The sequence below is a fragment of the Mus caroli genome, unplaced genomic scaffold (assembly GCF_978045245.1).
Source record: "Mus caroli unplaced genomic scaffold, Mus_caroli_1 scaffold_12, whole genome shotgun sequence".
Taxonomy (NCBI): domain Eukaryota; kingdom Metazoa; phylum Chordata; class Mammalia; order Rodentia; family Muridae; genus Mus; species Mus caroli.
Genome location: NW_028227267.1, coordinates 34997270 through 35063251, shown reverse-complemented (window position 1 = coordinate 35063251; position 65982 = coordinate 34997270). Strand labels below are relative to the sequence as shown.

The 65982-nt window shown below is 41.1% G+C and overlaps 1 protein-coding gene and 1 pseudogene across 1 annotated transcript; one reads left to right on the top strand and one right to left on the bottom strand.

The window, feature by feature from the left end:
* Positions 1 to 38298: 38298 nt before the first annotated feature.
* Positions 38299 to 40303, bottom strand: LOC147001697 (uncharacterized; annotated as a pseudogene).
* Positions 40304 to 48973: 8670 nt separating this feature from the next.
* LOC147001696 (uncharacterized) lies at positions 48974 to 54323 on the top strand. The gene is made up of 6 exons (XM_085828848.1): positions 48974 to 48994; positions 49061 to 49289; positions 50120 to 50282; positions 51402 to 51533; positions 52211 to 52395; positions 54005 to 54323. The coding sequence occupies exons 1-6, from the start codon at positions 48974 to 48976 to the stop codon at positions 54067 to 54069; spliced, it is 795 nt and encodes a 264-aa protein (XP_085684974.1). The 3' UTR covers positions 54070 to 54323.
* Positions 54324 to 65982: the final 11659 nt, after the last annotated feature.

Below are 65982 nucleotides of genomic sequence, written 5' to 3'. Positions count from 1 at the left end.
CAACCAATTAGAAAGAGCAATCTGCAAATTCACCTGGAATAACAAAAAACCTAGGATAGCAAAAACTCTTCTCAAGGATAAAAGTACCTCTGGTGGAATCACCATGACTGACATAAAGCTTTACTACAGAGCAATTGTGATAAAAACTGCATGGTACTGGTATAGTGACAGACAAGTAGTCCAATGGAATAAAATTGAAGACCCAGAAATGAACCCACACACCTATGGTCACTTGATCTTTGACAAGGGAGCTAAAACCATCCAGTGGAAGAAAGACAGCATTTTCAACAAATTATGCTGGCACAACTGGTTGTTATCATGTAGAAGAATGTGAATTGATCCATTTCTATCTCCTTGTACTAAGGTCAGATCTAAGTGGATCAAGGAACTCCACATAAAACCAGAAACACTGAAACTTATAAAGAAGAAAGTGGGGAAATGCCTTGAAGATATGGGCACAGGGGAAAAATTCCTGAATAGAACAGCAATGGCCTTTGCTGTAAGATCGTGAATTGACAAATGGAACCTCATAAAACTTTAAGCTTCTGCAAGGCAAAAAACACTGCCAATAAGACAAAAAGGCCACCAACAGATTGGGAAAGGATCTTTACCTCTCCTAAATCAGATAGGGGACTAATATCCAATATATATAAAGAACTCAAGATGGTGGACTCCAGAAAATCAAATAACCCCATTAAAAAATGGGGCTCAGAACCAAACAAAGAATTCTCACCTGAGGAATACTGAATGGCAGAGAAGCACCTTAAAAAAATGGTCATTTGCTTCTTAGGGGTCACGTGAGACAGGCAGGACAACATTTACAAGTATTAGATCCCAGTGGAATTGCCAAATGAATGGTTATCATTGCCTTTGGGGGGGGGGGGATTTTATGTTTTCTCTCCCCTTTCCCTGCATTGCAAGATGGTCTCTTCACCCTGCCTAGATCTTGACTCACACTGAAAGAGCCTGAGCAGGTACTTGTCAGTCCTGTTTTCTGTCAGTGTTGCTCGAGTTCTTTCCTAGAGCTTATATTCTGGAGCTGACTGGATCAACAGGGATGTGAAATAGGCTTCTCTCAGGCTGAGTGTCAGTGTGAGAGATGTGAGTCTTCAAAAATGAAATTTCACTAATACTCTCAACCTAGTCTAAGAGTGTGCCCCCTAAAAATTTTTATTCCCCAGTGATGGATAGCAGAGTCCTGTGTCTCACATTAAACATAAGTCTTTCATAGTCTCCATTCAACTGTTTCTCTACCATCCATTGCTATCTCCTCATAGTTTTCGACTCACTTATGATTTTTGGTAAAGAAAGGGAGGGAGGGAGGGAGGGAGGGAGGGAGGGAGGGAGGGAGGGAGGGAGGGAGGGAGGGAAGGAAGGAGGGGAAGGGGGAGAGGGAGAGGGAGAGGGAAAGGGGCGGGGAGGAGGAGGGGGAGGGGGAGAGGGAGGGGGACGGGGAGAGAGAGAGAGAGAGAGAAACCATGTTGCCAACATTTAAAAGTGAATAAAAACATAGATAGTCCAGCCCACCTTTTCCAAATCTTATCATGTGACCTCAGAGTCCCCTTCCCAGTCCTTCCCTCATTCACTACAACTTCCAGACCCAGGGTTTGGAGGCCCACCCATGTGAAAAAAAACAGGGGTACCACGAAGCATGGTACCCTTGGAACCCGAGCATGATATGGGGCACAAAAGGGGAGCTCAAAAACAGCTAGCTGAAGACATGAGACAAAACAGGGCTCCAAGGATCTCAATGTTCCTATTGAAAGAACACTTAGGAACCTAAAACACCAGCCTATCATTCTATGATGGGAGTGTAGGGCTCTTGGAGGACAAGGGGCAGGAATCCAGGCACCCCGGAGTCACGAAAGATGGTTCTGTGGCCTGGTGGGAAAGCATTGGTGTTGGTTGAGGGACCACAGAATCCAACTTACCTGGATTCTCATGGCTCTCCATTTACTGGTCCTCAGACTCCAGTGGCCCTGGGGATCAAGCTTCTTCCTGAAGCTCCACTTCTGGGCCTCTCTTCTGCTGCGAAGCCTTCACACAGCACTCTTTCTCTTGCATGCATCGTGGATGCTGGCAGGGGTCGCAGCAGATACTCAGACACTGGAGTCAGGAGGTCAGGAGACCAGGCCAGATATGACCTTTGTGGCCAGTTCTAATCCAGCCACATGCCCTGGTCCCCCTCCTAGTTGGTAACGGCTAGCTTTCCTTTCTAGGTATAGGAGTTCCTGGACCCCTGAAAACAACCCCTTCCAGCTCTATGGTATGGAAAGGTACCTCGGGATGTCACTTCCAGAATTATCTAGGAACCAAGTCCTCCGATCTTCTCTATGGCAGCTAACTCAGAGCACCTCTGGCCCCATCTACTCCTAGGACAGAAGGACAGTCTCCAGTTTTATTGTTTTCTAATTAAAGTCTTTAGTAATAAAAAGTTAAATATGTAAGCATTTAAAAATAAAAATTAGACTCCTTTGCCTTCCTTGCACTAAGATAACCCCCTGAAAATTAATGGAGTGTCTTACTGGCTTCACCAAGTGGATTCTTGGAATAATACAGTGCATCCCTCTGCTGACATTGTTTTTGCTGAGTGTATCATGGAAATGACTTCTCTTCTCATGTCTTCCACCTCATTATTTTGCAGAGTGCCTCATTTCAGAAAAAAAAAAAACAAAAAAAAAAAACAAAAAAAACAAGGCATGTTAAGTCACTAATATCATTCATTTTGGCCCACATTAGGAATGATGAGTGTGTGTGTGTGTGTGTGTGTGTGTGTATGTGTGGACATGCGCGCGCGTTCATGCGCGCGCACACGTGCTATTGCACGCCTGTGTGTTTAAATTGGGATTTTTTTAATTTACATTTTAAATATTATCCCGTTTCCTGGTATCCCCTCATTTAAAAAAAACCTCCCCCAATTCCCTTTCCCCTCCCCTTCTTACCAACTCACCCACTCCTGGTTCCTGGCCCTGACATTATATCACATGAACTGTAATGTGTTGAATTGCAGCTACTGGATAATATCTATGGCTAACTGTTTTTATTGGTGCTACCAGAGTCTTATGAGAACTAGCCAAGTTAGGTTTAGAGAGCAGAATATATTTCAACTTGGAGCTTGCTGGAGGATGTTTTGAAACCCTTTTTTAGAACCTTGAATCTTGTGTGGACCCACTTGTGTGTGCAGAGGATCCGCTTGTCTGTTTTATACCATACTTGGAGAAGCAGCAAATATCTGCATGGAAAAAGTTCCTGACAAGGAAATCAGGACAGGCCCAGATAGCACAGGCTGGGTTAATTTAAGAATCTACTACACAGCTCAGGTCCCAATACTAGGTCAATTGTCAGGAAATGTGCTGTAATATATGTAATATAGCAGTGTTTTCATTGGTGTGTTTGTGTGTGTGTTTGAGTGTGTGTGTGTGTATGTTTTTGCCCAGGTGTTTGTGAACATGTTTATGTGTCATATTTGTGTAATGGTAGGTACCTGTTGTAGGTGCTAGTACATAGTACTGTTCATTCATGTATTCTTTTCTTTTATGTGTGTGTGCATGTATATGTGAAGGCATGTATTCATGTGTCTCTGTACACATATGTATGTATGTGTTTGTATATATTCACATAATCACTTGGTGAGCAAACATCTTAAACTATATAATAGAGGACAACTTAAAAGAGAAAAGTACTCTGTCAGTTCATTTTGCATTGGGGAAACAGCTCTTCATCATGCCTCTCCACCTAGATCACTAGAACAAATGGAGACAAACATGGTGTAAAGTCAGATTTTGAAGGGTTTGTAGAGGGAAAAGTGCTTATCTGCATTGAAATCATTTGTAAGAAAAGAAAGGAAGGTGGAACCTGGAATTAGTGATGAGTCTGCTGTGTTAAACCCATTTGGCTGAGAGTCAAAAAGGCTGGCTAAGCCTTTGTGTTCCTTCTCTGTACTTGGTGAATAGTAACTGCACACTGGAAAACCAGGGGGATTCTTGCATATTCTTGGCATCCTAGTTTGTTTTCCTGTTTGCCTGCTACCATTTTCTTTCCAACTTTGCCTATGGTTCACTCAGTCTCCCTTCCTTGGAGTTTGTTCAAGGTGTTATGATTTGAAAGACTGAGTTGCTTGGGGTTGAGACTGTCCCAAGCCAAAGGGCCATAAGTATGGTGAAGTATAAGAACAGGGCTGCCTCAGACAGCCCCTTAGGCTCATGGGCTCATGATATTCAGAAGCACAAACACTATGTTGTGTCTGTAGCCCTCTGTAATTCCTGTTATTAAAAACAGCTTTAAAGGTTCACCAGCTCAGGACAGGTATTCTTGCTTCCTGGAGTTCCAGATACAGAACTCCCACACCATGTCTGCCCATAGGATGCCATGCTTTTGCCAAGACAAAAATGTACTAAAATTTTGAAAATATAAGCCCAGTTTCAACCTCCCACATCCAAGGCTACATTTTCCTACTGTCTAAGTAGTGTATCTGCATTTTCATCCAGGTCAATACCAGACAGAGGGATTATGGTAAATATAGTCTAACATCTCTGCATTTGGTCTGCCCAGTGGTTTTTCCACACCTTTACTGCAGGGAAAAAGCAAAACTGCACTAAGACAAGGAGGTAGTATGGAGGTGAGATAACTGACTGAAGACTTTTGAAAGGCTACATGGAAACCAACCATTGTAGAACCTTTATAATATACAAATAAATATAAACAATGTTTAAATAAAATTACTCTATTATGCTCTGACAATGCCTCCGCTAAATCCCATAAACTATCAAATGAAAAACCCAGGGGCACATGCTCATGGATTGGCAGGATCAACATTGTAAAAATGGCTATCTTGCCAAAAGCAATCTACAGATTCAATGCAATCCCCATCAAAATTCCAAATCAATTCTTCAACGAATTAGAAAGCGCAATCTGCAAATTCATCTGGAATAACAAAAAACCTAGGATAGCAAAAACTCTTCTCAAGGATAAAAGAACCTCTGGTGGAATCACCATGCCGGACCTAAAGCTCTATTACAGAGCAATTGTGATAAAAACTGCATGGTACTGGTATAGTGACAGACAAATAGACCAATGGAATAGAATTGAAGACCCAGAAATGAACCCACACACCTATGGTCACTTGATCTTCGACAAGGGAGCTAAAAACATCCAGTGGAAGAAAGACAGCATTTTCAACAAATGGTGCTTGCACAACTGGTTGTTAACATGTAGAAGAATGCGAATCGATCCATTCCTATCTCCTTGTACTAAGGTCAAGTCTAAGTGGATCAAGGAACTTCACATAAAACCAGAGACACTGAAACTTATAGAGGAGAAAGTGGGGAAAAGCCTTGAAGATATGGGCACAGGGGAAAAATTCCTGAATAGAACAGTAATGGCTTGTGCTGTAAGATCGAGAATTGACAAGTGGGACCTCATGAAACTACAAAGCTTCTGCAAGGCTAAAGACACCATCAATAAGACAAAAAAACCACCAACAGATTGGGAAAGGATCTTCACCTATCCTAAATCAGATAAGGGACTAATATCCAATATATATAAAGAACTCAAGAAGGTGGACTCCAGAAAGTCAAATAACCCCATTAAAAAATGGGGCTCAGAACTGAACAAAGAATTCTCACCTGAGGAATACCGAATGGCAGAGAAGCACCTGAAAAAATGTTCAACATCCTTAATCATCAGGGAAATGCAAATCAAAACAACCCTGAGATTCCACCTCACACCAGTCAGAATGGCTAAGATCAAAAATTCAGGTGACAGCAGATGCTGGCGAGGATGTGGAGAAAGAGGAACACTCCTCCATTGTTGGTGGGATTGCAAGCTTGTACAACCACTCTGGAAATCAGTTTGGCGGTTCCTCAGAAAACTGGACATAGTACTACCGGAGGATCCAGCAATACCTCTCCTGGGCATATATCCAGAAGATGTCCCAACCGGTAAAAAGGACACATGCTCCACTATGTTCATAGCAGCCCTATTTATAATAGCCAGAAGCTGGAAAGAACCCAGATGTCCCTCAACAGAGGAATCGATACAGAAATTATGGTACATTTACACAATGGAGTACTACTCAGCTATTAAAAAGAATGAATTTATGAAATTCCTAGCCAAATGGATGGACCTGGAGGGCATCATCTTGAGTGAAGTAACACAATCACAAAAGAACTCACACAATATGTATTCATTGATAAGTGGATATTAGCCCAAAACTTAGGATACCCAAGATATAAGATACAATTTGATAAACGCATGAAACTCAAGAAGAATGAAGACCAAAGTGTGGACACTGTGCACCTTCTTAGAATTGGGAACAAAACACCCAGGGAAGGAGTTACAGAGACAAAGTTCGTAGCTGGGATGAAAGGATGGACCATTTAGAGACTGCTGTATCCAGGGATCCATCCCATAATCAGCTTCTAAACGCTGACACCATTGCATACACTAGCAAGATTTTGCTGAAAGGACCCAAATATAGCTGTCTCTTGTGAGACGATGCCGGGGCCTAGCAAACACAGGAGTGGATGTTCACAGTCAGCTATTGGATGTATCACAGGGCTCCCAATGGACAAGCTAGAGAAAGTACCTAAGGAGCTAAAGGGATCTGCAACCCTATTGTTGGAACAACATGATGTACTAACCAGAACCCTGGAGCTCTTGTCTCTAGCTGCATATGTATCGAAAGATGGCCTAGTCGGCCATCACTGGAAAGAGAGGCCCATTGGACTTGCAAACTTTATATGCCCCAATATAGGGGAATGCCAGGGCCAAAAGAATGGGAATGGGTGGGTAGGGAAGTGGGGGGCGCTATGGGGGGCTTTTGGGATAGTATTGGAAATGTAATTGAGGAAAATATGTAATAAAAATATAAAATAAAAAAAAAAAATTAAAAAAAAAAAAAAAGAAAAACCCAGGGGCAGCTTTTGGTTATTTTGTTTTGGGTTGTTCATCATGGAAGTCTAGTACCCACTCAGGAAACATTAAAGGCTATTGTGATTGCTCTTGGATACTTTCTAGAAGTCAGTGGTAAGACCACAATGCTGAAGAAGATGGTAATTGGCACATCCATCAGGTCAGACATCTATCACATTAGTTTGTGTGTGTGTGTGTGTATGGATGTTTGTGTGTGTGATGTGTGTTGTGAACATACCAATTTCTCTTTAGCAGTTACTTGGAGATATTTGGCCAATTGCTGCCCACCACAGTACTTCTACAGAAGAGCTAATCCATTGGTAGCTGAGTTTGCAACTCACTGCCTACCATGACCCTCTCAACATCTGTCCCAAGATCTGTCACCTGCTGTTCTGATTTCAGCTTTTCTAAGTGGGCATTACTAGAGAGAGAGCCCAGGGTCTTGGGCACACTAAACATTAAGCATTACATTAAACTACACTTCACTACACTACACTACACTAGCCAACCCCAGTCTTCCTGTTTCTCTAAGATCAACTTTTGACTTTCCACTGAGGGAACATGTCTTCTTTATATTTCTATACTGGATTCAGAAAACTATGTTTTAAGCAAAATCACTTTTGGCTTTGTCTAGCAGGCTGGTTGGCAATATTAAGGTTTTTCAACTGGCATGCAAATTTATGTTTTTTTGAAGCTTCATTACAAGAACACAATATAAAACTATCAAATCATTTAACATTTCTTTTCCTTGGGAGCTTTGAACTCCCATTTCTGACTGACCTAATGTTTTCTTCTTGGTTTGTTTTTTGGTAGAAACAGCTTCTGACTCTTTAATTTTATTCTGACAGGTATAATGTCCATTACCATATGAACCTTAAGATACTGAACTTACGAGATAGCTTTAAAGTTGTGAAATACTCTTTTGCACAAAAAATTGTGGATTGTGGAGAACACAGGAACTGGTGTTAAGATACTTTTCAAAAATAGTTAAATATAAAAGTTCTTAATTAGAACCTTCTCTATTTTTAAGGACCAGCTTACCTCAGCAGAGATGTATAGGCCTCTCAACCTGGTACTTGGGATGCTAGGGCAAGAGTTCATGGCCAGCATGGACAACATGGCAGGACTCAGCCTCATTAAACTGAAAAAGAGAAAGCGCCTGACTACCTGATACAAAAATGACCTTTATAGCCTTAAATACATAGAGAGTAGAATATAAATGTTTTTCTGAAACAAATACTTTTTCTAACCATAAACTTGCTGTCTGTGAGGGTTAACTTTAATTGTCAATTACATCCAACCAGGGGTCATCTCGGAGGAGAGTCTCATCAAGGGATTATCCATGGGTGGCCTATGGGCATATCCTTGGGGTTAGTTCTTTTAGTCAAATTAATTGATGTAAAAAACCACAGCCCACTGTCAGAGGCACTATTGCCTAGGCAGGGAGGGGGTCCTGAACTGCATAAAGGTGGAGAATTGAGCTGAACACAAGAGAGCACTCAAGTGAGCTAGTGAGCATATCTGTGTTCCTTTCTCTCTGATTTGGACTGTCTGTGTGATGAGACCAGTAATGTCAACCACCAGCTGTTATTCCTGCAATGATGAACAGTCACATAAAACTGTAAGCTAGAAGAACTGCTTCTTCCCTGAGACATTTTTGGCTTGGATATTTCATCACAGCAAGAGAAATGAAACTACCACCTCTAATGAGCCTTTTCATTTGTCCACCCTTTCACATTTTTCCATTCAGAGACTTTGAACTATTTACTTAAGTTCTCCATAAAATATATAGTATGTTTCTGGGGAGTGAACATTCCCTTCTACAGTGTTATGTACTAGAGTATATTTCTAGAGTATATTGTTGTTTGAAATCTCTTATCTATCAGTATCCATCTCCTTCCTTCAAAACAAATCTCTGCAACAACCATCTCATCAACTCTGAAATCACACCACACATCATACATCCTTGCTCTGCTTCCCGCACAACCTATGCACTATCCATACCATAAGCATAGCTTATGTCTTTTGGCCAAATTAGATCCTAAGAGGATACACAGTGGGGTGATACATGGAGGAGAGAAAAATATATTTAAAGAAAGGAAGACCTGGAAAGATAACCCAGACTGTAAATATTCTCTGCAAGTAATAGGACAGAAAGTAATAGAACAGGACCCTTGATGTTCTTATCTGACCTAGATATGCCACAAATGTGTGTATCCCTCCATGTTAAAATGTTCATGTGTGCTACATATATCAGGCACACATACACACACACACAAAAACACACACACACATTTTTATAAAAATTCTTTATCTAACAAACACTGAAGAATATCTTGCCCTGTACCTGACTTTCCATTCTTCAGAGAACGATGATGTGTAAGCAGAACCAGAAGTTAGAAATGCATAAGGCATTCAGTACTTAATGAAAGGCTCTGGTTCTGGGTAACCACCTAGGCTGCTCCTACCATTTCTCCTTGCATGCCATCTGTTCCTCACTGTCATGGTGACTTTCTTCTACTCTGTACAGCTATAGTCCTTTCATCTCCTCATACTTGGAAGACCTACTGAGATTTTTTGAAAGTTTTGTCTTTTTTGTGTCATAATCAAAGGAATGTAGACTAGAATAAAGCCAGTGTTGCAGTAAATCTCTCCAACCCAAATATATCCTGGCAAGGATCAATACAATATGATTACATGCAGTGCACCTAGATTGGGCAGACCTACCACTACACTAACATCTTTCAGAGCTTAAGATACCCCTTAGAACTTGCAGTTTCTCCAGACCATGTGCTTCTGCTCCAATTTTCTCCTTCTTCCTCCTCCTCTGTGTCCTCTCCCTCTTCCATTTTCTCCTTCTTCTCCCCCTCCACCTTCCCTTTTACCTGCCCAATCATCAGCTCTCCTCTATTTTACAAATTAAAATGGGAATAAGGTTTACAGGAAATCACCTGAGTGCTGACTCATTCCTTGTTCACAACCACTCACAGGAGAACAGAATTAATATCTTATATAATTAGCCCCAGGGCTGTCCACAAAATTTCTGTGATGGGATCATCTCCAGTTTCCTCTCTATTATTCCTGCTAGGAATAACAAGGGGCAATGCCCTTGAGCTTCAGTGAATGTCAACCCTGGTTATGCATGCTGACCACTGGAGGTGTCTTTCTACTAAAAGCTCACCCCTATACTCTACAGTCTTTGACTCTAAACAGCAGGAATGGGATCAGTCATAGGTGTCTTCCAGGAAGCTCTAATGGTTATTCTAATATTCAGGCACTGCTCTAAGCCACAATGTTACCTTCTCCCTCATTAGAGCAGTTTTCACTAATCCCAAGAAATAGAGATTTGGTGCAAACTAATAAGAGGTCATCAGGACTTTGAGACAGTTGGTCTGGGGAGGAAAGGGAAAGATCAGAAATTTTGCATCTGAGGCCCCTTCAGGAGGTGTTTATGTTTTTAAAAAGCCCTTGCACAAACAGGAAAGATGCAAGTCTGGTACATTCTACAGGAAACAAACAGATTTCATGTGAGTGAAGGCTGACATCATTATCCGTGAAATAAATATCAGCAAATGTTTTAAGAATAGCCATTTGAAAAGTCCCATGTTAATTTTCTGGAGCTATCATTACAAAGTACCACAAAGTGGATGCCTTAATCAATAGAGGATTTTTATCCTCGATTCTAAAATTCAGGAGTTCAAAACTATGGTGACTTAATTTCTTTTCCTGTTGCTGTGATATAATATCCGTAGACAAGGGCTAGCTTTCTGTGCTGCCCAGGCAATTTGCAGGACTGCTCTCCTGAATGCTTCAGCTGGTGAGGAGCAGGGCCAACTGTGACACTTGTATGGCCCCACATCCTGCTCCACTACCTGGCACAGGGTTGGGAATTTGGGGACAACCTCTCTCCCATGCCCATGCCACAGCTCAGCTGCCAAGTGACAGAATCATGTCTGCTGTACTCACATTCTTGGGGCTGGGTCACTGTTGCTCCTGCAACCTGGCCCAGATCTAGTGTGCAGCCCAGGTGATATGCTGGGTATGCTGCTCTAACAGCTATACTTTGTGAGGGATGGGTAAGCTGTCACTCTCTCTTTTCCCTCAGGCTTCCTTCCTGTCTAACTAAGGTGGCAAAGGGTAAGGGCAGGAAAGGCATCTCCCCTGCATTCTGGCTTCCTCACTGCAGAAGAGTGGCAGGACCAGCTATCCTGTGGTGAAACAGGGGAAGATCAAGAGATGTGGCATTAGTGTGTGTGTGTGTGTGTGTGTGTGTGTGTGTGTGTGTGTGAAGTTGTAATCTCTCAGCACAGTGACTTACTGCCTGACTGCCTGATGCCATATTCTCTAGCCTGTGATGGCCACAGACACATTTTCTGAAATTTTAAGTTCCAAATATGCATTTAATGGTTAAATTCTTTTGCAAATTTACTGGATTAAGAACTACCTAGTGGGCAGGGTGTGGTGGCACATGCCTTTAATCCCAGCACTCAGGGACAGGGGGGTGGGGGGCAGAGGCAGTCGGATTTCTGAGTTCAAAGCCAGCCTGCTCTACAAAGTGAGTTCCAGGACAGCCAGGGCTATACAGAGAATCCCTGTCTCAAAAAACAAACAAACAAACAAACAAACAAACAAACAAGAACTACCTAGTATCGGAATGAGGTTAAAAACTACAGATATATGTACAAGGACATTTCCAAAGAGGATTAACTGGGTACAAAAGACCCACCCTGCAGTTTGGTGGCACAGTTTTATGTCCTTAAATCCCAGACATGTAATTGAAGAAATATTATTAAAATGGAAGAACTTAGAGATATTAATTTTCCTTGTAGAACAGTTTTGACATGTGCTAGAGATACTGTTGTGTTGTTCTTTCCTGGAAATTTTCTACTTTTTTTCTTTTTTGATTTCTTCTTTGATGTATCATTATCTAGCACTGAGTTGTTTAATTACAATGAGTTTTGTACTTATTAGAGATTTGTTTGCTGTTGGTTTTAAATGTTACTGTACTGTGTTGCAATAGGATATGTAGACTTATTTCAATTTTGCTCATATTTCTTTTGTGGCCCACAAACTTGTCTATTTTAGAGAAGAGTCCCTGGATTGTTGAGTACAATGTTTATTCTTTGGTACTTGGGTAGAATATTCTGCACCTATCTGTCCATTTGATGTGTAATATTTAATTCTCATGTTTCTTTATCTTTTGTCTTGATGACCTGTGTTCTGGAGAGTAGCATACTGCAAAATAGCTCACTACTATTCAATTGGTATTAATTTGCAGTAACCATAGAAAACAAAAATGTAAATGGAGACTATGGGAGTAGAATAGGCTATTAGGATACAGGTGATAAGGTGATATGAAATGGAAAGTGGACAAAACAGGGAGAGGCTTAATTTGAGAAGGATGAAGGGGATAATACAGAAGGAGAGGGAATTTGTGGGAAAAACTAACACTAAATTAATATGACTTAAGCGGTCATATTAATTTACATATACGAAAAATTGTATAACACACATACACACTCACACACAGTAACACGGGGAGAGAGAGAGAGAGAGAGAGAGAGAGAGAGAGAGAGAGAGAGAGAGAGAGAGAGAGAGAGAGAATTATGCTACTGGGATAAAAAGTCTTCCCCAGAGCCATAGGCTATCGAACAAAAAATCCCAATATAAGGCATGGAATACATCCTTTGGCTGTGTTAGTCAGAAGGCTCCAAGAGTCTCTTAATAAATCATAGACTATTGATTTTTGTGAGGCCAGAGAGCTAGGGGCTGAGGGAAGCAGGCCTGGAGCAAGAGGCAGTTGAGGCATGTCCAAACCCTGGAAATTTCATCCTCAGAGTGGCAGCAATAGAATACATTTTAGACTTTCAGACAGATTATCTGAAAAGGTGTAACTGCAAATTATGTGGCAAAAGAGCTTTTCAGAGGATTCTACTGGTTGTAGTGTATAACTGTTGTCATTCATTTCTCCAAGTTGTAGGGCTGGACAAGATCACTATAAGAAATAAGTGTTTATGGACAATAAGAACTTCTATCATGCTCCAAGCTGAGAACCTAAGAAACTTCATTATTTGCAGCTAATGTGTAGACTTGGGGATGAACAAAGCTTTGAGTTCATTAGGCTCAATAGCCATTTCAGAAAGAAAGGAGCAATACCATACTCAGGTCTGTGCTGCTGTGTGTAGTACATGTCAGGAAAAGGGGGAGGGGAGCTATGTGCTCCAGGACAAAGCATTGAGAACACTTAAGTTGCAAGAATTTGTATTCTATACTATATTGGTTATGCTATATTATATTATATTTATGCTACAAAATTATTAATGTACATCAAGAAGATATTCATCTTCTTAGGAGTTGAAAGACCTGAGCAGAGATTAGATGATGTTGCTGGTAAGCAGGGGTAGTTTATTTCCACATAGAGGTGTATGGGCTTCCCCTCTTGCTGAGGTTGCACCTGGCAGTGCTTCAGAGAAGGCAGAAGCTCATCCAGAGCTGCTCAGAATTCAGGAGAAAATGTCTAAGACTGTAAATTAATACTTGTCCTCACCAACCACCAAGAATATTTAATGGAGTTGAGTTAAGTAAAGTTAAAAGACTTTGAGCAAAATCCTGTAACATGTGTCATCCTTGGTCTTACAAAATCTTAAACTACAAAGCCCCCAAAGAAACATGGCAATGCTTGCCTTGATAGCTATTACATCTGAAACTTTCTACCTTGTCTTCATGGCTGACCACTTGTTGTAATTCAGTACCACTAAACTGCCCCTGTTTATTTGGGTTTTGTTTGCTTACAGGCTTAGCGTTTTTGGTTGCATTAGTTTGAGGATTTGATATTTATTTTCTCTTTCTTTTTTCTGGTCACTATTTTGATATTTTGCTAAAGCTATATACACTGCATATACTGATCCAGCTGAGTAGAGAGAGGTTCTTTTTATGCCAGTACCGAGTGAAATGTCTGCATTTTTATGAATTGAAAAACAAACCAACAATAAGGAAACAAGTTCAAAGCCTACACTCTCAAGCCCAGCATTTTTAGCCAGCTATGGTGTCACACTTCTGGAGCTCCAGAATTCACAGGCAGAGATGTTTTTCTGTACTCTCCAGGCATCATGGTCTAAATCATGAATTCCCAGTGCTTCACAAGGGTATATTTTGGGGTGTGTGGATGTCATGGCCTACTCTGTGAATAAGCACTTCATGATAGAAAATGGAATTATACTGTATCCTTTAGGTCATATAATTAGATACCCCTAAAATATGGTATATGGTATTCACATGTTCCTGTAATAGTCATGCTGACCACATTTGCCATGGCACTCTGGTCGAGTCAGCTTTTCAGGTAGGGATGCCTAAATAAAAGCTGCTCATGAAGCAAAAAGAGTTTCACAGAAACTTGCTCCTGGAGTCTGGCTTTCTCTTTAACCCATACATTAATTTTCCATTCCCACGTTAGTCTAGTGGATGGATCCACGTGCTCTCTTTATTATAAATGCCTTTTAAGATTGAATTCTGACATAGCTAAAGCCTTAGTGTTCCAACAGTCCTAGAACGTCCTTGAGCAAGAACATGGGCTTGAAATTCAGTAAGAATGTTGCTTATTCACTGACATTCAGAATAGCCTCTGGTACTACACTATCACTTAGAATAAAAGTCAAGTCGCTCCCATATACAGGAATTTACAATGGTTTAAGAAGTAGTTTAGGGCTGTGGTTTTAGAGTATTGCATTATTCATGAGATGGTTAGCTAGAATGGAACTCCCTAGTTAGAACCATGACTTGGGTGTGAAAGCCCTTGCCCTAGGAGTGAAAAGATCTCACACCAGGCTTCTAAGACTATAGCTGATCTTAGATAGGGCTGACTTTGTCTCAGTTATTTTATTGCCCAGTTCCTGCCAGTCTTTGTGTTTTCATTCCTCTGTTCTGTGTAAGAGTCATTAAGCATCCGGTTACCTCATTTGTACCTTGCGAGTATGTCACCCAACTTCGTTATTGTCTTCTGCATAAAAAGTCTGATGCTCGAATTGGCATTACATTCAGATTCCACAAGACCTCTCCTGTGTGCATCTGTTTGTCATTCATCTGACGCTTTGCCCACAGGTGACTAAAGACCCGTTCTGTGCAGACAAAGGGGCCCAGAGGGTCTGTGGCACACATTAATAAGAGTCACAACTGTATTGCTCTAAAGCTTCTTAGGAAATGAATATTAATTTGGGGTTCATAAGAAATCAGGACCCAGATATAGCTGTCTCTTGTGAGACTATGCCAGGGTCTAGCAAACACAGAAGTGGATGCTCACAGTCAGCTATTGGATGGATCACAGGGCCCCCAATGGAGGAGCTAGAGAAATTACCCAAGGAGCTAAAGAGAACTGCAACCCTATAAGTGAAACAACATTATGAACTAACCAGTACCCCCCAGAGATCGTGTCTATAGCTGCATATGTATCAGAAGATGGCCTAGTCGGCCATTAGAAGAAAGAGAGGTCCATTGGTCGTGCAAACTTTATATACCTCAGTACAGGGGAAAGTCAGGGCCAAGAAGTGGGAGTGGATGGGTGGGGTAGTGGATGGGGGAGCGAGTGGGGGACTTATGGGATAGCATTGGAAACGTAAATGAAATAAATACCTAATTAAAAAATAGAAATCAGGTAACCCAGAGATATCTGCTTCTCATTTCCTCAAAATATAGCATTGGTGATAACTGTAAAGCAGAAATACTGACCTTTAAGAAAAAGACCTCCCTACTACCCATGTGGAGATTTCCCATACATGTTGAGATAGGGCTTTCTTTTTAGGTAATATTAGTGTGACTACACATTTGATGCCTTTATGGTTTTTGTTTATTTGTTTGAATTTGGAGCATTGCTATTTTTTTTTAATATATGTATGTTTTACCTACTGCAAGCCGCACCTGGTACCAGCAAAACCTGCAAAAGCAAGCCAGCCAGGCAGGAGGGGCAGACCCCCACAGGATCCCAGAGGGGGCTCTAGAAAATGCCTCAGGACCACATCTGTGCACCAAATGCATGCAATTCCTCCAGAGGCCAGAAGAGGGCATCGTGTTCAACCCAGAGACTCATTAATAGGATTGTTAGCTGCCCTCTGGGTCCTCTGTTGGATAGACAAATGCTCTTAATGGAGGAGACTTCTTCTTTTTTTTTTTTTTTTGATTTTTAATATTTTTATTACATATTTTCCTCAATTACATTTCCAATGCTATCCCAAAAGTCCCCCATAGCGCCCCCCACTTCCCTACCCACCCATTTTCATTCTTTTGGCCCTGGCATTCCCCTATATTGGGGCATATAAAGTTTGCAAGTCCAATGGGCCTCTCTTTCCGTTGATGGCCCACTAGGCCATCTTTCGATACATATGCAGCTAGAGACAAGAGCTCCGGGGTTCTGGTTAGTACATCATGTTGTTCCAACAATAGGGTTGCAGATCCCTTTAGCTCCTTGGGTACTTTCTCTAGCTTCTCCATTGGGAGCCCTGTGATACATTCAATAGCTGACTGTGAACATCCACTCCTGTGTTTGCTAGGCCCCGGCATCGTCTCACAAGAGACAGCTATATTTGGGGCCTTTCAGCAAAATCTTGCTAGTGTATGCAATGGTGTCAGCGTTTAGAAGCTGATTATGGGATGGATCCCTGGATACGGCAGTCTCTAAATGGTCCATCCTTTCATCACAGCTACGAACTTTGTCTCTGTAACTCCTTCCCTGGGTGTTTTGTTCCCAATTCTAAGAAGGTGCACAGTGTCCACACTTTGGTCTTCATTCTTCTTGAGTTTCATGCGTTTAGCAAATTGTATCTTATATCTTGGGTATCCTAAGTTTTGGGCTAATATCCACTTATCAGTGAATACATATTGTGTGAGTTCTTTTGTGATTGTGTTATTTCACTCAAGATGATGCCCTCCAGGTCCATCCATTTGGCTAGGAATTTCATAAATTCATTCTTTTTAATAGCTGAGTAGTACTCCATTGTGTAAATGTACCATAATTTCTGTATCGATTCCTCTGTTGAGGGACATCTGGGTTCTTTCCAGCTTCTGGCTATTATAAATAGGGCTGCTATGAACATAGTGGAGCATGTGTCCTTTTTACTGGTTGGGACATCTTCTGGATATATGCCCAGGAGAGGTATTGCTGGATCCTCCAGTAGTACTATGTCCAATTTTCTGAGGAACCTCCAGACTGATTTCCAGAGTGGTTGTACAAGCTTGCAATCCCACCAACAATGGAGGAGTGTTCCTCTTTCTCCACATCCTCGCCAGCATCTGCTGTCACCTGAATTTTTGATCTTAGCCATTCTGACTGGTGTGAGGTGGAATCTCAGGGTTGTTTTGATTTGCATTTCCCGGATGATTAAGGATGTTGAACATTTTTTCAGGTGCTTCTCTGCCATACGGTATTCCTCAGGTGAGAATTCTTTGTTCAGTTTTGAGCCCCATTTTTTAATGGGGTTATTTGACTTTCTGGAGTCCACCTTCTTGAGTTCTTTATATATATTGGATATTAGTCCCTTATCTGATTTAGGATAGGTGAAGATCCTTTCCCAATCTGTTGGTGGTTTTTTTGTCTTATTGATGGTGTCTTTAGCCTTGCAGAAGCTTTGTAGTTTCATGAGGTCTCACTTGTCAATTCTCGATCTTACAGCACAAGCCATTACTGTTCTATTCAGGAATTTTTCCCCTGTGCCCATATCTTCAAGGCTTTTCCCCACTTTCTCCTCTATAAGTTTCAGTGTCTCTGGTTTTATGTGAAGTTCCTTGATCCACTTAGACTTGACCTTAGTACAAGGAGATAGGAATGGATTGATTCGCATTCTTCTACATGTTAACAACCAGTTGTGCCAGCACCATTTGTTGAAAATGCTGTCTTTCTTCCACTGGATGTTTTTAGCTCCCTTGTCGAAGATTAAGTGACCGTAGGTGTGTGGGTTCATTTCTGGGTCTTCAATTCTATTCCATTGCTCTATTTGTCTGTCACTATATCAGTACCATGCAGTTTTTATCACAATTGCTCTGTAGTAGAGCTTTAGGTCCGGCATGGTGATTCCACCAGAGGTTCTTTTATCCTTGAGAAGAGTTTTTGCTATCCTAGTTTTTTTGTTATTCCAGATGAATTTGCAGATTGCACTTTCTAATTCGTTGAAGAATTGATTTGGAATTTTGATGGGGATTGCATTGAATCTGTAGATTGCTTTTGGCAAGATAGCCATTTTTACAATGTTGATCCTGCCAATCCATGAGCATGGGAGATCTTTCCATCTTCTGAGATCTTCTATAATTTCTTTCTTCAGAGACTTGAAGTTTTTATTATACAGATCTTTCACTTCCTTAGTTAGAGTCACGCCAAGATATTTTATATTATTTGTGACTATTGAGAAGGGTGTTGTTTCCCTAATTTCTTTCTCAGCCTGTTTATTCTTTCTGTAGAGAAAGGCCATTGATTTGTTTGAGTTAATTTTATATCCAGCTACTTCACCGAAGTTGTTTATCAGGCTTAGGAGTTCTGTGGTGGAATTTTTAGGGTCACTTAGATATACTATCATATCATCTGCAAAAAGTGATATTTTGACTTCATCTTTTCCAATTTGTATCCCTTTGATCTCCTTTTGTTGTCGAATTGCATTGGCTAGGACTTCAAGTACAATGTTGAATAGGTATGGAGAAAGTGGACAGCCTTGTCTAGTCCCTGATTTTAGAGGGATTGCTTCAAGCTTCTCACCATTTACTTTGATGTTGGCTACTGGTTTGCTGTAGATTGCTTTTATCATGTTTAGGTATGGGCCTTGAATTCCTGATCTTTCCAAGACTTTTATCATGAATGGGTGTTGGATCTTGTCAAATGCTTTTTCCGCATCTAACGAGATGACCATGTGGTTTTTGTCTTTGAGTTTGTTTATATAGTGGATTACGTTGGTGGATTTCTGTATATTGAACCATCCCTGCATCCCTGGGATGAAACCTACTTGGTCAGGATGGATGATTGTTTTGATGTGTTCTTGGATTCGGTTAGCAAGAACTTTATTGAGGATTTTTGCATCAATATTCATAAGGGATATTGGTCTGAAGTTTTCTATCTTTGTTGGGTTTTTTTGTGGTTTAGGTATCAGAGTAATTGTGGCTTCATAGAATGAGTTGGGTAGAGTACCTTCTGTTTCTATTTTGTGGAATAGTTTGTGAAGAACTGGGATTAGATCTTCTTTGAAGGTCTGATAGAACTCTGCACTAAACCCATCTGGTCCTGGGCTTTTTTTAGTTGGGAGACTATTAATGACTGCTTCTATTTCTTTGGGGGATATAGGGCTGTTTAGATCATTAACCTGATCTTGATTCAACTTTGGTACCTGGTATCTGTCTAGGAACTTCTCCATTTCATCCAGGTTCTCCAGTTTTGTTGAGTATAGCCTTTGGTAGAAGGATCTGATGGTGTTTTGGATGTCTTCAGGATCTGTTGTTATGTCTCCTTTTTCATTTCTGATTTTGTTAATTAGGATGCTTTCCCTGTGCCCTCTAGTGAGTCTGGCTAAGGGTTTATCTATCTTGTTGATTTTCTCAAAGAACCAGCTCCTTGATTGGTTGTTTCTTTGAATAGTTTTTCTTGTTTCCACTTGGTTGATTTCACCCCTGAGTTTGATTATTTCCTGCCATCTACTCCTCTTGGGTGAATTTGCTTCCTTTTGTTCTAGTGCTTTTAGGTGTGTTGTCAAGCTGCTAATGTGTGCTCTCTCTAGTTTCCTTTTGGAGGCACTCAGAGCTATGAGTTTTCCTCTTAGAAATGCTTTCATTGCGTCCCATAAGTTTGGGTATGTTGTGGCTTCATTTTCATTGAACTCTAAAAAGTCCTTAATTTCTTTCTTTATTCCTTCCTTGAGCAAGGTATCATTGAGAAGAGTGTTGTTCAGTTTCCACGTGAAGGTTGGCTTTCTATTATTTATTTTGTTATTGAAGATCAGCCTTAGTCCATGGTGATCTGATAGGATGCATGGGACAATTTCAATATTTTTGTATCTGTTGAGGCCTGTTTTGTGACCAATTATGTGGTCAATTTTGGAGAAGGTACCATGAGGTGCTGAGAAGAAGGTATATCCTTTTGTTTTAGGATAGAATGTTCTGTAGATATCTGCCAGATCCATTTGATTCATAATTTCTCTTAGTTTCTCTGTGTCCCTGTTTAGTTTCTGTTTCCGTGATCTGTCCATTGGTGAAAGTGGTGTGTTGAAGTCTCCCACTATTATTGTATGAGGTGCAATGTGTGCTTTGAGATTTACTAAAGTTTCTTTAATGAATGTGGCTGCCTTTGTATTTGGAGCATAGATATTCAGGATTGATAGTTCCTCTTGGAGGATTTTACCTTTGATGAGTATGAAGTGTCCCTCCCTGTCTTTTTTAATGACGTTGGGTTGGAAGTCAATCTTATCAGATATTAGAATGGCTACTCCAGCTTGTTTCTTCATACCATTTGCTTGGAAAATTGTTTTCCAGCCTTTCATTCTGAGGTAGTGTCTATCTTTTTCTCTGAGATGAGTTTCCTGTAAGCAGCAAAATGTTGGGTCTTGTTTGTGTAGCCAGTTTGTTAGTCTATGTCTTTTTATCGGGGAGTTGAGTCCATTGATATTAAGAGATATTAAGGAAAAGTAATTGTTGTTTCCTGTTATTTTTGTTGTTAAAGTTGGCATTCTGTTCTTGTGGCTGTCTTCTTTTAGGTTTGTTGAGGGATTACCTTCTTGTAGTTTCTAGGGCGTGGTTCCTGTCCTTATATTGCTTTTTTTCTGTTATTATCCTTTGAAGGGCTGGATTTGTGGAGAGATAATGTGTGAATTTGGTTTTGTTGTGGAATACTTTGGTTTCTCCATCTATGTTAATTGAGAGTTTGGCTGGGTATAGTAGCCTGGGCTGGAATTTGTGTTCTTTTAGTGTCTGTATAACATCCGTCCAGGATCTTCTGGCTTTCATAATCTCTGGTGAAAAATCTGGTGTAATTCTGATAGGCTTGCCTTTATATGTTACTTGGCCTTTTTCTCTTACTGCTTTTAGTATTCTATCTTTATTTAGAGCATTTGTTGTTCTGATTATTATGTGTCGGGAGGTATTTCTTTTCTGGTCCAGTCTATTTGGAGTTCTGTAGGCTTCTTGTATGTTCATGGGCATCTCTTTCTTTAGATTTGGGAAGTTTTCTTCTATAATTTTGTTGAAGATGTTTGCTGGTCCTTTGAGTTGAAAATCTTCATTCTCATCCACTCCTATTATCCGTAGGTTTGGTCTTCTCATTGTGTCCTGTATTTCTTGGATGTTTTGAGTTAGGATCTTTTTGCATTTTACATTTTCCTTGATTGTTGTGCCGATGTTCTCTATGGAATCTTCTGCACCTGAGATTCTCTCTTCCATATCTTGTATTCTGTTGCCTATGCTGGTATCTATGGTTCCAGATTTCTTTCCTAGGGTTTCTATCTCCAGTGTTGCCTCATTTTGGGTTTTCTTTATTGTGTCTACTTCCGTTTTTAGGTCTAATATGGTTTTGTTCATTTCCATCATCTGTTTGGATGTGTTTTCCTGTTTTTCATTAAGGACTTCTACCTGTTTGATTAGGTTATCCTGTTTTTCTTTAAGGATTTGTAACTCTTTAGCAGTGTTCTCCTGCAATTCTTTAAGGGATTTTTGTGCTTCCTCTTTATTGTCTTCTACCTGTTTACCAGTGTTCCTTTGTATTTCTTTAAGTGTGTTATTAAAGTCCTTCTTGAAGTCCTCTACCATCATCATGAGATATGCTTTTAGATCCGTGTCTAGCTTTTCCGGTGTGTTGGGGTGCCCTGGACTAGGTGAAGTGGGAGTGCTGGGTTCTGATGATGGTGAGTGGTCTTGGTTTCTGTTAGTAAGATTATTACGTTTACCTTTCGCCATCTGGTAATCTCTGGGGTTAGTTGTTGTCGTTGTCACTGTTTAAAGATTGGAGCAGAAGCTGTGTTCCACTCACCAGCAGTCTCAAAATCCTGTGGCGGGGGTCGTGGGTAGCTGGCAGTACCCTGGTGCTGGTCCAGCTGGAAGAGGCCTGTGGTCCTACTCAGGCCGGTTTTCTGCTTCCCTAACTAATGCAGTCTCAGGTCCCGCGCGCAATTGGATTGGAGCAGAAGCTGTGTTCCACTCTCCAGAAGTCTTAAGATCCTGTGGCGGGTGTTGTGGGTAGCTGGCGAGTGTCAGCAGACCCTGCGCCCTTGCTACCCTGGTGCTTTTCTGACCAGAAGAGGCTTGTGGACCTATGTAGGCCAGACTTCTCCCTCCCCAACCAAAGCAGTCTCAGGTCCGGCGTGATTGGACTGGAGCAGAAGCTGTGTTCCACTCACCAGCAGTCTCAAAATCCTGTGGCGGGGGTCGTGGGTAGCTGGCGGGTGTCAGCCGACCCTGCGCCCTAGCTACCCTGGTGCTGATCCGGCCGGATGAGGCCTGTGGCCCTACTCAGGCCGGTTTCTGCTTCCCTAACTAATGCAGTCTCAGGTCCTGCGCACAATTGGATTGGAGCAGAAGCTGTGTTCCACTCACCAGAAGTCTTAAGATCCTGTGGCGGGTGTTGTGGGTAGCTGGTGAGTGTCAGCAGACCCTGCGCCCTAGCTACCCTGGTGCTTTTCTGACCGGAAGAGGCTTGTGGCCCTATGTAGGCCAGATTTCTCTCTCCCCAACCAGAGCAGTCTCAGGTCCGGCGTGATTGGACTGGAACAGAAGCTGTGTTCCACCCACCAGCAGTCTCAAAATCCTGTGGCGGGGGTCGTGGGTAGCTGGCGAGTGTCAGCCGACCCTGTGCCCTAGCTACCCTGGTGCTTTTCTGTAATGATTCTTAAACTATGAAAAACTGAGATATAAGGGCTCAGTACAGCACAATTCAAAATATTCCAGGTGTAGGCTGTGTGTTCTCATCTTGGAAACAATGTAATAATAACTGTATAATGGTCGTTCTAAATTAATGCATAACTTTAAAAGAAACTTTGAAGAAATTATTAGAAAATGAAATAGAAACAACGTTGCGACCTGAGAAATGTAAAAGTTATTGAAGTTATGAAATTAGTTTTACAAAACATTTGAGAGTAGTCCTGAATAGTAAAATATAGAATATGTCATACTGTATGCCAGTCAAACTAAGCCAAAACACTGGGACTCTTACAAAGGTTATTGTGTGCAATGTACAGAATCAGAAAGCTAGCAGAAGTACTGAGATAAGGGTTAAGCACCTCTGACCCATTCAGTGCTTTGGTAGAGGCTTTCCCATCAGAGCCCTACCCTGCAAAGCAGAGGATGAATCTCCAGTACACACCAGCTATTCAAATGGATACCATGTTTCCTTTTGTAAAGAAATGGAGGAGTCCATTCAGCCACCATCTGGGAAGGCTCTATCTCATTTTCAGAGTCACTGCAATTGCAGGGTTTTACCTTGGCACCAGCTCCATTGTCTTATGTCAGTATTCTCTGCATTGTCCACTTTCCTGTGGTAGTGTCAGTGATGAGCTCTGCACTATGATTTGTCCCTGTTACCTGGTGTTGCTGCTCACAAAACCTATTCTCTGATCCAAAGGGAAACTTCAAATCACATCCTAAACTGCTTTGGCTCTGAAAGGAAATGGGTGCTTCTACTTTTTTACAACAAAGTAAACATAGTTCAAGAAACACTTTCTACAGGTATGATCCATTTGACTAATATAGCACACAAAGAAGGACAAGAGTCCATATTAGGGGATGGAGAGAGAGCCCTTCATTTGAGAATATGTTTCTCAAAAGACCCACATGGCATCTAACAGTCCTCTGTCATTTTAGTTCCAGGTGAAACCCAATAACTTCTTCTGGCCTTTGGGGAATGGCATGCAAGTGTTGCGCAGACCTACAGAAGGCAAATCATGCATAAATATAAAATAAATGCAAATAACAAACAGAATCGCACTGGGGGAAAAAAACCCCGAGGGAGAAAACTCATAGAGCATATGGGCCTGGATTTTGTCTCAGCTTTTAAAAACATCTGGATACTGAATACTGGACTACATTCTGTGCTTGTGTTAAAACTCCCTTAAAGAACCAAATGTATTGTCAAGCACAAAATTCACTCTCATAATAAAAAAAACAACAAAATAACCAAAAAATAATAAATCCCTATCTCAAAAGGTCCCAAAATTGAATCTCTCTAGTAGTAGTTACCACTGATAGAACATTTAAAGGAAAGCAGAAGCATAGAGGTCTGTGTTTTCTGAAAGCTTTTATATTCCCTTAGAATATGTTTTTATTTCCTGAAAGACATTTCAGAAATGCTGATATATTTCCCATTAATTTGTTCAACACTATCATTCACAGTATTTTAGCAACAGCTAAATATTTGACATGCAAGGATACAATATGGGTAATTTTTCCATCATGACATCGGTATCCACAGAGTTGGACACACTATCCACACTGAATGTAAAATCAATCGCTTTTGTTGCTCAGTCTGGCTGGGAAGTCATTATGGAACCCACAAAAAGTGGGCAGTCAATATGTACAGTGTGTAGACTTATCAAAATATTAAATCAACTACAAAACAAAACAACAGCAAAGAAACAAAGATAAAACTTCTAATGAAACAAAAAACCAAATAACAAAATTAATCAAATCTCAAACCAAAATCTAAAAACAAGAATTGTGCTAAAGAGCCTTCTTTGGCTGTCATTTTGCAGCACAGACTTACAGCCCATGGCTGTCCTTGGCAACACAGTAGAAAATAAGTTACTTCTGGTAACAATCTTTACAACAGAAATTTAAGTAGGTCTCCTTTTTTGGAGTATGGGTTTGAAGAATAAGGACACCCAAGACTAAGCAGAAAACATGTTACAGACTTTGGCTCAAAGTCTTTGCAATTTTGTAGAATGATTTTGTAATTTTCCTTGATGACCTATCAGGACAAGAAAAATTTACACTCTCAGAATCTTCCTGTTTTCCCAGCAGCTCTTGATGTGTCTCAGCACATGTCTGAATCCCTCTACATGCTCACTCTTGCTGAGCCAGAGCCCAGATGAAATTAAGGGCTATTCATTCCAATAAAACAAAAGTAAAGGAAGAAAATGCAGCAGATGATAGCCATGATTACTAGGGATGAGACGAAATATTTGCTTCGCACATGCAGATCTCCCCCTATAGAAGTTATCTTCAAAGGAGACCTTGTCCTGGTCTGTTCCATGTTCCAGTTTCTGCTGGAGTATTTCACACCTAGGGAAGGAAGGAACAAAGGCCTGATTAGGATTTGTCAATTCAGCTCTCCATCCCACACTAGATCTATTCAGCTGGATAATCTATTATGACCTATCATTGGCTGAGGTCATTCCCTGCATCCCCAAATGTCATAGAGCACCTGGGCTTGGAATTATTTCTCAGCTTTTAAAAACTGTTAGAAGCTGAGCTGTGAACTACACACTGTACTGTAGTTTAAAAGAAAAACACTATATTACTCCAATAGTCCAGGTATAATATATTGAATAATAACATTGTAGGAATGTGCAAATCTGAGTTCAAGAGAGATGTGAACAACCTAGAAAACAATTCTAGGCATGGGGAACCTGCCTAGAATTGAAGTGAAGGTTATGATTATTTCTCTAGTGCAGGATCCTGACAGGGTACCACTCATCAACCCTTATATCTGGAAATAACCAGAGAAAACCTATAACATGAAATCCACAGGCACTGCATGTGTTCTAAAATCAGAAAGAATGTGCTAACTGAAAATATTCCCCAGGCTAGGAACTGAATTTAAAAAGTGATGGTCATGAAGGAACATAACAACACACCTGTACATCTGAGACTGTTGTAGAGTACTCTGTCAAATATGCAAATTATTTGTGTTCACACATCACAAGCACAGTATACCTCAGTAACCTGTTTAGTTTAGTTTCCTAGCTAATGCTATTATAAAAATCTCCCAGGATATTTTGGAGTCATAAAAAACAAATCTTGAATGGGATAGGTACGTAATGAGCAAAGCATATAGACAGCTCAGTCAGTGATAAGCTTTCCCCTCATAAACACAGACTCGGAATCAGGGTTCTTGGCATATTATTCAATATGTCTTAGCAAGTTCAAAAAGCTATGTAGAGTAGGCTTGTCTGCCAGCAAAGGATCACATGGTGGTGGTGGACTAGCCTCTCCTTCACTGTTTCAGTCTTTTCCCAAAGTAAACAGTTCCTTCCTTTAAAGGCTCCCTTTGTCATTGCCTGACTGAATCGGTGTCCAAAGGTATGATCCCAGAAAAACAGGAAGTCACTATAAATAGTATGTAATGGAACAATTTTCACCCAATAATGTGAATGTGTCAGGGATATTTTGAGTAAGATGAGGCTAACTAGTTGAAAGTAAAATTCTTACATGGATTATCTAACACTGAGCTATAATTCATGAAAGGGCTGCATCACATAGTATATTTTCACTCTTTAGCTGATTGACATCAGGATATCATCTTTTTCTGGGCTACTCTGAGGACCAGTATAGACCTCATGTGCCCTAGAGACTCTCTGGATATGTACTTATTCTGGAATCAGTGGGTCAAAGGGGACTTATTTTCTACTTTCTGAACCTCGCTTCTCAAACACCTACCTGATTTTATACTACCAGACCTGTCTGAAGGTCCTCATTTCTCCCAACCCCTGTTGAGGCTGATTTTAACACTGAGAAAATGATTTTGAATAACAGCAATTGCAGAATGCTACACAGATAACATAGTGTGAGTTCTTTAGATTATCATGATCCTCAAGGGGTTCCTGAAACAGCCCCTTTTTGTACCACAGTATGGGAATTCTGGTGGATGCATGTACAGCTACGTGCAACTCAATCTCTCTATGATTAGAATCCAAGCCAAATTATAAGGCAACATTTTACTGAGTAGAGGTAGCTGGAAAGTGATGGAGGAAGGCAATGATGAAAACAATCTGGATTGCTGAGAAGAGACAGTGAGCCACCTGACATTACAGTGGGCCTTCTTAATTCTTCCAGAGCAGAAAAGGGACATAACACATGGATTTTATACACCAACCTCCTCCTCAACACTATGTACCATATTCCATTGATTTTCTCCAAAGGATTTCAATGAGGATCAGCAATTTGGTGCCTAGTCAGTTGAGAGTCTGACTTTACATGAGTTTTTGTGTCCTTTTTTTTTCCCCTTGGGAGCTAGGTAGAGTTGCACACTAATTGGACTGCTGTATTTGATTTTTCATGGGCAATTTGAAATCTCAGAGGCTTTACTCATTATGCTTGGCCTCTACAGACAAACATGGTTGCATGTCCACACAAACACATATACACACACAAACACAGTTGTATATAGAGCATCCATACCAAAAACACTTGGAAAGGCATTTTGCATTATACAAACACACAACTTAGAATAAACACACTGAGTCACAGCTGGTACACACACACAAACACACACACACACACACACACACACACACACACACACACACACACACCACATACCACACAAAGACTGACACAAACACACATACATCAGTGAAATTCTTGCTCTTATCTAGCATATTTTCTATTGTATGAGCATGTAGTGGGACCTATGATGTGTACAAGGCTTTTAGACTCAAGGGGGCTTCGAAGCCCTGACCTGTACTTATCTCCTCTTCAGGAACTTTTTCTATGCAAATATTTGCTGGTCCTACAAGTAAATTACAAGCTCTACACAGATATCGTGGACAACACAGTACTCAATTGCCATGAAAGAGATTTCTGTGTATAGCCTCCAGTAAGCCCCATTTTGACTCATCAAGGCCCTCTCACTAAACCTACACTGAGTCCTTTTGAGCATCCGAGGAAGACTGCGACTTTTGGTCATTACTCAGGATCTTTTCAACATATTACTTATTATATGATATTAAATCATCCTCAAAATCAGTCAGGAGAAATCTAGTTAAATGACCTGCTGTGACATTTATGAAATGCAGCACTCTGCACAACTCTCAGTGAGAATCTATCCTGAAACAAAGTCATGCCCAAAATACAGTTAGCAAAACAACGTCAGTAGAGTGATGCACTGTAGGCTTCTATGTATGCCGATGGTTAAGCCAATAAGACAAGCCAGAATCTCCCAGGCAATAACCATAAGCAGAAAAAATTAAGAAATGTAATACTAATTTTAAAAATAGTATTATTGTTTAATGATTTGTTGATATAAAGAAGAAACAGATCTCTACCTGGTAGTGGACAGGAGATGAAAACTCTACTGGACATTAGACAATAGGAAGTATCAGGTTTATTGAGAGACGTAGGCCCAAAGAACTAAGTTAGAGAATGACTACAAAATATCAGATGTCCTTAACTGGCCTTACAAAATACCCACAAAGGTACAGATTGGCATAAGCATCCATAAACACACATACACACACACACACACACACACACACACACACACACACACACACACATCTAAAATCATAAGGGAGCAAAAAACAATGAAGAATCTGTCATGCTAGTGGAACAAAAAATTTAGACTATGCAGAGCAGATGTTTCAACTGAGAAACACAACTCTGGTATCCTTACTAGGAAATAGAAAGATCTAGACAACATTCTTCTTGGTCAGAATGAGGGCTATATATGGAGAAATTTTTTCATGAAGCCTCAAAACTCTCACACCAAACCTGAGACTGTGAGAAGCCTTTCCTACATCCCTGCTCCTTCAGCCAGCACCAGACCAGAAGGCCCAGGAACTCCAACTCCAACAGCACTCAAAGAAAATAGGACTGACAAGCTGCTACTCAGGCTCACTTAGTGTGAATCAAGATCTACGGTGAAAGGGTTGGGGTGGGGAGCAAAAACTTCCAAAAGGCAACAATGAAATCCACTTATTTGTCTATTCCACTAAGCTCTCATCCATGGCAATCTACTTCCTTCCAGGAATCCCACCTGATCCCTATAAAGCAAATGAGCTTCAGGACTTCTTCCTTCAAAGCTCTTACTATTCCATCTCTACTATTCTAAAGAAAGGCTCCAGCCAAGTACCCTGCAAACTTAATGTCATGTAGAGTTGTGATGTGTAATCAACTAATCTCCCTTAGTAAACTGCACATTCTAGCAGAGCAGAAATATTTGCTTGCTAAACATACAGTTTCTTGAAAAAGGCTACCTCCAGAGAAAGCCTTGTAGATGATCACCTAAATAAACACTTGGAGGAGACACAGGTGAGTGCCTGGATAAGTTGGTGGATGTTACATTGGATTGTCTATGTTTATGGTTAGCCATGAGGGCAATCTGCCTCTGATACACATCATCCTACCTGCTACTGCTTAGCACTTGGGATGCATGTTCTTGCTGACCTCATCACAGAACCTCTTTTCTTCAACATAAGATGCTCCCTGGTCTGCCTGCTCTACCAGCAGTTTTCTGGTCTTATTCAGCAACATCCTTACTTTTTCCTTCAATTGATTGCATTCTTTCAGGAGGTAGGTGTGCCTGAAGCTGAACCACAAATAAACAAAAAAACAAAAAAAGGTGATTCCCAGCAAGCTTCCTTTTGTCTGCCACTCCTCCAAGTACTATGATCCCTGCAAGAGTCCTGATACCCAAACAGCCCCAGACTGGAGTCCACAGTATACCCATCAGTACCAAATAGAGGCAGGTCAAATCCAGAGACCAGCCACATGCCACAAGAATCAAAGGACTTCTGAAAACTCTGACACCAACAGTGTCCCATGTACATCACAGAAGAAGAAATGTTCCCCATGGGTGCTTATATGTCTGTGGTACCAGAAAACAATCAGTAGGGAGAGGGCAAATCCCCTCTGAGGGAGGAGAGGATATCCAAAAGTTATAAAATCTTTCCATTTTTGTCATGGATCCTGTTGTGGCCCGCCCGCAGTCCACACCGCGAATGGTTCAACTGAGAATGGCAGTTCGAGCTGAAAAGAGAGGAAGCTAGACGGGGCGGGAGAAAGAATGAGGCCAAGATGATTCCATGTTCAAGGCCCCCCTTTACTAATTCCAACTTTTAGTTATAAAGGAAGGGGGAGGGAACCCAATTTCCCGCCAAGTAACTCGGGGTCCAGTAGCAGGATGAACACGTGTGTGCCTCCAAGCAGCAAAGCTGACAGGGTCCAGCAGTGGGCGTGGCAGAACGAATGAGCAGGAAACTCCACCCTTGAGCAAGCAGGTTCAAGCAGGTGGGGGAAGAGAGACCACAGGATCCCATATCTTTTAATCTGCTGTCAGAACCCTAGAGATCCGGGTTGCTTGTGATTCTCAGCATGGTGGAAATTGTTTCTATAAAGAGGATCCTGAATTTGGAAGAATAAAGACAATCTTGGACAATCTTCACACTTAGGAAAACTGTGTCCAAAGGTACAAATCCAAGACTCTTGCCTCAAGGAAGGTCTACTATTAAGAAACAGATATTATAGAACAGAGCTATTACTTTTGGTCAAAGTCCTATCCTTATCTTCTATGAATTCCTTGTACTTCTCAATGGTATCACTTATTGACTGCATCATTTTTCCATATCCAACATTGTCTTCTCATGTTGTGATTTAATGATGGTGAATTCAATGTTCATCCTGTGGTAGAGCATGGCCCAAAGAGCAAATAATCCTCTGAACTAAGCAATCAAGTATCATGTGTAAAAAGGCTGTATTTGGAATACCCAAGCCAATTGTATGCCACATCCTTGCTCCTTCAAAGTGGGTCCTATTGGTACTGATTAAATATCTTGGGCAGAGGACAGCAGAGCCAGGGGATCAAATGGAGATAGCTGATCTCCAAGCGTTTCTTACGTGAGCCTAAAGGAATATACTAGTTCTGTGAGATGTTTCTACAAGACTGTGCCATAGTCTTTGGTCCTTAGATTTAAGGCTTTTTTCTCCTCTTAGTTTTAAGGCAGGGATAATCCTTTGTTCCTATTGCTACATGAATTCTCAGAGGACATAACTAGTATTTACAAGGAAAAAGGTTTTATAACACCTCCTACCCCAGGCCATTCCTATGTGACACCAAGGTAAACACAGAGAACAAAATACCCTGATGATCAATATGAGCCTCTAAAGGTTCAACAGTAGCATGCCCTACAAACTGTGCATCACACAAATCCTCAGATCCCAACAAAGTTCCCATAACTCCAGATCCTGAAAAAAACGCATAAAACAAACTTCACACACAGGAAAATTAAAATGCCAAATAAATCCAGGTAGGTTCCATAGTTTCAGAGTACAATGAAGAAAACAAGAGTAAAGCAGCAATGGCCTGCAGACATTACATTCTTACACAGTAAGGCAGCTATTGTGACCAGGTCCTTCCAGCTGTTGACAGAACCAATCAGACTCCAAGTACCACAAGGGCAAGTACAAAAGGTTGGTGAAGAACTTTTCCCAATATGTAGTTTGCCTATTTGTCCTATTAGCTATTCCCTTTGGCTTACATAAGTTTTTCAGTTTCATGAGGTCCCATTTATCAAGTTTTGATGTTAGACCTGAGCCATGAGAGCTGTGTTTAGAAAAATTGCCCCTATTTCGTGAGTTTGAAGCTCTTTCTCAATTTCTCTTGAATTACATTCAGTGAATCTGGTTTTATGTTGAGGTCTTTGATCCACTTGGACTTGAGTTTTATTCATGGTGATAAATATGGATCTACTTTAATTTTTCTACATACTTACTGCCAGTAGCACCAGTACATTTATTGAAGATGGTTTCTTTTTTACATTGTATATTTTTGACTTCTTTGTCAAAAATCAAGTATCCATACGTGTGTTTTCATTTCTGGGCCTTCAATTCTTTCTCTTTTTTTTCTATTTTAAAATATTTTAATCTTACTTTTCAAACTTTATCCTCTTTCTTGGTTTCTGGTTCAGAACTTATTATCTCATGCCCTCTCCACCTGCATCTATAAGAGAGTTCCCCACTCACACACCCACTGCTGTCTCCCTGCCCTGGCATTCCCTACATTTGGCCATCGATCCTTCAAAGGAACAAGGGCGTCTCTTTCCATTCATGTCTGGCAAGGCCATTCTCTGCTACATATGTAGGTAGAGCCATGGGTTGCTCCATATGTACTCTTTGATTGGTGGTTTAGTCCCTGTGAGCTCTGGGGTATCTGGTTGGCTGATGTTGTTCTTTCTATGTTTGCAAGCCCATTAACACCTTCAGTCCTTTCTCTAACTCCTCCATTGGGGACTCTAGGCTAGGACCAAAGGGTAGCTGCAAGCATCTACCTCTGTATTTATCAGTCTCAGGCAGAGCCTATGAGAAGACAGCTGTAGCAGGCTCCTGTCAGCAAGCACTTTTTGGCATCTTTCATAGTGTCTGAGTTTGGTGTCTGTATATGGGATGGATCCCCAGGTGGGAAGTCTCAGGATGGCCTTTGCTTCAGTCTCTGTTCCACATCTTGTCTCCAAATTTTCTCCTGTGATGCTTTTGTTTATGCTTCTAAGACATTTTTTTTTGTTATTCTAAATGAATTGGCAAATTGCTTTTCTAAGTATAAGAACAATTGATTTGGAATTTTGATGGGGATTGCATTGAATCTGTAGATGCACGATGGCCATTTTTACTATATCAATCCTGCCAATCCATGAGAGCTGGAGATCTTCCCATCTATTGAGATGTTCTTAGATTTCTTTCTTCAGAGACTTGAAGTTCTTGTCATACAGATCTTTCACTTGCTTGGTTAGAGTCACCTTCAAGGTATTTTCTTTTGTTTGTGACTATTGAGAAGGATGTGGTTTCCCTAATTTCTTTCTCAGCCTGTTTATTTTTTGAGTAAAAGAAGGATACTGATTTGTTTGACGTAATTTATATCCAGCCACTTTGCTGAAGTTGTATATCAGGTTTAGCAGTTCTCTGGTGGATAGTGCTTCTAACCATTGGTTGTGTGCTGACCCCTGTGGTTGAATTATGGAAAGCTGCTAACCCCTGTTGTTAGAAAGCTGGAAGAAGCTGAGGACTGGGGGGGGGGGCAACCCTGTTGGAGGACCAGAACACTCAGTAAACCTGGACCCTGGAGATCTCTCAGACACTGCAATACCAACCAGGCTGCATACAACAGATGTTATGAGGCCCCCAAAATATATACAGCAGAGGACTTCCAGGTCTGGATTCAGTCAGAGAAAATGCACATAAGCCTCAAGAGAATGGAGGCCCTAGAGAGTTCAAAGTTCTGGTTTGGGTGGGCGTGGGGGTGGGGACATCCTGTGGCACAGGGGTGTGTGGTGGAGGTATGGGATATGGTATGGGGTTGGACCAGGAGAGGAATAAAATCTGGAGTTTAAAATTATAAAGGAAAAAAATTTTAAAAATAGAAAAAGAAAAAAGAAGGAATTCTCTGGTGGAACTTTTGTGTTCAGTTAAGTATATGACCCTATCATCTTCAAATAGTGGTAATTTACCTTCTTTCTTTCTAATGTGTATCCCTTTGTCCTCCTTCTGTTGTCTAATTACTCTGGATATGACTCTGAGTACAATATTGAATAGGTAGGGACTGAGAGGGCAGCCTTGTTTACTCCTCGATTTTAGTGGGATTGCTTCCAGTTTCTCTCCCTTTAGTTTGATGTTGGCTACTGATTTGCTGTATATTGATTTTACTATGTTTAGGTATGGGCCATGAATTCCTGATCTTCCCTAGACTTTTATCATAAATAGATGTTGAATTTTGTCAAATGCTTTCTCAGCATGAAATGATCATGTAGTGTTTTTTCTTAGAGATTGTTTAGATAGTGGATTATGCAGATGGATTTCTGTATATTGAAGCATCCCTGCATCCATGGGATGAAGTCCACTTGATAATGACAAATGATCTTAATGATTTGTTCTTGGATTTGGTTTTTGAGAAGTGAATTGCAAAATTTTGCACTGGTATCCATTAGTGAAATTCAGAAGTTCTTTCTTTGTTGGGTCTTTATGTGGCTTTGGTATCAGTGTATCTGTGGCTCCATAGAGCACATTGGGTATTATTCTTTTTGTTTGTATTTTGTGGAATAGTTTGAAGGGAATTGGTATTAGGTCTTCTTTGTATGTTTGAAAGAATTCTGCATTAAACACATCTGGTCCCCAGCTTTTGTTGGTTGGGAGATTTTACCCATTGCTTGTATTTCTTTAGGGGTTATGGGACAGTTCATATGTTTTATCTGATCCTGATTTAATTTTGCCTGTATCTGTCAAGAAAATTGTCCATATCATACATATTTTCCAGTTTTGTTGAATACATCTTTGTAGTAGGATTTGATGATTTTTTTTGATTACCTTGGTTTCTGTCATCATGTCTCCTCTTTCATTTCTGATTTTATTAATTTGGATACTGTCTCTGAGCCATCAGGTTAGTCTAGATAAGGGATTTTCTATGTTGTTGATTTTCTCAAAGAATCAGCTTCTGGTTTTGTTGATTCATGTATAGTGCTTTTTGTTCATTTGCTTGATTTCAGCCCCGAGTTTGATTATCTCAGAGCATCTACTCCTCTTGGGTATATTTGCTTCTGTTTGCTCTAGAATTTTCAGATGTTCTGTCAAGCTGCTAGTATATACTCTCTCCAGTTTCTTTTAGGAAGTACTGAGAGCTATGAGTTTTCCACTTAACATGGTTTTCATTGTATCCCATAAGTTTGAGTGTGTTGTAAATTCATTTTCACTAAATTCTAAAAAGTCTTTCATTTCTTTCTTTATTTCTTCCTTGGCCAAGTTATAATTGAGGAGAGCATTGTTCAGCTTCCATGTGTATGTGGGCAATCTGTTGTTTTTGTTGTTATTGAAGATCAGCCTTAGACCGTGGTGATCTGATCGGTTGCATCACATTATTTCAATTTTTTTTAATCAGTTGTGGCCTGCTTTGTGAACGATTATATGGTCAAATTTGCAGAAGGTGCCCTGAGGTACTGAGAAGAAAGTATATTCTTATGATTTAGGATGAAATGTTGTATAGATATCTGTTAAATTGATTTAGTTCATAACTTCTGTTACGTTCACTGTGTCTCTGTTTAGAATCTCTATCCATTATCTGACCATTGATGACAGTGGGGTACTGAAGTCTCCCTCGAGTATTGTGTGAGTTACAATGTGTGCTGTGAACTTCAGTAAAATTTCTTTTATGGGTTTGGTTGCCTGTGCAGATGGAGCATAGATGTTCAGAATTGAGAGTTTATCTTGGTAGATTTTTCCTTTGATGAATATGAAGTGCCCTCCTTACGTTTTTTGAAAACTTTAGGCTGAAAGTCCATTTTATTCGATATTAGAATGCCTACTTCAGCTTATTTCTTGGGAACATTTGTTTGGGAAATTGTTTTTCAGCTTTTAATTCCAAGATAGTATCTGTCTTTGTCATTGAGGTGCATATCCTGTATGCAGCAAAATCCTGGGTGCTGTTTACTTTTCCAGTCTTTTAGTCTATGTCATTTTATTTGGTAACTGAGTCCACTGATGATTGAAAACCACTCTAGAAATCAGTTTCCTGGTTCCTTAGAAAACTGGACATAGTCCTACCTGAGGTCCCAGCAATAACACTCCTGGGCATATACCGAGAAGATGCTCCAACATGTAATAATGACACATACTCCACTGTGTTCATAGGAGCCTTATTATAATAGCTAGTAGCTGGAAAGAAACCAGATGTCCCTCGAAAGAGGAATGGATGGAGAAAATGAGATGTATTTACACAACGGAGTACTATTCAGCTATTAAAAACAGTGAATTAATGAACTTCTTAGGCAAATGAATAGAACTAGAAAATATCATCCTGAGTGAGGCAACTCAATCACAAAAGAACACACATGGTATGCACTCACTTATAAGTGGATCTAGCCCTGAAGCTTGGAATACCGAAGATACAATTAACAGACCACATGAAGCTCAAAAAGAAGGAAGACCAAAGTGTGGATATGTTGGTCCTTCTTAGAATGGGGAACAAAATACCCAGGGTGGAGACAGAGAGACAAAGTGTGGAGCAGAGACTGAATGAAAGGTCACTGAGAGACTGCCCCATCTGTCTAACCATTCCCTATACTGTCACTACACCCAGGTGCTATTGTGGATGCCAACAAGAGCTTGCTGACCAGAGCCTGGTATAGCTACCTCCTGAGAGACTCTGTCAGTGCATGTCAAATACTGAGGAGGATGCTCTCAGTCAACCATTGGACTGATCACAGGGACCACAATGGAGGAGATAGAGAAAGGACTCAAGGTACTGAAGGGGTTTGCAGCCCCATAGGAGGAACAATAAGATCCAACTAGTACCTCCAGTGATCATAGGGACTAAAGCACTAGCCCAAGAGTACACGTGGAGGGAACCATTTCTCTAGCTGCCTATTTAGCAGAGGATGGCTTTGTTGGTCATCAATGGCAGGAGAGGTCCTTAGTCCTGTGAAGGCTCAATGCCCTAGTGTAAGGGAATGCCAAGACCAGGGAGCTGTAATAGGCGGGATAGTGAGCAGTGGGAGGGGGGATGGGACTGGGGGTTTTAGGGATAAAAGCAGGAAATGGAATAACATTTGAAATGTAAATAATGAAGATACTTAATTTAAAAATATTTTAAAAATAATAAATAAACTGAACTTCTAAATTATCCAGAGATTATGAGACTTGAGAAGGTTTTGGCTAATGTTCCTAACCTGGTTGTCCTGGTATAAATCAAGACAGGTTTCTTTGTGTGCTGGGGAGGGTAGTTGAAGGAAACAATTTTAATTTTCATCTGGAGGTGGCTTATTCCCTAAGGATGAGGAGGAATTCTGACCATGTCTGTCAGGAATGGCACGGTACCATACATTGTTGTCCCATTTCCAGACTGTAGAGCCCCACTGGTTTCTGAGCCTTATTGGCTGTTTGCTCTTGTCTACAAACCCTGCTCTCTCTTTTGGAGTAAATTGTCCGCTATTATATGAACTTAATTTCGTGTTTTGTCTTCCTACAGGATGTTGAGTAGCTGCTTAAGTAGTTTCAGGACAACTAACCTTAGTGCTTTTATATAAGATTGAGTGGGATTATCATTCAAAGTCTGCAGATGACCTCCAGAAATCAAAGAAAAGGAGTCAATTTGATAATCCTGAAATAAAATAACATGGGAAAAGCTTAAAAACCAGTGACTGGACAAGCTAGTCATTTGGAAGAGGTGTTCATCAGCCTCTGGTTCTATCTGTACCTTCAAAGTCTACTCAAGGCTGGACTAACCTGAAGGAGTAAACACGAATCTCAAGGAGCACACAGTGGCCATGGAATACTTTCTCCAAAGATAGATTCAAACAGTCTACAAGGATGACAAACAGAACTCACCTGTGGAATGGGAACACTCTGGCCGCACAGTCTTATTCTGACAAAGGCTCCAGAATTCAAGATTACGAACCATAAAAGTAGAGCAAATCTGTGTGTAGGACACTATTGTCTCATCAAGCCTGGGACGCACCAGGGCATACAGTAGGCACATGTTTGTTGTAAGGAATCCCTACAGGAATGAGAAGACAGGATGAAGATGCCAATATCATCTCTCTAAAAAGAAGACCTGAGAATGTTAACTCATTACCTAATTTGTAGAAAAGTCTGTGCATTCCCTTTTAACTTCCAGCTATGCATCTGTTTAAAAGAGAGAATGAGAAAAGGCACAATGGGGAAATCCCAGCATCTTCAAGAAAACACCATTCTCTTCAATCACAGGAGAGTGGGTTAGGAGTGCCTCCCCCACCCACCTGCACAACTCTTCCAGGGAAAACAGAGGCTTTAGAATCTAAGTGCAGACTCACATCTTACCTGTGAGAAAGGCATTCTAAGTTAGATCATACCAGTCCACAGATACTAAATGAAACAATGAGAAAACCTTTTCAGAAGCAATTGCCCTCCACCCTACCACTCACTCTCCCTCCCTTTCTTTTCTCAGACAGGGTTTTTTTTTTAACTCAGGAGGGTCTTGAACTTTGGATCTCCCTGGTTCAGTGTTCCCAGTACCCAGCTTTGAAAGACATTTTTCAAACAATATTTAACACCAGGTGTCAGAGTCTAAACTTCTGAACTTCTAAGAGTATCAGAAGCCATTTTACAATTATATATATAAAAAAAAAGTCACCACTGTGGGTGTGATTGGTAAACACATTCTTGCACATTTCTGCATTTTCTTAAACTTTATTTACATTATGCTCCACCCTTAAAGTTTTGGTCTAATTATCTGCAAGTTGGATAACTATCTCACTCTGTCTCTCAAAAATCCCCCCAAGGACAGGAAAGTTAAGTAAGGGCTGGAGGGTCATTTCTGGGGTTGTCTGGTTTTGTCCCTAAAAGACACCCAAATCCCCGGACCCCTTGGGGCAGGCAGAGGAAAGCTCTTCAGAATAGCTTGGCTGCCTGGAAGCCACAGCTGGTCTCTTTTTCTGCGCTGTCTAGCAGGGTCACCGGTTTTATCTGGGGAAACTCAACTCTTAACTTTAGTTAGGCCACCAGCAGCCCCTTGCCCAGCACCTTCCTGGAACCCATAGCCAGGGCTCCTGGCTCACCTGACCAAGTTGGGGTGCTCAAATTCACCAGGTGCCTTAGCACTGCCACCTAGCGGATGGTGGAGAGCCGCATGTCCTAATAGCTGGTCTGCACTCATATGAGCTTCAGAGTCCTGAAGCAGCCACCTTTCTTCAGGTAGCGGGCCTTGAACACCTACCCTTAGGTGCCTTAGCAGATCTCCTCCAAGCACTCATACTGCTGATAGGTGAAACTCAGGCTGTCATTCTCCATGCTGGCTGCAGGCTATCGGTGCAGCACAGTGGAACCAGGATGTGCACTCCTGCCTTACAGGCCTTAGGGATGCCTGGAGTCGGAATCGTGGCCACAGGGCAGGACTGACCAACCTCCTTGCCCTTGGGCGCAAGCCTCGTGCAGCCTCCAGGAAACTCCACCTAGCCAAGTCTCTGTGCTGGGCCGCTGCCACTGTGGAGAGCACCAATCCCACCTCTTCACCCTCCTCAGTGATTACAGAGTCTGCCCACAATCTCTGCACCTAGGAGGAGGAGGCAGGAGGAGAAATCGTGATCAGTCTGCCCTGGAGACTTCCACCGGGTTCCACCAGCTCCCTTCTCCTCCCCTCTACTCGCCCTGGCTCCCTAATCAGGCTGGGTTTCTAGGAGAAAAACCAAGTTACTTTTCTTCCCCAACAGGGCTCATGCAATCTTCGGAGGATAAGGTTGCTGGGGCCCCTGGGGGATGAGGGCCAGGCAGGAGGCAGCAGGACAAGAGGGGGCATGCTGAGCAGCCCAGAGTGTGCCCAGAGCACAGGGGAGGGGAGGCGCCCGGAGCATCAATGTTATGGCTCAATATTTATACCTACATAGTTGTTCTCCTTTGCCCTCCCTCACTCCGGGGGCCTAGTCGTGTGGGGTATGGGGCGACCTGGGGGAGATCTGAAGCTGGCATGAAAGCACCTGGGGTTCACCAGTGTGGGGCCACAGAACAGGGATGGGGCTCCTGGGACCCTGTAACCCAATGCTGCAAGTATGCTAATAGGGGTGTCAGACATCTGCTCAGAGATTGCTTCCTTTCTTTCTACTTTCAGTTTTTCTACAGGGAGACATTTGAAAGGGACTCATTCTCACAAATGGTCTTTGGGGTATGGCAAGCTTAGTGGGAGACCAAATTCTGCCTCTGACTTGGAGGACCTCCCTGGTGGATACTCTGGGAGGATAGACCATCTGGTAGGGGAGTGCTGGGGCTACTAGAGGTAGGAGAGCAAGGAGCCCTGGAAGGGGAGAAGTGTTGTGCCCCCGCACAGATAAAGCCCACATGCACAGGATGAGTGTGCCCCCAGGCCCTGGGCTGCTCCTGCCCAGGGTGTGCATTTGAACTGCAAAGCTTTATATGCCCCAATATAGGGGAATGCCAGGGCCAAAAGAATGGGAATGGGTGGGTAGGGAAATGGGGGGCGCTATGGGGGACTTTTGGGATAGCATTGGAAATGTAATTGAGGAAAATATGTAATAAAAATATTAAAAATCAAAAAAAAAAAAAAAGAAAAGTAAACTTGGGGCATGAAGCAAGAGTGCACACTTGCAGGGATTAAACCATGGTGGGCTGTGTGCACTACTCCATGCATAATGAACCTGAGGGGTCACCAGCAGGAAGCCTGGGCCAAGGTTTTTACTCCTTAGTTGGGAAGATGGGGCCCATACCCACACCCCTCGGGAGGCTACAGAGGGAACTTGCACAGGGGAAATAAACGTGGGGGCACGGAAACACATTCTGCAGCACAGAATCCCACCCAGATGGTGCACGTTCAATTTTAAATGTGACTGTCCAAGTAGAGTCAGTTTGGGGAAGCTCGATGAAAAGTGAACATATGAGTATTTTATACACGAAATCTGTTCAAGCTGGCATAGGACCCTGGTATCAGGGTGTCCCCGCTGTGGGAGGTTCCTCTGGAGACTTCTAGCTCCCCCCAGGTGGCCCCCATAACCTACCCAGTCCCAATGTTAACCCAAGTAGATTCCGAGGGGCCACACAGCCCCCTACACCCCTTTACTCTCACACACTGGAATCCTAGCCGGGACCCCCGCCCCTCAATCCACCCACGAGAGTCTTTGGCCCCTTTCCTGTGGGCCAGGGGCGCCGGCCTCCTGAGAAGCTGGAGTGTCTGTCTGCCCCCACAGGCATTTGCCCCTAGAAGCAGGTAAGTGACTACTGTGGCCCAGGTGAGTGGCACTCTGCGGGCAGGGGGTTGGCACAGCCAGAGAGGGCGGAGGGACAGCAGAGTGCACTGCCCATGGGCAACCCAGAAGGCTCAGGGGCCTCTGGCTCTAGCCCTGGCTGGGGGCCCGAGTGGAGGGCAGAGGGGCTTGGACCTTCTAGCCTCTGAGAACCACCTGGGGGTGAACATGCAAATTAAAGCCTTCAGGAGCAAGCAAGCAAGGCTGTGCTCCCCAGTGAGCAGCTCAGAACTGGGGACCTGGAGGGCCGGGAAAAGGTAAATGAAAATTTCCAGTTCTCACTGCAACCACTCTAGTGGGGGAATCTAGCTACTGAAAATAAGTGGCATGAAAGGCATCCAGTGGGATTCTGCATCGGGGGTCTGCAGGGTTTCCACCAACACTTAAGTTCCCCCAGAGTTGGGGTGTTGACAGGATGGGTGAAGGTTATCAGTCTGATGAGGACAGAAGAAAACAAAATAATGCAAAGTACTTATGGGGGTTCCGTGGTATGGCAGATAACAACATTTTCTTACATGCAAAAACCGGACCTTATTGAGGAGTGGGGTGTGGGGCAAAGAAGATTGGCAGGATGCCATGCAGAAAAGAAAATACCAATCTGTCCAAGCACTTTTCACTTTCAGCTTGAGCTACATTTGTTTTGTTTTCTCTCACTTCCTTTCTGCCTCACAAAGCCCTATCTTTTCTTTTTGGACAGAGGCTATGGTTTGGGAATGGCCAAGCACACTTGTGGTTAAGGATCTATTTGAAGGGGCTGGTGGGGTCACAATTATTAAGTGGTTAGAAACTGTTGAGGGCTCACCAAGGTATTTCTGGAAAGCTAAAAAGATTCAATTTCAGTATTAAAAATTACTGCAAAATAACAGACACGTGCACACATAAGGAAGAGTGCTCAATTTAAGTACTTTATTGGGGACTTTGAGATTTGAACCTTTGTAAGAATGTCTCTTTTACCTGAGAAAAAAATGGATGCAGCTACTTTAGGTGAGAATGAGAATTTTGGTGAAGGGGAGGAAAGGTCTTCAAGACTTTCTACAAGGAGTAAAAGAAAATAGCTGTCTTTGAAAATAATTCAATATTTCCCCAAATCTAGATCTGTAGATCTCAAAACTTTTAAACATCTTAAAGCAAGAGAGAGAAAAAAGTACAGGAGGGGCAATTTCTGTACTTTGTAGAAAAATCAACAAAATTCTGTTTAAATTGGAAATATTGCTTTTAAGATTTTTTTTATATTAGACCATGTTACTAATTTCACCCTAGGTTTTTTTTTTTCCTTTTTAAAATTAATTCTGTTGCAATATGAAGCAAGGTTAAAGGAATAAAAGTTGCTATAGAAAACTGCAAACGGTTTTTTACTACAGGTGAATTGTAGTAATTTTTTAAAATAATAAAACAGAGCAATGATGTGCCTTTAAACTTAACTTATAAAACACATTTTGTGTTTGAGCGCATCTTCTAAAATAAAACCCAGTTTCTGAGCAAATTTTACTTATGGTTTAAGATGTATCACATACACAAAGCAAATTATTAGATTTTATACTTATAAAAGCATTACTACCAATCACTAGGCTCTTAGCCAAAGATACAAGTGAGAGCCTCCCCCATTTTGATGACTGTTCACACTTAGCAATGCTTTTTAAAACAATTTATTTGCTGGTAATTAATATGCTTATCTCATCTAAAAATAATAGTCAATAAATAGCTGCAGGAACAAGCACTTGGTGTCATGCATTCATTTAAGTAAATAATTAATTCAAAAAAATAGTAAGTGGCAAATAGCTTATAACAAAAGAGTGTTTATTCTATACTATGTAGTATTTTTAATTATAGTGTTAGAAAACAACTGTTGCCAAGCAGATGACAATTGTCATGGTTTAGATTACAAAATCACCTGGGCAATGTCAAAAACAACCCCCCAAACCAATGAAGCTGACTGTATCAGATTTTACCTCTCTTGGTGTCCTCTTTTCTTTTCTGCTGCAACTTATGTTTTATGTTAATTTAGCATTGTGTACTTTCCCTGGTTATGGTTCACATTAAGTACCAGCTGGTTAAAAATTCAGACCCAAAGAGTTACAATGGCTTGCATTAAAATATTAAACTAGGGGTTGGGGATTTAGCTCAGCGGTAGAGTGCTTGCCTAGCAAGCACAAGGCTCTGGGTTTGGTTCACAGCTCTGGAGGGAAAAAAAAAACAAAGAAAGAAAAACAAAACAAAACAATAATAATTAATAAACTATAAGGTTGTTTTTGTTTATGGGTATCTTCCTCTGTTGTCAGCAGGCGATCATAACAAAATTTGTGCAAAGTTTACAAACTGAACCAAAGTCTGACTCCTTTGTTGAATATCCTTCACATGAAAACACAGCATTTAAGACTCATGGCTGGACCCAGTGTTTTTATACTGATACTGCCAGTCATATTCCACAGTTGCAAATCAAAATCATCTTTGTGAATTTCTTAGAATTCATGAATTTAAACTCTAAACTGGGAGTTTAGTGTTACATAAAGGATATGTGTCATATGGGAAGAATTTTATGTCAAATTATGTAACTTTTTGTTTTCCCTTGAATAAAAATTAAAACTTATGAAGTTCTAATGTAAAAAAAAAAAGCAGTGAATGAATTCTTTGCATACTTCTATGACAGTGAAAGGCTGGGAAAATCTCTAGGAATTGGAGTGTGAACTGAGACTCAGTACAAGGTCTATGGGCACAGAAATCAAATGTTGAAACAGCTTAGAAGACAGATCAGGACGAAATATATTGAGTCCAGACTGATGCTGGGGAGTCAATGAACAATCCAGAGAACATTGGCTCAGCAAGAAAGGAGCAGGGAGGAGAGGTACTCGGGCATTTCTTGAAGTCAACCTTTGCTAAAAATGAGTAAAAAACTCAATTTTTCATAGTTGGTGCATTCATACAGGAAAGGAGTAGATGGCTCAGTCACTAAAGGTCCTGAGAGGCCACACTGAGCTGACATTCATGAGTTCTCCATTATTTATTAAGAACAACGCACTTGATTCAGAAGTTTACATGACCTATACACCCAGCACTTCTCTCTCTGCTACTATCTGTCATGGTGGAGGATTTTCTCAGGGTTGTCTCTTCCCAGCTGTCAGGACACTGGCAGGCTTTTCCTCTCACCTGTTTTGGTCTCAACAAAGTCTTCCCTCACCCACCAGAAAAATCTCTTCTTGAAATTTGAGCCTCATTGTGAGGTAGCAAAAGAGTGGAAACAATTTATGGTATTAAAGATGAGGCCTTTGGAAGGCAATGTGGGTTAGATAATGTCATCAGAGTAAATTCTTGCCTTTTGCAAAAGCCTTCAAAACAAATGGTTTCCTAGAATAGTTTCCCAACCAGAGAGCAGGATAGCATGTGGCTCATGTATTTGCAATATGGTTGTGGGAGACAGGCTACTGATTTTAGATAGTCTTAAGTAGCCAGGGCTGGTCTTGTACACAACCCACTAACATGGTCAAGGTTGACTTTGGATCCCAAAAGCCATCCTAAATATTTGAATATCAATAATTAAGAACCACTTCTTCATTTCTAAAATTAGTAAGTATTTCAAGTCTAAAATAGTTTATCTTTACCTTCTCTTAAGTTAGTATATAAATAATGATATCATTGTGTAACGATGATTTAATTTTTCCCATCAAGAGAATGTTGCTTTTTTTTCCTTGGACCTAAATGGTTAAATGGAACCAATGATGGAAATCTTCTGTCAAATTTCCCTCTGTAAAGAAAATGCTCCTGATTCCTGACTAAGGAACAGAGTGTGGTGTGTGTTTCTGGTTGAGGCCTCTTATCAAGTTAAGGAACTAAACTAGATTTCCTTTTTAGAAACCCATAAATGCGTGCCATCTTGTATCAAAAGTTTCTTCTGAGTGTGATGAGAACAACGTTTTTTTTTTTTCACAGAGATATTGTCAAGACTGAAGCTTCTGTGTGCAAAGCAGAGATCTGCTGTACTTTTCCCAACTCAGTCCATGACTCAGTTTATGTTCAAATAATGTATGATCTTATTAGTAATGCAAGGTAGATGAATACCTCTTGTGTTCTCCTCATGGGTAATAGTCTAGACCAGAGTGAGATTATGTCTCTCTTTCTGTCTCTCTCTGTGTCCCTAAATTATGTTTCTGTGTGTCTCTGTCTCTCTGTCTCTGTCTCTCTGTCTTATTCTGTCTCACTCTCTGTCTCATTCTGTCTCTGTGTCTGTCTCTGTGTCTGTTTCTCTCTCTCTCTCTCTCTCTCTCTCTGTCTCTGTGTCCCTCTCTCTGTGTCTCTTGTCTCTCTCTCTCATGGTGGTTTTGAGACAGTGTTTTTGTGTGTTATTCCTAGCTGTTCTGTACCTCACTCCATACACCATGCTGTCCTTGGGAGATTCAGGTTAAATCATGCACCACAAATGCCTACTGCCTCAAAATACATGCCTTATTTTCATCTCTCCAATTCTACATAATTCCCCATTCATCTGCATTTTCTTTACCACATTTAAAAAGCTAACACACTATTATATTTCACTGATGTATGCTTAGAGTATAACACTACTTCCCTTACAGCTATTGGTCATTGCTAATATGTATTAGTGTTGCTAAAATTTTTCTGTAGAATAAGATTCAGGACATGAACCAAATCCTTGCTCCAGTTTTTGTTTTCCTGCAATAACTAGCTGGGCTGCAATTCTCACATAAAATCTTCCAGAACACCTGGCCAACATAACCATATATTGGTCATTAGTGGTGACATTTTCCATTCTGTCCAGGTCAGTCTTCATAGCATAGAAACTGGCTGGACATGTATTAACCTCTTCTGGATAGGTTCAGTACTGCAAGGGGATCTATCACACTTTATCTAGATATGTTGTATATTGCCTAGTATCTTATTCTGGAGTCTGGGTATTTCATGTGGATTTGCATGGGGATCCAAAGGATCTCTTCTGGATATGTTTGGCATTGGAAGGTGATTGATAGCCACCTTTTAATATTTTGAGTACCAAAAGGCAATCTATCCCACTCTCTGGAAAAGGCACTTTGACTTCAGGTCAATTTGAGTGAGGTACTCAGCAGGAAGGCAAGAGCTGTCCTGTGTGACATCAGAAGTCCCTTCCCTAGATGTTGTATTGTAACCTGGAGAGCCCTGGCATTGTCTGTGATGTTACTAATGTTGTGGTGACTCCAACTGCTCTTGGAGCATTCATTAACTACCTTTAAGGTTCATCCTTAGACATGCTGACAAAACTGAGCAGGCTTCTTGGAGGAGAGAACAATGAACCTACAGAGACCAGAAAGAGGCAGCCACAAGATGGCCTTTGGTCTAGTGTTAAAGAGAAAGAATTAATGGTCCTGGGGAAGTGACTATGAATCCTGGGCATGAAAGAGGGAGCTTCCTAGAGAAGGTGGGCTTGAGCTTGGAATTCCAGTAATAGAATCAGGAGCTTGGGGCTTCTGGGAAGCAGTTTGTTTGACAGGGAGCAGGAATTGTCAAGGCTGCAGCTGCTGTACAAGAGCTCCTTAATTTCATTCTGACCGTCAGAAGAGGGCATCAGGCAGCAGACTCCTCCTCCTTGCTCCTAGGCCTACACCACAAGCTGACTTTGATCTTAAGATGCTCTCTGGATGTCTTTGGTACTGGATGGCAATCTGTCTTATCCCATCTTCTGGATAATTTGGGGACTGAGGATCTAGCACCCTCTTCTGAGTAGTTTTCATAATGCATAGAGGACTTTCATCCTTTGCTGTCTGCTTTGAGTATAGGAAATAAATCTAACCCATTCTTCTACTCACTGAATTTACTCCATGACACAGGCTTCAAGGATCACGTGAATTCAGGCTATGTCCTGGACTACCCTCATGCAGTGGATGTCACATTCTGCCTCCTATATACTGAGACCTTCTGTTGCTTATTAAACTCAGTATCTTGATGCCAGGACAACACAGGTTGGGGTTCCTTAGTAAGGGATAAAGGGCTTCAAGACCTCCCTCATGGGCCTGGAAGGGAAGACTACCCTTCTAAAAAGTTCCCAGGAAGTCTGTGCCACAGGTCCTGGCCCACCTCAACCCTGTTACCATTTTTTCAAAAATATATCTTCAGAACACAGATTCTCAGTTGTAGGTTCTTATTGCTACACAGCTACCGACAGCAAAAAATCAGTATTTGCAGGGAGGAGACTCAGTATCAGGATGGCTATATATAATCCTCATGGTATTTCAATGTGCCACCAAGGTGAACATATAGACAAAGAGCAGTGCTGACTAAGGTGGGGCTCCCTGCACATGGAGACAGCATCACCTTGCAACAGGCCCCACTGTAGACTCCAGATTCCAAGGATGCATGGACCCATGGGGGTCACAAGCACATACACATACACACACACACACGCACACGCACACGCACACACACACACACGCACACACACACACACAGACACACACACACACAATTGGTCCTCTATGAGGAGTCCATGTCTGTAGGCTTTTGCTACACTGCATCCTTGGTGTATTGCTTTAAGTTCCATGTATGTCTGATAGCAAAAATCAAGGAAAGGATATTCCAAGTTCTCAGACATTTACTACTTTCATCTTGTACACAGGCAATCACAGCTTGGTGGTGCTAAGCACTAGGGAATCCAGGACCTACTTGCATCACATCAGATACTAGCTGACAATGCCCTCCAAGCACAGCATGGCTGACTAGCTTATGCCATCCAGAGCCAGTAGGACTGCAGTATGTGCTGAGGTACATGACTAGCCACAATGGTTGGGAATGATATCCTATCTTGAGAATAGCTGCCCTGATTTTAGGCCAAGAAGTGGGAGTGAGTAGGTAGGGGAGCAGGGCAGGGGGATGGTATAGGGCACTTTAGGGATAGCATTTTAAATGTAAATGAAGAAAATATCTAATAAAATAAAATAAAATAAAAAGAAGAGGATACTTCTCAAAGAGTAGCTGAAAAGCTCTTCCAGATACTGGACCAACCGTTTTACCAGTCCCTTTGAATTGTGTCAAACCATAGCAAAGAATTCATAGACAAAACTTGTCAATAAACAGTGAATGATTTATGGATAGATGGGAAACTTCATGGTGCATTCAGACTTCAGAGTTCTGGTCTCATGCAGTAAAGAAGATTTCATTAATGAAAACACTACAAAACACTTAGTAGAGTGCAGGAAAAGGTGGATGGGCCTCCTTCTTACTTTGGGCCTATTGTACGTAAATACAGGGAGGGATTCATCCCAATACTATTTGATTGGAATGCATGCTGCATTGCTTTCCATGCTCAGAGATAATCAGCTACCCAATCTATAACTATTGCTTTTTCATTACCCATTTTCTCCAGTTCTCCATAAAGGCTATTCATCTGATGACCTGAGAGACAGATTGGGCTTCTGACTACCCCACCATCCCCCCAGACACTTTGGAGCCTTGTCATAGTGATATTACATAGCTCAAGAAGGTAGACAAGACAACATAATCAATTTGGAAAGGCTTTACATGATTTTTCCACTATTTTACTGGAGAGTTTAAGTATCATTTTAGCATGCACTCAGCACACCCAGGTCAAGAAGGCAGAAGGAACAGATGTCAATGCCAAACAGATCCCCTCCTGAAATGATGGATCCATTAAAATTGAGGTTTCACTGGGCCAGAGGCCTTTCCATCCCCTATCCATCGCCTATCCATTATATTGAGTCTTAAGCATCTCATGAATACAGGATCATTATGCAATCTGGAACAGTCTCAGGCCTGGAACTGAGAACTCAAAAATGTAGAAACTGGAGAAGGGATAGGTAATGGGACTATGGAGCAGCAATTCAATATCCCTGTAGGCCTTTGTTCACAGATACCTATTTTGTGTGGTTGTTTTGGAGACGGGAATAATGTGGGATTTTATCTTTTGAAGAATGGATGTAAACTTTACAAGTTGATGCCCTCCCTGAATCTGCCTTCCTCTATTGCCAAGTATAAGGGAGTTGTCTTTGCAACGAAATGGGGTTGTAAAACAGAGATTTAATGAAAACACATGGCTCAGTATAGTGAAACAATGTGTCCTTCCAAGGCATGTGCAGACTAAAAAATATAATCCAACTTGCATAAAAGTAAAGGTGCAGGAGGATGTTTTTGGCCTCTGGGAAACAGAGCCTCCTGAGGAATAGGATTGTATGTTACATGAATACACCCAGAACTAGATTTATATTGAAGAAGAATCGCCCACATCCAATGATGCTAGAGCTTTAGATCCTATCACAGATGAGCTACCCATGCCATGGCCCTAAGAAAATCTCCCCATTCAAATCATTTGACTTGTAGTGAAGCAGAGAGAAATGTCTCATTTTGGAAGGAGAAGTTGCCAAGAGTTAACCCCTGGGTCAAAAGAGAGACTCCAGGAAAGGGCACTTCAAAAACTGGTCAAGATGGGGCAAGCTGGCAAGCAGGTAAGCCATGGACATTCCCAGTGACATCATCAGTAGTTACTTCCCTTGACAATCTCTTGTATCCAGGAGAACCTTAGAATCTTCAGTGATGTCACCAGTGTTGTGGTAACAAGAGTTGCCTGTGAGGTATTCCATTATATCCTAATGGGTTCCCAAGCAGGTATGTTGTCCATGCTCCTCGGGGTATTTTGGAGGGAGAATATAATACAAACTGAGACCAGATCAAGGCAGAAGGACACTGTCCCTCTATCATGTTGGGAGAGGGCAAGAAAGAACTGGTCATGGAGAAGGCACAGTGAGACCTGGGCAAGGTTGGGGGAGATACATGGGGGATGTGTACTTCAGCTGGTCATTGCAGGAATACTGCGTTTGATCTGGATCCTTCAGATTCCTTAATGGTTAAGCCAGAGACAAGAATATCTGATGATTAGTTTTTTAGACAGTGTGGAATTGACAAGCCTGCAGTTGATTTGCTGAGAGATCTTTATTTTCCTGTGAATGGCAAATTATTCAAAGACCCAGCTCTATGAGATTAACAAAGTGTTGCTCTCAGGAAAGAGTGTTGAAGCACTCCATGCTGATACAGTTTCCTCTAGGTTACATAAGCATGTGATGCCAAGAACTGAGAGCTATATTCCCCTGCTCATGTATCAAGGTTTCAGACACTTTGGTATTGAACAAGTATGATGTGGACTGATTCACAGTCTGGGGTCAGTGTAGTAGTGTATGAGCTCTCATCACACATTGTAAGAAGCCTAGAAAGGTGTTGGCTCATGGAAAGTTAGGGGCTGGTGTTTATTGTCTATTTTCTTGTGCTAAGAGGGATGGAATAAGTTGTAAGATATGAACTGAAAATGCCCTCCAAGTCTTCTTTCTGGAGCAGCTTATTATGAATTTCAGGCCTGGGAGATTGCAATAGGTTGTCAGGCATATGTTTAGTGATGGTGGATGGGAACAGGGACACAGCTGAGGAGACCAGCTTGAAGATAGCTTTCCTGCTCTTTCAGGGATTCACAGTGTCTGTAGATTTTCTTCTTCCTCAGGCTTCTGTGTGTGACAATGCATGGTTTCTGCTTTCCCTGCCCTACTTTCTATACACGTTTACTAGTGTTTATCTACTTACAGGGTCTGTTGTGAAGGCACCACCCCAAACTCCCAACAACAATGAGCAAGAGAAAAGAATCAAGAGGTTGGAGAAGCTCAAAAGAGATCTCCAGAACATAAAAAATGAGAGAGACAAACTCCAGGGAATCCTGGCCAAGTACTCTAACAAGGATTTGAATGACAGGTAGTCACTGTGCCTACTTCTTTACTATCTTGGGACCTTCCTGTTAAGCACAGATTCCCTCGTAAAACAGGACACTACAACTCCAGACTGTCCACATATCCAAACTCATTTGGCTGATTGGAGTTTCAACACAGAACTTGAAGTTCAGATAGGAGTGAGATGGGTGTCACAGGAATTATGATGCCTCCAAAACTAAATCAGAGCCTTTAGCATGAATCACCATCTGGGGATGAAGGTAGTAATGTGTGAGCTCTCATCCTGCCTTTTAAGAAGCTTGCACAGATGTTGGTTTGGGGGATTTGCTAGGTATTGTGTGTTTATGGCCTATCCTTTTAAAATTGATCTGGAGGTAATTTGGGTGCAATTGACCCTGCCAACAGCTGGAGTGGCCTCGTCCCACATATTACCTCTCAGTATGATGGGATTGGCTGCAGTTCATCACTGCTTTTCTCAGATTTTATTCTTTATACGCTCAGATAATGCCACATCATTATATTTATTTAGCATTCTGATTGAGTGTGTGTGTGTGTGTGTGTGTGTGTGTGTGTGTGTGTGTGTTTGCTTATCATCTGGAGAGTCTATGTAATGTGATAGGTCATTATGTTTTGCCTGACACAGTTTCTAGGAAATAACAGTGAGGAAGCAAGGAAGGATCATTCTGAGCAGCACAGGAATTGACTTCTGTGCTTACATTCGAATCTCCTGGTATATGTTATAAAGGCTTTTCCCTGTAGATATGATTATGTCCTTTGGGAATTTTTGTAGTAATAGAGCCAAGGATTGCCAAATCCTTGTCTAAAAACAGGAGGAGAGTCATAGAGATTTAACGTGGTCCCAGGCCTGTTGCACAGGTTCCAGGAAAGTTCGTTGAGAGCTAATCTATTATTTCAAGCCTCTTCAGTGAACTGAAGCAGGTGAGCTCCCTGCCATTACTTCCCTGTCTCTACTGGCCCCAGGCCAAAGGTAATAAATTTAATAAGCACCAAGTGGAACTGGTGACAAGGAGCTAGGTTGTGGCATACATGGGTTGGGGTAGTGCATGATTCTCCTTGAATAGAAATGATTCTTGTACCCTTGGTTCACGGGATTATTTATTCCTTGGGCCATGTCCTCCCACAGGATCAACTTTGAGACATTCATGCTTGAGATGCAACATGATCAGGTGATGACTGACCTGAAGAGAATGCCCAAGGACATCAGTGAGGCCTTGTACAAGTGCCAGGACTTGACTAAAGAAAATGAATATTACTGGTGAGTGACTAACATGGTCATGAAGCAAGAACTAGACACGGGATATGTCTGTCCATATGTGTCTTTGAAACAAAGTGAGGGCTCAGGTTCTATACTGTTTTCTCTAACAGGAAGCCTATCTCGTTTAAAGCAAGCCTGTAAGATTTTAACATCTTGTACTCTTTTTGGCAAAGTGTGTAGAGTCTGTGAGCCCCTCAAGTCATAGTCCTTTACAACTAAGTATCCTCAAGATAGAAAATGTTTACACCATGATGGAAATATTTATCAACCTTGAGCCTCTTGGGCTCTGAAATTAGATTCATAGATGAGGTTTCCCTGAGGAACATAGAACGACTGTGTGCTGCTTGGGTGTCTTCTCTCCTAGAGAAATTTTGCCCTATACCTAAAAACAGGTGGTTTTTTAATACTGTAGACATATAAGCACATATGGACCCCATGTACCCTTCTGAGGGATACATGAGTCCCTGTTGGTGTCAGTGGTTTCAGAAGTACCTTGGGTTTTCTGGAAAGTGGCTGGCCTATGGATTTGACCTCTCTCTATGTGATGCTCCACGGACAATCTGGATACTTGTCTGGGGCTGTCTGGGTATCAAGGCTCATGATAGGGGAATGGTCCTTGGAGGAGTGGGAGGAAGATGGATATTGCCTGGAGTCATCATATTTTGTTTGTGGATCAGGTTCAGGAACTGCCACCTCCTGATTGAATCTAAGCTCATCCAGCTCAAAGTCAGGATGTTGCAGAAGGAGAACAGACAGCTGCTAAGGGAGCAGATTGCCTTTGAAGAATGCAACATAGAAACAAAAATACTATGTAAAGAAGGCAGCCAGAAGATCAAAGACAAATATAGCAGGCAAGCAGCAGGTAGGCTGAATGAAGCATCAGGGGCAAGTTGCCCTAATGTGTAAGCATAAACACAGTCAAGCCTATGCAACTGTCCTGAAACTTATGCAGGCTCTCTGCTATGTCCCATCCAGTTGTACAATTCTGTGATCATTACCAAGACTTTCTGTGTATTTGACCTTTTTTCAAGAAATTTAATTACTGCCATGCCTTCTCCTCGTCCTCCTCGTCCTCCTCCTCTTCCTCCTAGCAGTTGGACACCTCTAGTTGGCCACTATAAGGCAGAGGAGATCCTGGACCCCTTATACCATCACGTTCTTGCTCTATGGTATGGAGAGGTGCCTCAGGATGCCACTTCCTGAATTATCTAGGAACCAGGTCCTCTGTTCTGATCTATGGCAACTCACTCAGAGGGGCTTGTGCCCAGTCCCCTCCTAGGACAGTAGGGCAGCCTCTAATTTTAATGTTTTATAATTAAAGTCTTTAGTAAAAAAGAGTAAGTTCCACAATATACATATTTTAAAAATAAAAATTAGACTTCTTTGACTTTCTTGCATAAGTTAACCACCTAGACATTCAAGGTATGTCTGATTGGCTTCACCAAGAGGATTCAAAAAATCCTACTCTGCATCCCTCTCCTGACATAGGTTTCCTTAGTATGTCATGGCCCTGGCTTTGCTTCAGTACAGATTCCCCCTCAGAGTTTTTCAGAGTGCTGCATTTCAGAACAATCATTGCATGTCAATTCACTAGCCTCATTTTGACTGACATTGGAGATGATTTTTATATCACATGAACTGCAACGTGTTGAAATGTTCCTGTATAATAACCATTGTTAACTCTTTTTATTGGTGCTACCAGGGTCTTCTGAGATGTGGCCAGGGTAGGTTTAGGAGCAGAATATATTTCAGATGTTCTTTGACCCCTCTTTCCTAGGACCTTGAATCTTGTGTGCCAGGTTGTCTGTGCAAGGCTTACACCATACTTGTAGAATCAGCAAGTATATGCATGGAAAATGTTCCTGACAAGGAAATCAGTACAGGCCAGGGCACAGAGGCTGGGTTAGTCTAAGAGCCTTTTACACATCTTAGGTCCCAATAATTCCTCAAGTGACAGGAAATGTTCTGAAACATAGCCATCTTTTCATAGCGGAGGTTGTGTCTCTATGTGTGTGTGTGAGTGTGTGTGTTTGTGTACATTTGTGTGTATGTGTCCTCTTGTCCATGGGTGTTTAGTATGTGTGTTTTGTATTTCAGTAATGGTAGGTGCTTGTTATAGTTGCTTCATTATACAAGTGTGTATTCATGTACTCTTTTTGTATGTGTGTGTGCATGTGTCTTTGAAGGGATGTAATTGTGGGTCTCTGTACATATACGTATGTAATTGTGTCTATATATATTCATACATTTGCTTGGTCATTAAACATCTTAAATGGTAATGGAGGAAATCTTTAATGAGAATTGTACTCTGTCAATTCATATTGCATTTTAAGAACCTCAAACATAGTAGCCCATCTTCATGCCTATCCACCTAGGTCACTAGAACTAAAGAAGACAAAAAATGGTATAAAATCTGATATTCCAAAATTTGTAGATTGAAAAATACTTATCTGTTTTGATTTTATTTGTAGGAAAACAAATAATTGTGGTACCTGGAAGTAAGGAAAAGGCTCCTATGTCAAATCCATGTGCCTGAGAGTCAAAAAAAGCTGGCTAAGGCTTTGTGTTCCTTCTCTGCACTTGGTGAATAGTGATTGCCCACTGGAAGAGCAACAACAGCACCAAAAACAACAACGTAAATAATGGACTTTGTGTGAATCTAAGGGGCATGTCTCTCTTAAAAAGAAAAAAAAATGGCATCTTCTAACGGAACTGAATATGTTTGCTATGTATTAGTCAGTTTGTTTCACTAGCATTAGAAAGGTATGAGGAAGAATTTATTAACATCTCATCACCAATAAAAATTAAGGTTTTCAAAATTATTATTAATGTTAATTATTTATTTATATCCAGATCTCAGCTTCACCCTCCTCCCTTCACAATCCCTCTTTCCAGTGGCTCCCTGCTATCCACCCTTCCTACCCTTCTCCTCAGAATTGAGAAGGCCTCCTATGAATAACAACCAGCCTTGCATTATCAAGGTGCAGTATACCTAGGTGCATCTTTGTCTTTTCAGGCTAGATAAATCATGACAGTCAAGACAAGGGGATCCAAAGTTAGGCAATATTGTCAGAGACAATCTCTTCTCTAGTTTTACGATTCCCACGGGAAGACCAAGCTATGCAACTGTTACTTCTTTGGAGAAGGCCTAGGTTCATCCCCCATATATTCTCTGGTTCAAAGTTCAGTCTCTATGAGTTATTCAGAGCTCAGATTTGTTGAAACTGTAGGTTATCAAGTGGTGTCCTTGATCACTGTGGCTCCTTCAACCCTGCCTCTCCCTCTTCCACAGAATTCCCCAAGCCTCTGCATCTGTTTCCAGAAGCTGCTGAGTGAAGGCTTTCTCTCTAACAATAGTTATGCTAGATCCATGGCTGCACATATACACGAATATCATTAACTATGTCGGGGGTGGGGAGGCTCCATTTCTTGGCATGGGTCTCAAGTTGGGCAAACCATTATTTTGTGCTTTCATAAAATTCAACTTCATCTTTTACCATGCACATCTTAAAAGCAAGAAAATGTGGGTCTAAGTTTTGGTGGCTGAGTTGTTGTTTCAGTCCCTCCACTGGAAGTCTTGTCCGATTACAGGAGATGGCCAGTTCAGAATCCAGACTTTCCAATTTGAGTCTAGAGCCACCCTAAAAGATTCCTGGGGTTTTCCACTGTCCTGGGATTCTAGCTCTTCCCAGAGAGCCTCCCACCCCCAATACAGGTGCTGCTATGAAGAGAGGTATGCAAGTGTTCTTGTGGTATGGTAGAGCATCATTTACATATATGCCCAGGCAAAGTTCAACTGGGTCTTGAGGTAGAAATATTTCCTGTTTTCAGAGAAAGCATCAAGTTGATTTCCAATATGGTAGGACAAATTTGTACTCCCTCTAGCAGCAGTGTTATCCTTGGCACACATTTTCATCAGCATGCGCTGTCCCTTGAGATTTTTACTTTATCCATTCTGAGGCCTGTAAGATCTCAGAGTACTTTTGATTTGCATTTCCCTGATGATGATGACTAAGAATATTGAACATATCCATAAGTGCTTCTAGGCCTAGTGAGATTCTTCTGTTGGAATACTCTCTTTAGATCTGTACCCAACTTTAAAATTGGGATAAAATTTTATTTAGTTTGTAGATACATAGTTTGGTGAGTTATATAAGAGTTAGTGAAGATCTTTTCGCATTCTGTAGGTTGCACTTTTGCCCTTTTGATATTACCTGTGCCATTGTGAAGCTTTTCAGTTTTATGAAGTCCCATTTATTAAATTTTTGCTATAAGTGTTAGACCTGTTGGCATTCTGTACAGGAAGCTGTCTCCTGTGTGATTGTGTTCAAGGTTATTCCTCCCTTTCTCTTCTATCAGATTTAGTATATCATGTTTTAGATGAGGTCTTTGATCCAGTTGGACTTGTGTTTTGTGCAGGGTGAATAATATGGGTGTATTTTCATTCTTTAACATGCAGTCATTCAATTAGACCTGAGCCATTTGTTGAAGATGCTTTTTTTTCCACCCCACTATACAGTTTTAGTTTCTTGGTGAAAAATTAAGTTCTCATCAAGGTAAGGGTATTTGCTTCTGGGTCTTCAGTTCAATTCCATTGGTCAAACTTTCTATATCCGTGCCTGTAGCACTTTGTTTGGTTGCTATTGCTCTCTAGTAAAGCTTAAATCAAAGATGGTGATGCCTCCAGAAATACCTTTACTGTAGGTGATTGTTTTGGTTTTACAGGGTTTTGGTATTGTTTTGTTTTTTGCTTTTGGTGGTGTTGGTTGTGGTGGTATGGTTTTTTGTTTGTTTTTTGTTTTTGATTTTCTTTCTTTTTTTTTTTTTTTTGGCTTTCCATATTGAGTTGTGTAATGTCCTATCAAAGTCTGAAAAGAATTGTGTTGGAAATTTAATGGATGTTTTGCAGTGAGTCTGTAGATTGCCTTTGGTAAGATGTCCACTCTTACTATGTAAATCCTACTAATCCATGAAAATGGGAGATCATTTCATCTGGTGATAGTTTCTTCAATTTCTGTCTTACAGGTGTGAAAATTCCTGACATAAAGGTCTTTCATTTGCTTGGATAGAGTTACACCAAGATATTTAATATTATTTGTGGCTATTGTGAAGTGTGTTGTTTCCCTAATTTCTTTCTCAGTCCAATAGATTGTAGGCAACTTTATGATGTACCACTTGCTCAATGCTATATACATGTGCTGAAGAAACCTAGTTGTTAATTGGAAACATCTAATACATATCCTTGAAAGACACAACAGACTTTGTTTGATAATGAGTGTCTTTAACTCTAGGTTTAGACATTGGTATTCTTGTGTTCCACGTCTATAGCTAGGACTATAGATACTATCTTCAAAACAGTAAAAGAAAATGAATATAATGAACTCGTGGGATGTCACAATAGTGACGGTGATTGCAACCAAGCTGGAGACCAGAATTTGATCTCCAACAATTGAAAGACAAGAGTAAATTGATTCACAACTTGTCTTTTAGGCTTCACCCAAGTGTGGGGGCAACAAGCACAGAGATGGATACAATAATTCATAAGTGTATAAACAATGCACAACATGATAAAAATAGAGGGCACATGCCACAATTTATGGATTGTTATACCATAAAAACCATTACATTGACCACTATGTATGTGTCTTGTGAAGAGATTCTAGCCTACATCAGACTCTCCTGTCCTTATCCAAGTTTCTCCTTCCCTTCCACTCTGACATACCCAAATGGGACTCACCTAAATTCATTGTCTATTGCTAGCAAATAGGGTTTAACGTGAAGGCACAGGACACAGTACTAACCTGATGCTGAGCCTTTGCAGTCAATGCATCCTGAAAGGCTTAGGATTTACCCATCACAGAAAGAGTCTTCAAAAGTAGCTTTGAATTACACTCTTTCAAAGACGTGATTTCTTCCCCATGCTAATATCAATCTTCTGAGTTTAAAGAAGCCCCACACCCTACAGAAGGGACACTTTAACTTCTTCAATAACTGAATTTGAAGTACTAAGCCAGAATCCTAAAGGTTCTGTGTAATTCCAAAGCTTGAAAACTACCTGAAATATGGCATGAATAGCTGGACAGACATTCATCTGGAGGCATCTTCTCTGTCAACTTTTCAGGATGAAGAGCAGGGCCTTGTCCTCTACCATACTCTGTCCATCACAATAGGTTGACACTTTTCCTAATGAAACTGTTCATGCTAAGATGTAATCTAATAGCTTACATAATTTGGCACAAATCATCCCACTACACATTAAGGCAGGACACCATTTTCTGACCCAGACTGGTAACACTTAAAGAAAGAGACTCTAGTTAATTCTGTTTCCAATGATATACAGGCTACTCACAAGCAGAGTGGCATAGTTTCCAGTATTCCTTGAGATGAATCTTAGGAGTGCTTCCTAAAAAGGCTAGCATGTTCTGGTTTCAAAATCCACGTTGAAATATGCAGCTACCTATGAGTTAAAAAACTCTTTAATTCCAATATCTTTGCAGATAATGCATAAATGCAGGGCTATTCAGGCACTGTCTAGGAAGCTAAGCAGATCACAGAAAGAGTAACAAGAGATCTAGGATTTGTTACAGGCTTGACAACACAATGAGTTCAATTTATCTTATAACTGTCAGCCTGCCTACAAAGTGACTGTGGTTTCTGAAAAACAAATAAAAATTACCTCTTGGATTTTCCAGTGTACACATAGCTGCCCCTGAAATTTAGTCTGCCTTATGTGGAAATGAGCCATGAACACAGACAGGTATACTTAAGAAAATCCTGTTTCCTGGTTGACTCATAAACTTCCAAGATCTGCCACCTGAAGCAGATCTGCTAATGTTTCAAGGACCCTGTTTGGTCAACTCATTGTTAATCTCCACCTTCTGGGGACCTGAAAAAGAGTAGTGGCTTCAAGAATGGTGGAAACCTTAGACCTTTCTCAGTCTCCTTGCATGGATTATCAGCCCAAATAGGGTGAATGTAATAAAACAAATTGAGCATTTTCTACCTTCATGATCCACACTGAAATTTGGTGTGAACTCTCAGCAGAGTTCATGACCAACAGGAGCACCTGGCCTCCCTTCTTCCCAATGGCCCTTACTGGTGTCCCCCTCCATTTTTTCTATTCTCTTTTCTAATCTGAACAATCAGCCTTGGGAACACAGATTTGGAGTATTTTGCCATTTCGTTCAGAATCTGTGTATTGCCTATGTCTCCCTTTAGGACTCTGTGAATCAGCCTGAGTTCTTATTAGAGCTTTTTCCAGCTCTGCATCAGCAGATACCCATGGGAGCTTCTGGCCCCCCAGGCAGGTGATTTTCCAAAGCTCAGATAAGAGACATGACTGTGAACAACACCCTGACTCCTGCAGATGGATATCTGATGAACAAACTCCATGACTAGTTGTACAAGGAGGTCTTTGGGACTCCTCCAAATCTCCTTGCACTGCAGCTTCCCCTACAGTTTAATGGGGATGCCTTACATATTCAGAGGATCAATCCAGTATCAACAAGTTGGCAACATACTAGCATCCAGAAAGGCATGGTCCAGGAGAATCTGAGAGTCCTACATCTTCATCTGAAGGCTGCTAATATAACACTAATTTCAAAGCAGCTAGGTTGAGGGTCTTGACACAATGTCACATCTACTCCAACAGTGCCACACCTTCTTATTGTGCCAATAGGACAAAATGGCAATGCACATACTAAGAAAACATCTTTACCAACCCTATATCTGATAGAGGGCTAATATCCAAAATATACAAAGAACTCAAGAAGTTACACTCCAGAGAACCAAATAACCCTATTAATGAATAGGGTACAGAGATAAACAGAAAATTCTCAACGGAGGAATCTTGAATGGCTGAGATGTACTTAAAGAAATGTTCAACATCTTTAGTCATCAGGGAAATTCAAATAAAACTGATCCTGAGATTCTACTTCACAGCAGTCAGATTGGCTAAAATCAAAACTCAACTGACAGCTGATGCTGGCAAAGATGTGATGAAAAAGAAAATTCCTCCATTTCTGCTGAGACAACAAGTTGGCAAAAATCACTTTGGAGATCAATCTGGCAATTTCTCAGAAAGTTGGAAATAGTTCTACCTTAAATGCAGCTATGCCACTATGGTGCATATAAGCAAAAGATTCTCCAATACATTAAAAGGAATATGCACCAGTATATTAATAGCAGCCTTATTATATAATAATCAGAAGATGAAAACAACCCAGATGTCCCTCAACAGAGGAATGGATACAGAAAATATGGTACATTGTACAGTGGAGTACTATACAGCTATTAAAAAAAAGACTTCATGAAATTTGAAGACCAATGGTTGGAAGCTGAAATATCATCTTGAGTTTGGTATCCCAGTCACAAAAGGACACACATGGTATGTACTTTTAATAAGTAGATGTTAGTCAAAAAACTGCATGGAATGCTCATGAAACAATTCACACACAATATGTAACCCAGAAAGAAGGAAGACCACACAAAATGTGGATGTTTCTGTCCTACTCAGAAGGGGGAAGACAAGAATGTTTGGAGATAGGAGGAGAGAAGGATCTGGGATGGAGAGAAGAGTAAGAGGTAAGAGTGGGCTGGTTCAGATATGGGAGGAGATAGGGAAGAAGTACAGAGGGTAACTCATTTGAAAGGAGGTCTGTAGCCATGGGGGAGGGGGAAGTGTTTGTAGCCACTATAAAGTCCCAGATGCCAGGGACCCAAGAGATTCCCAGGACGCAACATGGAGGACATTAGCCTAAATACCAAACAAAGGGCAGGTATGAACTATACAAACCATATTCAGTGAATATGCATGGCCACAGTTGAAGAGTGGGGCCAGTTAACTGCCTCAAAAATACTAATTCAGAATTACTTCTCTCAAAAGAAAATGCAGAGATAAAGAAAGGAGCAGAGATTGAAGGAAAGGCCACCCAGAGACTGACACACCTACTGTTCCATCCCATTTGCAAACACCAAACTCAGTCAATATAGCCAATGTGAAAAAATTTGGCGCTGACAGGAACCTGGTCTCTCTCTCTCTCTCTCTCTCTCTCTCTCTCTCTCTCTCTCTCTCTCTCTCTCTCTCTCTCTCTCTCTCTCTCCCACAGGGGGATAATCTTTTTGTGTAACAATGATAGATAACATATGTATCAAGTTAGGATTATGGGCAATCAGGAGATGTTTCAGTGTATCAGTACAGAGCAGTGCTTCTCAACCTTCCTTTTTTTTTTTAATATTCTTTTATTACGTATTTTCCTCAATTACATTTCCAATGCTATCCCAAAAGTTCCCCATACCCCCCCCCACTTACCTACCCACCCATTCCCATTCTTTTGGCCCTGGCATTCCCCTGCATTGGGGCATACAAAGTTTGCAAATCCAATGGCCTCTCTTTCCAGTGATGGCCGACTAGGCCATCTTTTGATACATACAAGAGCTCCGGGGTACTGGTCAGTTCATCATGCTGTTCCAACTATAGGGTTGCAGATCCCCACAGCTCCTTGGGTACTTTCTCCAGCCTGTGAGCATCCACTTCTGTGTTTGTTACCCCGGCATAGTTTCACAAGGGAGAGCTATATCTGGGTCCTTTCAGCAAAAGCTTGCTAGTGTATGCAATGGTGTCAGCATTTGGAAGCTGATTATGGGATGGATCCCTGGATATGGCAGTCTCTAGATGGTCCATCCTTTCATCACAGCTCCAAACTTTGTCTCTGTCACTGCTTCCATGAGTGTTTTGTTTCCAATTCTAAGAAGGGGCACAGCGTCCACACTTTGGTCTTCATTCTTCTTCAGTTTCATGCGTTTAGCAAATTGTATCTTTTATCTTGAGTATCCTAAGTTTTGGGCTAATATCCACTTATCAGTGAATACATATTGTGTGAGTTCCTTTGTGATTGTGTTACCTCACTCAAGATGATGCCCTCCAGGTCCATCCATTTGGCCAGGAATTTCATAAATTCATTCTTTTTAATAGCTGAGTAGTACTCCATTGTGTAAATGTACCATATTTTCTGTATCCATTCCTCTGTTGAGGGGCATCTGGGTTCTTTCCAGCTTCTGGCTATTATAAATAGGGCTGCTAAGAACATAGTGGAGCATGTGTCCTTCTTACCTGTTGGGACATCTTCTGGATATATGCCCAGGAGAGGTATTGCTGGATCCTCCGGTAGTACCATGTCCAATTTTCTAAGGAACCGCCAGACTGATTTCCAGAGTGGTTGTACAAGCTTGCAATCCCACCAACAATGGAGGAGTGTTCCTCTTTCTCCACATCCTCGCCAGCATCTGCTGTCACCTGAATTTTTGATCTTAGCCATTCTGACTGGTGTGAGGTGGAATCTCAGGGTTGTTTTGATTTGCATTTCCCTGATGATTAAAGATGTTGAACATTTTTTCAGGTGCTTCTCTACCATTCGGTATTCCTCAGGTGAGAATTTTTTGTTCAGTTCTGAGCCCCATTTTTTAATGGGGTTATTTGATTTTCTGGAGTCCACCTTCTTTAGTTCTTTATATATAATGGATATTAGTCCCCTATCTGATTTAGGATATGTAAAGATCCTTTCCCAATCTGTTGGTGGTCTTTTTGTCTTATTGACAGTGTCTTTTGCCTTGCAGAAGCTTTGCAGTTTCATGAGGTCCCACTTGTCAATTCTCGATCTTACCGCACAAGCCATTGCTGTTCTATTCAAGAATTTTTCCCCTGTGCCCATATCTTCAAGGCTTTTTCCCACTTTCTCCTCTATAAGTTTCAGTGTCTCTGGTTTTATGTGAAGTTCCTTGATCCACTTAGACTTGACCTTAGTACAAGGAGATAGGAATGGATCAATTCTCATTCTTCTACATGATAACAACCAGTTGTGCCAGCACCATTTGTTGAAAATGCTGTCTTTCTAACACTGGATGGTTTTAGCTCCCTTGTCAAAGATCAAGTGACCATAGGTGTGTGGCTTCATTTCTGCATCTCAATTCTATTCCATTGGTCTACTTGTCTGTCAGTATACCAGTACCATGCCGTTTTTATCACAATTGCTCTGTAGGAAAGCTTTAGGTCAGGCATCGTGATTCCACCAGAGGTTCTTTTATCCTTGAGAAGAGTTTTTGCTATCCTAGGTTTCTTGTTACTCCAGATGAATTTGCAGATTGCACTTTCTAATTCGTTGAAGAATTGAGTTGGAATTTTGATGGGGATTACATTGAATCTGTAGATTGCTTTTGGCAAGATAGCCATTTTTACAATGTTGATCCTGCCAATCCATGAGCATGGGAGATCTTTCCATCTTCTGAGATCTTCTATAATTTCTTTCTTCAGAGACTTGAAGTTTTTATTATACAGATCTTTCACTTCTTTAATTAGAGTCACACCAAGATATTTTATATTATTTGTGACTATTGAGAAGGGTGTTGTTTCCCTAATTTCTTTCTCAGCCTGTTTATTCTTTGTGTAGAGAAAGGCCATTGACTTGTTTGAGTTAATTTTATATCCAGCTACTTCACCGAAGCTGTTTATCAGGTTTAGGAGTTCTCTGGTGGAATTTTTAGGGTCACTTATATATACTATCATCTGCAAAAAGTGATATTTTGACTTCATCTTTTCCAATTTGTATCCCCTTGATCTCCTTTTGTTGTCGAATTGCTCTGGCTAGGACTTCAAGTACAATGTTGAATAGGTAGGGCGAGAGTGGACAGCCTTGTCTAGTCCCTGATTATAGTGGGATTGCTTCCAGCTTCTCACCATTTACTTTGATGTTGGCTATCCCACTAAAATCAGGGACTAGACAAGGCTGTCCACTCTCTCCATACCTATTCAACATTGTGCTTCTCAACCTTCCTATCCTGTGACACTTTTATGAAGTTCTTTAGTTTTTGGTGATGCTCCCCACCCCCTTACCATATAAGTATTGCAATGCTACTTCATAACTGTAACTTTTGTTATTGCTGTCTCTTGAAATGCTATGCAGACCGCCAAACATTGAGTGAGGGAATCCAGATTGTGAAGTTAGGGCAAGGACTGAAGGAGCAGAAGGGGTTTGCAACCCAATAGGGAGAAAAACAAAGTCAACAAACCAGAGGCTCCATGGAAGCTTTTAAAGTCTGCCACCCTCCTCATAGATCCCTCCCAGACTCCATTTATTGCCCTTAATTGAGTAGATATATTCTCTGGGGAAAGTTTCCATAGTTGAGGTATAAGCCTGAATGTACATACGAATACATAGATTATGACATTCTGTGTCTGTGGTGACTGGCTGATGAGATGGCTCAGTGGATAATGGTAATACGACCAAGCATAGAGACCTGAGTTCCTTCCCTGTGACCCACATGATAGGAGAGAAAAAAACTCCATATTTTGTCCTCTGGCTTTCATGTAGGTAGGGGTGCCAAGTCTTAGCCCACAGCAGCTCAAGTTTCCCATTGCTCACTTATTGAGAACTCTCCATCAGATACACACATGTAATTATATGATTCTATGCTCCATTTGAGAGATTCAGTACTTCTTTATTTTTACTTTTGTTGCCCAGAATTAGAAAAACCAAGGAGGCCAGCTGTGGCTGTAGGTCTCTGCATATTTACATTTAAATGGTGATGGAGAGTGACAATTAGAGGAACTGCCCACAACAGGACACAATGGAAAACTCTCAGGAGCCTGCAGCAGCTACTTGTAAAAAGGGATGGTGTCTGTGTTCTTGAGAAGCAGGAGATACCTTCCTCCTGGGTACCTGCCATTTGAAATAAGGGACTGCCTGATGTAGGCTGTGATAGAAACATCTCAATAGCCTGTGGAAGCTTTTCAAACTAAAACATAATTCCCCTTTATCTTAACCTTAGCCCTGTACAATCACTGTAGAGAATTCATTGTGCATGACTGCTTTTCAGCTGGCCTTGATGTGTATAATTATTCTATTATATCTGAATTTTCTATTTCTTTCTATTTCTGCTTTGGTGTAGTCTGTGAAACTCGATGTTTCTTGATGTAATGATTCTTAAAGTATGAAAAATTGAGATATAAGGAGCTCAGTACAGCACACTTCAAAATGTCCAAGATGTATGCTGTGTGTTCTCATCTTGGAAACTATGTAAAAACTGTGTAATGATAGTTCCAGATTAATTCATGACTTTTAAAGAAAGTTTGAATAATGTATTAGAAAATGAAATAGGGACAACATTTGGACCTGAGAAATGTAAAAGTTATTGATGTTCGGAAATTAGTTTCACACAACATTTGAGAGTAGTCCTGAATAATAAAGTATAGAATATGTCATACTGTATGCCAGTCAAACTAAGTCAAAACACTGGGACTCTTTTATGAGAGTTATTGTGTGCAATGTACAGAATCAGAAAGCTAGCAGAAGTACTGAGTTAAGGGTTAAGCACCTCTGACCCATTCAGTGCTTTGGTAGAGGCTTTCCCATCAGAGCCCTACCCTGCAAAGCAGAGGATGAATCTCCAGTACACACCAGCTACTCAATTGGATACCTTGTTTCCTTTTGTAAAGAAATGGAGGAGGCCATTCAGCCACCATCTGGGAAGGCTCTATCTCATTTTCAGAGCCACTACAATTGCAAGATTTTAACTTGGCTCCAGCTCCATTGTCTTATGCCAGTATTCTCTGCATTGCCCACTTTCCCGTGGTAGTGTCAGTGATGGGCTCTGCACTATTATTTGTCCCTGTTACCTGGTGTTACTGTTCCCAAAATCTGCTTCTCTGATCTAAAGAGAAACTTCAAATCACATTCTAAACTGCTTTTGCTCTGAAAGGAGATGGGTGCTTCTACTTTTTTACAACAAAGTAAACATATCTCAAGAAACTCTTTCTATAGGTATGATCCATTCCACTAATATAGCACACAAGGAAGGACAAAAGTGCATATCAGCGGATGGAGAAATAGCTCTTCATCTGAGAATATGTTTCTCAAAAAACCCACCTGGCATCTAACAGTCCTCTGTCATTTTAGTTCCAGGTGAAACCCCATAACTTCTTCTGGCCTTTGGGGAATGGCATGCAAGTGTTGCACAGACCTACAGAAGGTAAAACATGCATAAATATAAAATATATCAAAATAACAAACAAAATCACCACTGGGGCGAAAGAAAACAGAGGGAGAAAACTCATAGATCATTTGGGCCTGGATTTTGTCTCAGCTTTTAAAAACATCTGGATACTGAATACTGAACTACACACTGTGCTTGTGTTAAAACCCCCAAAAGGAACCAAATGTATTGTCAAGCACAAAATTCACTCTCATAATCAAGAAAAACAACAAAATCACTAAAAAAATTCCCTATCTCAAAAGGTCCTAAAATTGAGTATCTCTAGTAGTAGTTACCACTGAATGAACATTTGAAGGAAAGCAGAAGCATACATGTCTGTGTTTTCTGACAGCTTTTATATTCCCTTAGAATATGTTTTTATTTTCTGAAAGACATTTCAGAAATACTGATATATTTCCCATTA

Bases quoted from the DNA above. Each gene is read 5' to 3' on its own strand.
- LOC147001696 (XM_085828848.1), top strand. From the start codon at position 48,974: ATGGGGCAAGCTGGCAAGCAG. The intron at 50,283-51,401 runs GTAGTCACTGTG...GTCCTCCCACAG, and splicing joins AACAAGGATTTGAATGACAG to GATCAACTTTGAGACATTCA. The intron at 51,534-52,210 runs GTGAGTGACTAA...TTTGTGGATCAG, and splicing joins AAAGAAAATGAATATTACTG to GTTCAGGAACTGCCACCTCC.